The sequence below is a fragment of the Myxocyprinus asiaticus genome, chromosome 43, assembly GCF_019703515.2.
Source record: "Myxocyprinus asiaticus isolate MX2 ecotype Aquarium Trade chromosome 43, UBuf_Myxa_2, whole genome shotgun sequence".
NCBI lineage: Eukaryota > Metazoa > Chordata > Actinopteri > Cypriniformes > Catostomidae > Myxocyprinus > Myxocyprinus asiaticus.
In genome coordinates this window covers 37,305,523-37,377,611 of record NC_059386.1, presented here as the reverse complement: position 1 = coordinate 37,377,611, position 72,089 = coordinate 37,305,523, and the positions used below count along the sequence as shown (strand labels likewise).

At 37.6% G+C, this 72,089-nt stretch overlaps 2 protein-coding genes across 2 annotated transcripts in view; both read right to left on the bottom strand.

The window, feature by feature from the left end:
• Positions 1–12,903, bottom strand: part of LOC127433819 (dapper homolog 3-like) — a 19,741-nt gene extending 6,838 nt beyond the window's left edge. The window contains exons 1-2 of the mRNA XM_051686065.1: positions 12,533–12,903; positions 4,409–4,526 (exon numbers count right to left, since the gene is read on the bottom strand). Coding sequence (XP_051542025.1) covers positions 4,409–4,526; positions 12,533–12,736 — 322 coding nt within the window. The 5' untranslated portion in view covers positions 12,737–12,903. The remainder of the gene's footprint in view (positions 1–4,408; positions 4,527–12,532) is intronic.
• An 8,532-nt stretch (positions 12,904–21,435) lies between these two features.
• LOC127433826 (protein FAM222A-like) lies at positions 21,436–68,548 on the bottom strand. Its single transcript, XM_051686077.1, has 3 exons — positions 68,114–68,548; positions 40,590–40,720; positions 21,436–24,440 (listed from the first exon to the last, which is right to left on the bottom strand). The coding sequence occupies exons 2-3, from the start codon at positions 40,675–40,677 to the stop codon at positions 23,200–23,202; spliced, it is 1,329 nt and encodes a 442-aa protein (XP_051542037.1). The 5' UTR covers positions 40,678–40,720; positions 68,114–68,548; the 3' UTR covers positions 21,436–23,199.
• Positions 68,549–72,089: the final 3,541 nt, after the last annotated feature.

Below are 72,089 nucleotides of genomic sequence, written 5' to 3'. Positions count from 1 at the left end.
TGACATGCCATACCCCGCTTCCTCCATCATAAGAGATTTAGTGATCTGTCACACTGGCGTTACACCATCATGACAACAAAGTTGTAATATTGGATATACTGAACTTTACACAAATAAGGTAAGCAATTTTATCACACTAAAATCATGTTAACATGTATAATGTGTCTTAGCTTGTGTGTATTTCAATGTTTTTGAACAGGCCCTATTCACTTCCATTATTTACTATAACTGTGATTTTTTTGCGAGTTGAAATAAATATTTTTTGTGGTAATCAACATTATGTCACAAATGCTGCCGATTGAGCTTAACTTGTATTGAAGCCGGAATATTCCTTTAAGAAGAGCAGCATATAATATTTTGTGTTCCCATTATGGGATACCACTTTTTTACCATACTGGTGTGGACTTTTAACTAGCAACTTCAACCAGCTAAGTTTTGCTTAGAGTAGGTATGTCACAGATGATGTCACTTATGTTGAACTCAAAACATATCTTTAACTATCTTAAAGATCGTTTTCCATTCTAATTTTATTTTAACATTTTGTCCTCATGTTGTTCTGAACCAGTATGACTTTCTTTCTTCTGTGGAACACAAAATGAGACATTAGTCATTCACTTTCATTGCATTTTTTTTTCCATACTATGCAAGTGAATGGTGACTGAGGCTGTCATTCTGCTAAACATCTCCTTTTGTTTTCCACAGAAGAAAGAAAGTCATACGGGTTTCGAACAACACAAGGCTGAGTAAATAATGACAGAATTGTCCTTTTTGGGTGAACTATCCATTTAACCAGCAAGCTCAACCAGCTTCAATGGCGCGATCAGGCTGGTCAAGCATCTAAACCTGTCTGGAGCAGCACAGAAATTCATGCTGGACTCAGTTGGTCTTTCCAGCAGGGAAGATGGTATACATACACACACACACGCACGCACGCACGCACGCACGCACGCACGCACGCACTCACTCACTCACTCACACACACTCACACACACACATGTTGGTGCAGCTATCATTATGAGGACTCTCCATAGACATAATGATTTTTATACTGTATGAACTATAGATTCTATCCCCTAACCCTAACCCTACCCCTAAACACACACACACACACACACACACAACACACACACACACACACACACACACACACACTCACACACACAAACACATATGTTGGTGCAGCTATCATTATGAGGACTCTCCATAGACATAATGATTTTTATACTGTATGAACTATAGATTCTATCCCCTAACCCTAACCCTACCCCTAAACCTAACCCTCACAAAAAAATGTCTGCATTTTTACATTTTCAATAAAACATTGTTTAGTATGTTTTTTAAGCAATTTGAATTATGGGGACACTAGAAATGTCCTCATAAACCACATTTATAGCATAATACCCTTGTAATTACTAGTTTATAACATACAAAAAAGTCCTCGTAAACCACTTAAACCTGCCCACACACACACACACACACAACACACACTCACACAAACACACACACACACACACAAACTCACACACACACAAACAGATACACACACACTTACACACAAACACACATACACACACACACACACACACTTACACACACACACACACACACACAAACACTCACACACATACACGCACACACACACATTCATATACAAACACACACAAACACTCACACACACACTCATATCCAAACACACACACACACTCATATACAAACACACACAAACACTCACACACACATACACTCACACACACTTACACACAAACACACACACACACTCACAAACACACACACACACACACACTCATATACAAACACACACAAACACTCACACGCACACTCATATACAAACACACACACACACACTCATATACAAACACACACAAACACTCACACACACATACACTCACACACACTTACACACAAACACACACACACACACACACACAAACACTCACAAACACACACACACACTCATATACAAACACACACACACACACACACTCACACACACACAAACAGATACACACACACTTACACACAAACACACATACACACACAGATACACACACACACACACACACTTACACACACACACACACACAAACACTCACACACATACACGCACACACACACATTCATATACAAACACACACAAACACTCACACACACACTCATATCCAAACACACACACACACTCATATACAAACACACACAAACACTCACACACACATACACTCACACACACTTACACACAAACACACACACACACTCACAAACACACACACACACACACTCATATACAAACACACACAAACACTCACACGCACACTCATATACAAACACACACACACACACTCATATACAAACACACACAAACACTCACACACACATACACTCACACACACTTACACACAAACACACACACACACACACACACACAAACACTCACAAACACACACACACACACACTCATATACAAACACACACACACACTCACACACACACACACAAACACTCACAAACACACACACACACTCATATACAAACACACACACACACTTACACACACACAAACACTCACAAACACACACACACTCATATACAAACACACACAAACACTCACACACACATACACTCACACACACTTACACACAAACACACACACACACACACACAAACACTCACAAACACACACACACACACACTCATATACAAACACACACACACACTCACACACACACACACAAACACTCACAAACACACACACACACTCATATACAAACACACACACACACTTACACACACACAAACACACACACAAACACACACACACACACACACTCATATACAAACACACACACCTTCAGATACATGTTAATCATAATAACTCACTTTCTTTACACTAAACGATGGTTCCAAAAGTGTCCCTTTGGGCCTCTTGGCGGTGATTTTGTGAACGAGTCTCACGTGTGAGAATTTCAAGTTTTACCGCCGCGTTAAGTCCTCGCGATATCAAGCATACCTGCAAACTCAGTACAGTTGAAAAAGAACTTTTATTATTTTATTGAGTATGTATAGCATTAATGTAACTATTGGCTAAAGCATTTTTAAAACAGGCTATTTAGACTAGTGTCAGAAATGAACTTTTCTATTAAGATGCAAAGGAAAGGGACAGTTTTAGAAACGAGAAGCCATAGACAAAAGAGTCGCTGCACTGTTTCTTTGCCGGTTCTGTGCTATTTGAGATTGATATTAATGTGTCTTTTTTATCAACAACTGACAGTAAAGAACATAAGATATATTCAGACATCATAAAGCAAGTTCATGCGTTACTAATAGCCAAAAATTGTGGCCATTTTACAACATGTTAATGTCATGTTCTGTATCGACGAATTCTGTGGAGTATAAAAAGAGACAAATAGTTAGAAAATCAGTTTTGTACCATACAACAGTAAGGATACCATACCACTGGTTTAGAGCTTGTTGCCCGTCGCCCTTCAGAGAAACGCGCGAATCAATAAACGACCTATTGGATTCAAAACGGTGAATTTCGCCGAAAAGCGACTAGTTTGCAGGTATGAATAAGGCTCATTCTGGTTGAGTACCTACTGTGTATGCATATTTATATGAGGTGGAAACCTAGTAAGAGAATCACACTTCTGAAAAATAATGTAACCCTGAAAATGTCATAATTATTTTATTTCTTTGTCATTCATGTAAAATTAATCCTTGACAGAGTGATCATGACATTATTTCACAGCTACCTACCAAATAAAGTAAAAATGGACATGAAATAATGATTTGAGTTGAAATTATGTTATTATGAAGGGCTGCACAATTAATCGAACATATAATCGAGATTAAAATTACTGCTTTCACAATTAGCTAATTGTGAAGTATAGCAGTCCACGTTGCGTACTCTATTTAATAGCGTATGTTTTTGCAGCGAATGAGCATTGTAACCAATCACAGACAAGTCTGTTGCTCGCTTCTGTGTATAATTTATTCAAAATTTGTTTTTTATGCTACTAAGAGAGCGAAATGTGAAGTTGACCATTTAGGCAACTAGTGTTGATTTAATGATAATTTAAGAGGACAGTTCTCAGCTTGTTTTGGATGTGTTGTCGACATCAAGAATACGGCTTGCAGTTGATACACTAAAATTAAATAAATTAATCGCAATTACAATATCAAAGGAACAATCGACAATTAAGATTTTTGTCTTAATCATGTAGCCCTGTTATTATGTGAGAATAATATGAAAGCCGAGAAAGGTGACTCGTAACACCTGGATAACCAATGAAAAAAATCACTTTATCGCCGGAACGATATTAATGCTGTCGATTAAGTAGCTGTGTGGTTCAGGAATCTAGATTGCAGGTTTAATTTGTTCGTCAGGCCGTACCCGAGCTGGATGGATTGTCTGCCCCGTCAGTAGGGGGCTCCACTGAGCAGCTTTCAGAATCCATCCTCAATTCTCCAACTTGATGCTGTAGAATGTTCATCAGACTCCATGAGGTGTCCTGCAAACACAGACATCAACGTGCTTGTAAAGACATACATGTTACATACTACAAATGAAATGTACAAAAGTTTCTTACGGGGGAGCATGCCCCCAGACCCCCTAGAGAGTCAGAGGTCAAACCACCACAGTCTCACAAAATCCTGTGTTAAACACTGTTTTCTGTAAAGTAGACTCATGAACAGAAATGTTACCCAATGATTCCTTCAAGTCTTTATCTGTCACTCTAGTGTTCTTTTTTACCTCATTGAGCATTCTGCGGTGTGCCCTTTGAGTCATCTTGACTGGACGGCCACTTCTAGTGAGAGTACCTATAGTACTAAATCATCTCCATTTATAGACAATTTGTCTAACTGTGGACAGATGAATATCTAATCTCTTCCAGATAACTTTGTAACCCTTTCCAGCTTTATGCAAAGCAACAATTCTTGGTCTTCTGAGATCTGTTTTTTGCGAGCACAGTTCGAGGTGTGTCTTGTTTGGAAGGATGCGTCCTCCAGAGGTTGCGTTAGTCGGCCGCAAACGTCATCGAGGCTGTCTCGTTTCATAAAAGCGAGTAGGACACTTCGGATGCAGCCTTCGAATGCGACCTTCTTTCATGGGAATTCGGAGGATGCATGAGGTGTATCCTTCGTGGGCACTCACAACCCACAATTCTTTGCTTCAACGGAAATGTCTAAAAAAAAAAAATGACGCCAATTTGCTCATAAATATGATGTTCAAACGCAAGGAATGTTAATTCCCGAGTTGAAGTACCTCAGTAGATGGGTGCAGAGTATATAATATGTATAATTATATTAATATATAATTAAAATAAAGTATTAGACTAAAAGTACACCTGTAAAATCTATTTTCTTTACATCATTATAACTCTCCTAAAATGTACCTCATACATTCCCTTCCAGAGGAACTTTGTTCCCTTCTCACTCGAAGCGCTCGCACTTGTTAAAGAGTGGCGTGCTGTCATAGCAACCGTGTTACCTTCCGTTTGTCCTACGAAGGCCGTCTCGTTTAAATGAGACTTGTTTAAAGGAGGACGCTCGGCATACAGCAGCCTTCAAAGGACGCATCCTACCTAGCACGCAGCCTTCAAAACGAGACACAGCTTCGCTTATTAGTGTCAATCAGAAAAAGATGATACAACAATAACAGAACAGCATCCTACTCTCCTCAGGACAGTCACAGAAAGTTGAATTTGACAGAATAAAACTTATGACTCTGCACACACATGAATTTACAGTGTAAAATGAAAGTGTTTTACCACATTAGTAAAACACAAATGCAGACACACATACACAAACATCATCTGGATAAGATTCCTAAAAAATCAGGTCTGATTCAAACACATTAAGTATTTCCAGGGGACTGAATGAGGCAACAGGGCACAATGAGGAATGACAAGACTTATTTGGATTGAGTAAATTATGTGCAGTGCAAGTGAAAATCATCCTGTAAAGAGACTAGACGAGCTTTGAATTATTGAGTAAAGGAAGTAAAAAGAAGCTTTTCTTAGTGAATTACACTTCACATTAATGGTCTGTCAGCACAAAAACAAAGTGATCCAGAAAGTTTATTTCTTGTTTATTTCTCTGCAGAGCATCTGTGAACACGTGAACTCAGATAGAGTTAACACTGAACGTCTGGAGTTTACAATAAAATTATTACAACAAAACTGTCATTATATTATTGTTATTCATGGGCCGAGTGAAAGTGGCATTGTTAGACAGAATAGAGATTGTTTCTGATGAATGCTGGAACAATCCGTCATGCAACTTATATAAGAAAAATCCCAAGTACACACAGACACACAGTTACATAGCTATCTACAGTGCCCAAAAAAGTATGTGAACCCTTTGGAATTAGCTGGTCATAAAATGTGATCTCATCTTCATCAAAGTCACAAGCAGGGCTGCAACTAATGATTATTTTGATAATCGACTAATCTAACGATTATTAGAACGATTATTCGACTATTCGGGCGATTATTGCAACGATTAATCATTAGTTCTTAATCGATTATTCAGCTTGTGCCCCGAATTAAAAGGTTGTATTAAACATGCTTAATAACAATAAAGAGGACAAAATCATCTTTTAAAAATACCTCTAAATGACATTCACTGAATTAAAGGAAATGTGTTTTTTTATTCAGTTTAATTCAGTAAAAAATTCACTGCAAAAAATATCTATTGTCATCAAGTGTTTTTGTCTTGTTTTCCATTTTAAATGGTCTAAAAATCCTTAAAACAAAAAACATTTACTTGAGCATTATCATATAAGATATTTAGACTTTAAGAGAATAGATCTTAAATATAAGTGTATTTTGTATATTAGTGTATTTTTTCACTTGGTTATACTTCTGCGAGTGCAGTAAAGACACAATACACTTATATTCAAGATCTGTTCTCTAAAAGCAAGTTTAAATATCTTATATGCTGCTTCTCAGGTCAATGCATCTTTTTTAAAGGATTTTTAGATATTTTAAAATATTAGTATTTTTAATATTATATTCAACATTCTCAGATAACAGTTTTTTCTCTTCTGCAGTATAGCTGCTAAAGTAAATGTACGTTGTTTTAAAGGAGTTTTAGATATTTATATTGGAAAACAAGCCAAAACAAAAACAAACCAAAAATATATTTTGTTGCGGTGTATAATGGGGTGAAGACGACCCTCTCTCACCTTTCTGTTCACTTCAGTCCATCTTTAACTCAAACAAATTCTCTCTTATAAATAAAGCTGCATATTGACAGTTTTCTTCATGATAATAAACACACAGTGACACATATATTATGATTCAATATGTCTCGAGTCATCTCGTTATAATCTAGCTGCATTAAGCGTGTGCGCTCGAGGGATGAGCGTCCCGTGACAGAGTGTGCATCAGCCGGTGCAGTTTCAATCTCTCCCCCTTAGATCGGGACACTTCACGTGACTCATAGAAGAGACGCTGACCGCACAGAGAAATGACCGTTTCCTTATTATTTTAACTTTAATAAAGCTATAATGCATTAAATAGAACTGCATTAAAGATGTAACGCTGGGGTGTTTCCTTTAAAAACGCTCAACACGCAAGTTTTGCTTAAGCTGAGCGTCAGCTCCAGCTCTGCTTATTCCACAACGAGAGTGCTTCTGTATTTACTTATTTAGTATTTTGTGATCTACATCACCTGAAGCTGTTTGGAAAGTTTAGAGTGCTTCTGGACTGTGAAATGTGTTTTCTTCCTCTCCTCAGTTAGGCACTAGCTCTTGTGTGCAATCATTAGAGTTTCATATGATCTTATGTTACATTAAGATCAAAAGACTACTAAATGTTTTATCGTCGACGTTGTCGATAACGTCGACTATTCGTTTCAGCCCTAGTCACAAGTATAGACAAACACAATGTGCTTAAGCTAACAACATACAAACAATTATAATCTTTCATGTCTTTATGGAACACATCCCATTAAACATTCACAGTGCTGTGGAAAAAGTAAGTGAACCCTTGGATTTAATAACTGGTCAATCCTCCTTTGGCAGCAATAACCTCAACCAAGCATTTCTGATAGCTGCGGATTAGACCTGCACAACGTTCAGAAGGAATTTTGGACTTCTTACAGAACTGCTTCAGCTCAGACATATTCTGAGGATGTCTGGTGTGAACGGCTCTCTTGAGGTCATTCCACAGCATCTCTATTGGGTTAAGGTCTGGGCTCCATGCCTGTTTAATGTTTTCCATATAGTAGACTCATGAACAGAGATGTTCACCAGTTCCAGTGATTCCTTCAAGTCTTTATCTGTCACTCTAAGGATCTTTTTTACCTCATTGAGCATTCTGCGGTGTGCCCTTTGAGTCATCTTGACTGGACGGCCACTTCTAGAGAGAGTACCTATAGTATTAAATCATCTCCATTTATAGACTGTTTGTCTAACTGTGGACAGATGAATATCTAAGCTCTTCCAGATAACTTTGTAACCCTTTCCAGCTTTATGCAAAGCAACAATTCTTGATAGTAGGTCTTATGAGATCTCTTTTTTTGCAAGGCATGGTCCACGTCAGCAGATGCTTCTTGTGAATACTCTAAATGTTTGAGTGCTTTTTATAAGTCAAAGTAGCTCTAAGCCACACCTCCAATCTCATTTCAATTATCTGGATGCCAGGTTTGCCAACTCTTGACTCTAATTAGCTTTTGTTGACGTCATTAGCCTAGGGGTTCACACATATTTTTTTCCAACTTACACTGTGAATGTTTGAATGATGTATTCAGTATGTACAAGAACAATACAATAATTTGTGTGTTATAAGTTAAAACAAATTGTGTTCAAAATCAAACCAGATTTTAAGAAAAATGTGTACATAAATGCTGGTAATTCACATACTTTTTCTTGCCACCGTATATGAAGGCATGCCATAGACTTCTATTGTTTTTTGTTTTTTTATAAAGCTAATTATAATGACTACAGACTAACCTAAATCCAAACCATAACCCAGTCACAACAAGGAAACTTGTTACATGTTTTAGAATTTAAAAAACCTATTTATGAATGAATCTCCAAATGGCAGTCAATGGCAGTTAATGTGGTGTTGTCTTTCTATTGCATTGTGTACACTGGCTGCACACAAGAACAAATATACAGCGCTGCCAGTGTAGTCCGATTCATGTATGACTCTTATGAACTGATTCTTTAAGTCAAAAGACTCATGAACATACGAGTTATTAGTTTGAATCTGTCAGAGTGGTTACTGAATGAACACCTGACTTTTACTGTCTGGATGTTTATGACGTGTAGTTAATGTACACAATCACAAAAGAGTTTTATTGTAATAAGTGCTATTTTTTATTTTATTTATTTTATCCCCTTTTCTCCCAATTTGGAATGCCCAATTCCCACTACTTAGTAGGTCCTCGTGGTGGTGTGGTTACTCGTTTCAATGCGGGTGGCGGAGGACAAGTCTCAGTTGCCTCCGCTTCTGAGACCGTCAATCCGTGCATCTTATCACGTGACTCGTTGTGCATGACACCGCGGAGACTCACAGCATGTGGAGGCTCATGCTACTCTCCACGATCCACACACAACTTACCACATGCCCCATTGAGAGCGAGAACCCCTAATCACGACCACGAGGAGGTTACCCCATGTGACTCTACCCTCCCTAGCAACCGGGCCAATTTGGTTGCTTAGGAGACTTTGCTGAAGTCACTCAGCACACCCTGGATTCGAACCCAGGCCCCAAATAAGTGCTAGTTTAATAATAATTAAAACTAGGGCTGCACAATTATTCTAAATAAAATTGAAATTTCTATATGACCACAAAGGGCTGTGATTTAATTAAAAAAAATACTGCAGTTCAAATCGCAATCGCAAGATTTTTCTAAATAACAGCAATTATGACTTTTTGTCCAAATCGTGCAGTTCTAAAAACACATTAAATCATTGGTCACAAACAATGTTGCACTGAACACTGAGGTAAAACACAGTTTGCTTGAGTAATCTGAGACAAAAACATTTAAAGTTGAAGAATGTAACTTTTTCAGTGTCTTCTATTTAGCTTAATATGCAGAGACATCTTTAAGTAAGCCATTTATGGGGATATTTTCTTGAAAACTGTAAACACTGTGTCTCTGTGGCACTATAAGAAGACCCGGGACTATCTGACAGTTTAAACAACAGCAGGTGATGGGCAGCCATTCGGTGTCACTAGTGGAGCAGAAATGACATACTTCAGCTTTAAGGATAGTGAAACCCAAAGCAGTAAATTAATTCTGGTCATCCCGACTGGATATAGGACTGCAAAATGCAGCAATTGATCAATCACAATAATGTACTCCAGAAAGCTGTGAAATAAATACTGATAATTAAATTATGATTTTTTTCTACAGTACAAATGTTCTTGAATGTGTCTAAATGAGTCTCAACAGGTAAAAGACTAATTTAGAGTCAAACACATTAAAATGTGGCTCGTATTAAAAGGACGATAACAACCAGAGCGTCAGCAACACTCTCTGCAATTTAACCTTTTGTTCTTATCAATTATTCACACACTGTTTAAAGAGTGCAATTATTATTTCACCGGCTTACTGGTACTGTTGGGCTGCAGGAGGAGAAAGACGAGCCTGTTAATTACAGCAGTATGAAGAACCGACCAATCAGAGCCCTCGGCTGCACCCCCCACTGAGAGACCACCATCACTACACACACACACACACACACACTTGTGTTTACACAACGCAAACTGCCATCGAACTGACACACTCAATCTGTCTCTGACATACAGCACTGTACACACACACACACTTATTAAGCTGAATGAGGTCATACCACAGACTTCTATTGTTTTTATATAAAGATAATTATAATTACTGTAGATAATATGCTGTATTTAACCCCAAATCGTTACAATAAAAATATTTAATTATATTTTGCATAAAGAAAATTAAGCCTACATTTAGGACTATTAAGATTTTTTCATAGTGACATTATCTTCAGGATAATACACAGACACACACACACACACACACATACAAACACAAACACAGATACACACACTCACACACACACACACTCACATACAAACACAGATACACACACACACACACACATACACACTCACACAGATACAAACACAGATACACACACACACACTCAAACACAGATACACACACATTCACAACCACACACACACACACATTCACAACCACACACACACATTCATATACACATACACCCACACACATTCACACTCACACAGATACACACACACTCACACACATTCACAACCACACACACACACACACTCACATACACACACACATTCACATACACACATATACACACACATATATATACACACACACACCTACACACACACACACTCACATATATACACACACACACACACACTCACATAGATACACACACACACTCACACAAACACACATATTCACACACACAGAAACACATATTCACACACACACACACACACACACAGACACACACTCACAACCACACACACACACTCACATACACACATATACACACACACACACACCTACACACACACTCACACATATACACACACACATTCACACACACACTCACATAGATACACACACACAAACACACATATTCACACTACACACACACACTCACTCACTCTCACACACAGACACACATACACAGACACACACACACTCACTCTCACACACAGACACACTCACACAGACACACACACACTCACTCTCACACACAGACACACTCACACAGACACACACACTCACTCTCACAGACACACACACACTCACACAGACACACACACTCACTCTCACAGACACACACACACTCACACAGACACACACACACTCACTCTCACACACACTCACACACACACACACACACTCACACAGACTCACACACACTCACTCTCACACACAGACACACACACACAGCCACACACACTCTCTCTCTCACACACACACACACACACATACACTGATGAATTGCGTATATCATATTGCATAAAGCTTGAATGACACTTACATTTTTAGATTGAACTTTGACCTGTTTTCAAACATCTCTCAATATGTTATATACATTTTGATTGTTTATTATTTTCCTTCTATTATCACCTTAAAGCTGTTTATCTCTGTACTAAATGTTTCTGTGTACACATATCTATAATGTAAATAAATAAGTTGGATATTAATCACAATGAAACATATTCATGAGGTGCTTTTCAGCACAGATGTACAACAAACACTTAATCATTTATACAGTATAACTAACCTATTCAAATAAAACTATTTACCATTTATTAAAGACCTACTTCATTTTATGTGTTTTATCAAGTTAAATGTAAGTAAATATGAATTATTATAACTAACTATTATGTCATTGATAATCGTTTTTTCATTTTAATATAAAGTAATTAATATCCTTCACGATGTACTTGTAATTGATCAATTAGCACATTATCAAGCTGTTTAAGTGCGTCTAACCAATAAAGGCATTTTGTAGTAACTCTCTCACCGGGTTCGAGTCGTCCTGGGCGGTTCGGATCGGACCGTGTGATTCGGGTTCTGGTTCGGGCGCGTGCAGCGTGAGCGCGCTCATGATCAGAGTCTCGTGCCGCTGCTTGAGCATCTCGAGCTCACAGATTCCCGCCACAGTGAGCTCGAGCCGCTGCTTCTGTCTGCTGCGCTCCGCCGCCGCCAGCGACAACAAACGGAACATTATTAACGGCTCCTTTAACGCACACGCACCGAATGAAGAAGAATGTCCACACTCTTAACTCTAGACGTCATAGACAGTACTTCTTAAGAGTAAAGTAAACGTGTTATCCATGATAATATCCTGTTAGTTTAGGAGACGCGGAGTTCACGGCTCTTCTCCTCACGAGCTGCTGCTGGTCTCCACTCTCACAGCTGTCAACAGCTCATTAGCATATCCTACAGTATCCGGTTTTCATTGGTTACAGGTTTCGTTTATAAATTAATATTTATTAGTTCCCCGCCCCTCGAGGTGCAGATGAATTGGATTGGTCGGTAGGAGAACGTTAACTCGTAAATGCAAATAAAATCCCGATAAATATCACAATATGGACGGAAGTGAGTTTAGACCAGCGCAATTATACTATTAATACTATTATTTGCCATATTCATTCCATGTCCTTTTCTTTTTGGGCTGAATGGCATGATTGTTTCATGATGAAAGATATGAGCTCATGACAGTTTGCTGTGAGAGTAACACTGCCAGAGCTTGAATTCTTATAGATCAAATAAAAAAGGATTTTTCCAAATAAAACCGTATGAAACTTATCTCGAGTCTTATGTCTCTGGCGATTTAGGAAATTATGTTAGTGCGCCATCTGGTGAATATTTGAGCCTTCTGTCAGAATTTAATCCTATCAGATGATATTCTATTCTATTCTGTTCTATTCTATTATATTATTATATCATATTATTATTCTATTCTACTCTATTCTATTCTATTCTATCATATCATATTATATTATTTTATATTATATTGTTTTATATTACATCATATCATATTATATTATTTTATATTATATTATATTATATTATTATTATATTACATCATATCATATTATATTATTTTATATTATATTATATTATTATTATATTACATCATATCATATTATATTATTTTATATTATATTATATTATATTATTATTATATTACATCATATCATATTATATTATTTTATATTATATTATATTTTATTATTATTATATTACATCATATCATATTATATTATTTTATATTATATTATATTATATTATTATTATATTACATCATATCATATTATATTATTTTATATTATATTATATTATATTGCATCATATTATATTATATTATATTATTATTATTATATTACATCATATCATATTATATTATTTTATATTATATTATATTATTATTATATTACATCATATCATATTATATTATTTTATATTATATTATATTATATTATTATTATATTACATCATATCATATTATATTATTTTATATTATATTATATTATATTGCATCATATTATATTATATTATATTATTATTATTATATTACATCATATCATATTATATTATATTATATTATATTATATGAAATCATATTATTATTATATCACATCATATCATATCATATTATATTATATCATATTATATTATATTATATGAAATCATATTATTATTATATCACATCATATCATATCATATTATATTATATCATATTATATTATATTATATTATATTATTATTATTATATTACATCATATCATATTATATCATATCATATTATATTATATTATATTATATTATATCATATTATATTATTTTATATTATATTATATCGCATCATATTATATTATATTATATTATTATTATATTATATCATATTATATTATATTATATTATATTATATCACATCATATCATATCATATTATATTATATCATATTATATTATATTATATTATATTATATTATATCATATTATATTATATTATTTTATATTATATTATATTATATTGCATCATATTATATTATATTATATTATTATTATTATATTACATCATATCATATTATATTATATTATATTATATTATATCATATTATATTATATTATATGAAATCATATTATTATTATATCACATCATATCATATCATATTATATTATATTATATTATATGAAATCATATTATTATTATATCACATCATATCATATCATATTATATTATATTATATTATATGAAATCATATTATTATTATATCACATCATATCATATCATATCATATTATATTATTTTATATTATATTATATCGCATCATATTATATTATATTATATTATATTATATCATATTATATTATATTATATTATATCATATTATATTATATTATATTATATTATATTATATTATATTATATTATATGAAATCATATTATTATTATATCACATCATATCATATCATATTATATTATATTATATTATATGAAATCATATTATTATTATATCACATCATATCATATCATATCATATCATATTATATTATTTTATATTATATTATATCGCATCATATTATATTATATTATATTATTATTATATTATATCATATCATATCATATTATATTATATCATATTATATTATATCACATCATATATCATATCATATTATATTATATTAAATCATATTATATTATATTATATTATTATTATATTATATCATATCATATTATATTATATTAAATCATATTATATTATATTATATTATATTATATCATATTATATTATATTATATTATATTAAATTATATTATATTATATTATATTATATTATATTATATTAAATCATATTATATTATATTATATTATATTATATTACATCATATTATATTATATTATATTATATTATTATTATATTATATTATTTGGCATTTGTATAAATAATTACGCTAACTGTATTTTAGCTGTCATGAACTCAAAGTAGTTTACTTGTGGACAGTTTATGGCCTTAATTTTATAGCAATAAAAACAAAGAAAAAAACCCCACAGTCATTGTGCATAAAACCATTGCATTAAGTTCTCGGAAATTTGCACACTAAATACATTTGAAATACATTTTCTTGAAGCATTGCCATAAGAATGTAAATACCCTGTGCAGGTATTTAAAGCACTCAGTAATATTTCCCTCATTTTAAAGTTTTACCACTAAAGAAATTATTTGTTGTACAAAATTGTGACCATTCACATTAAAATGAAGACTCCAGTCATGTCAGTAATCTTATAAATGCTGTTTTATTCTACATGGAGAGGGTCTCCTCATGTTAGAATCACATGACCAGCCGAATAATTAATAAATAATTAATCATAGCTGACTGTGAATTTCTACAATGACTTCGGTAACTAAAGATTATTGTGTGTGTGCCCCTTTAAATGTGTCTGTACATTGATTGTTCGTCTGAATGTAGTGATTCACATTACAAACACTAGAGAGAGCTCGTGCGCAATAATTCATTCAGCTGAGAGTGAAATCATGTTGGTAACTGGACTAAAACAGACATCTGCTTTAAATGATTATGCAGTTCATATTACTTTTATGCAATGTTTTATTCTATCTGTGAGCTTATACAGTGTACAAAGACAACTTTGAGCTTGACCAATCTATTGGTGAGTCCTTTTGTGCGGACTGTAGGGTTTGTGGCACTATTCTTTTGTAAAAATATCTTGTGACAGTGTGTGTTTTTGTGAAAAGAGATATACAAATGAAAACAATATGCTTTTGTACATTTCAGAAAGTGATTCAAATGAACTGATTTTAACAGAGAGATTGGATATTCAGGTGCATGCAACATTAATTTCCCCACAAATATGTATAAATCTCAATAACAGTCTCTCCATTTAAAGTGTGAATGTTACAGTGTACGTATAACCACCAGAAGAGACACAGAATGTCATCCCTGCAGATTGAGGCCAATAGACAGGAATCGTGCGCTTCAAAGTGAAGAGGCTGTTGTACATTCTTCCAGCACGCGGAGAGCTCATGATACGGTGTTTCCAGCAGTTTCAGAGCGGGTCATAATTAGTACAAGCGATTGCTAATGCTTTAAGGTGTTTATATTGTAATGCGTTGTTGATGATTTTAAGAGTGCATATTTTAGTGGGGGTCTGGGTAGCTCAGTGAATATTGACGCTGACTATCACCCCTGGAGTCACGAGTGCGAATCCAGGGCGTGCTGAGTGACTCCAGCCAGGTCTCCTAAGCAACCAAATTGGCCCGGTTGCTAGGGAGGGTAGAGTCACATGGGGTAACCTCCTCGTGGTCATGATTAGTGGTTCTCGCTCTCAATGGAGCGTGTGGTAAGTTGTGCATGGATCGTGGAGAGTAGCATGAGCCTCCACATGCTGTGAGTCTCCACGGTGTCATGCACAACGAGTCACATGATAAGATGCACGGATTGACGGCCTCAGAAGCGGAGGCAACTGAGACTTGTCCTCCACCACCCGGATTGAGTCACTACACCACCACGAGGACTTAGAGTGCATTGGGCATTCCAAATTGGGAAGAAAAGGGGAGAAAATAAACACCCAAAAAAAAAGGGCATATTTTATTTCCCTCATCTGTCTGAATGAGCAGCTGGGATCAGTGAAGCACAGACATTTCAAAATAAGAGTCCCGGGCTTGTTTATAGTTATAAATGTCCCACTACATCTGGGATTAGATTTAATTTGGGCTCATGTAGCCCACTTTATGGCCCACCCAGTCACAGGAAGAAAAGACCAAGACATTTTTTGTACATTCAAGTATTTTATACTTGCAGATACCCTGATTTCTAGCTATAAGTGGTATAAGCAGCTGCTTAGGGCCCTTAAGTCACCAGGGGGCCCTTCAAAGCAAGCTCAGTTTTTAATGTTTTTTATTTTTGTTTATTGTTATTTATGGTCATTTATTGTTCATTTGTATAGTTATTTATCTGTCATTTATTGTCAGTTATTTTATGATTTATTGTTCTTTTTTTGTGCATTTTGTGTAATAAATAAATTCCCATTTTAAATTGAAGACTTTATTGTAGTGTCATTTTTGGGTGGGCCTGGATCCAGGGGTGAATACACTTAGGCCCCCATATGCTCACAAACGGCTTTGCATGGTTCAATTAATGTGCCTTGGAGAATATTTTCTCCTTTCCTTTCTTGTTTTTCAGTTTAATTTGTAGCCATACAATGATTTTTATTATATCCTAGACCAGGGGTTTTAAACTGCATGGGGTACAGGGACCCCCAGGGGGCCACAAGAGTGTGATAACGGGTCTGCAGAAAATTTAATAGAAAAATAAAGTGTAAAAAATATATACAATTTTTCAAATGTAACATTACTGTTTTATTCTGGTTTCTAAAGACCGCATATAAATTGCAATTAAATTTAAAATGTTCCTTTTCAGGTTTATACATGTAACATTATTAAATATTATATAAGTAAATATTTTCTAAATAATATTTTGATAATTTCTTCAGTCCAATGTTGATATAAAAAACAATTATTTAATTTAGCAAACGACATGCTGTTTTACTATTTTTCTAATACATTATAAATGTGTCTTTAGACATAAAAATAGCTGCCATAATATTTTAGAAAGGGGGTCCTTCGCAAGGGGATCATCATATTTGGGGGTCCTTGGCTTTAAAAAGTTTTATATATTTTTATTTTACTAAAATATTTATATACAGTATATTTTCTTTTTTCTTTTAGTATTACTAAATAAGTGCTGCATGTTTGAAAGTCTAATAGGACATCATGATTTTCAGTGTTATGTTTTAAATCTCGTTAACTTTGTATTTCAGTATTTTCAACTACAGAAACTCTGAAATGGCATATATGCTGCTGGTTTAGGGAGCAAATAACTAAACCTCCTAATTCTATTTGCATACAAGCATAAAATCTGAAGATGAGGCGCTGTTGTACGTCAGCTGGTCTATTCTGCAATAACATTCTTTAAAGTAATAATATTCCAACACGTCTAATAGGACTGCAAATATTTTCCACCCAAATTCAATTCTGCAGGCGAAGGCCTTATGGATTCCCATTTCCATATATATTGTCAAGACAGTGTTAGCTGAAGACTTGTGCTGTTGTAGCATTTGATCGACTTGTATGTGAAAGTAAATTATAAACAGAAACACCCCCACCTCCTGCCAATGTTGACACACTCTTAAATAAAGACCACAGCTGTTTCTATAGCATGACTGCAAACACTGCAGTGCTCTGTATAAGGCCTGTTCAGATGAGACTACAGTCTGACGAACAGTTATACTGCTGAACAAACAGGTAGAAATTATGAATTTGTAATGTCATTCATGCACTGTCTCCAGAGCGATGGGTCAACCAGCAGAACTAATGTCTGTCTCATGGCCTGGACTGTGTCTCTTTGTGCCTGTGATAAAAGCGCTGGAGAGGATGTGTGTGAGCTCAGGACACACTAAAAAGCTGATTATCTGCTGCCCTGGGGCCAAAGGAGGAGCGGATAAAACCACGACCTGGGCCTCAACTATACACACACTGATAAGTGCACACTAGATGTCTTCATGGCGTCCTGCAGACTCTAGTATACTGTATCAGTATATATATATATATATATATATGTATATAGTTTGACCCATAAAACTACAGAAGCCCCAAACTGCACTGTGGAAATAATAATAATAATAATAATAAAATGTATTTTAGTTGTGTTAGTGCCTTCCTGAGTCTATGTCCTACACACACACACAAAAAAAGAAAACCTTTTTTTTTCTCAAAAATATATATATTTTTTTATTGAGAATTATTTTAAAAGGGAAAAAATATTGAGAGAAAAACATTTCTTGAGAGAGAAAAAAAAATGTAGAGAGAGAAAACATTTACATAATTAACCCATTTATTTATAGCTTAGCATACATGTCATTACTGATCATCACATCCATTATGGGATTTTCGGTCTTTTTGGAGGTTTCATTCTGAAAGATCATGTAGAAACCAAGTATTAACTGCATTTTAACCTCATGTGACCCCACGTACATGTGTGCACATTGTATTTTGGCTTCACTATACGCAACACATAATTTAATTTAAACTGACTGATCTCAGTTCAGGAGACTCTGTGCTGTCAGTAAAGGTTTCAAGGGTTCACAGACGGAGTCATGTGACCAAATAACACAACATCAAACACAGGAGTTTGTGTTTGGTTGAAGTGCCAACAAAACTCCATCTGATAAGAACTTAATTAGGTTTTTTACATTGAAACCTGTTTGAGTCAAAAGAGTCTCTAGTTTCATCCGATATGCCATTTTTAAAATTTGACCGATTTATTGCGAAACGGCGTGCTGATAAACACAAAGACCACATGCGTGGACTGTATGCTCAGATTCAGTTCAAATATCCTATATTTACTGTACATTATCACATTGAGAATAAATGGGTTCATCTAAAAGCTGAAAAATGTGTGCTTTCAGAGGCTTTATATGGAGTTAGGATGAAAATAAGGTGCATTTCAAACTGTTCTGAGACCAGTGCAGACAGACAGCACACTGGAGGTTAAGTCATTCACTAAATAGGGAGCAAGGGAGCATCCTATAGCTCTCTATGCAGTTAAGTGCATTCACTCCTAAAATCTGATCAAAAGTTCAGTTTCAGGCTGCAGATGATGTTTGGATCACTCAACATGTTTGACAGACATGTGACAATGATAATCAGTACATAGATTCACAATTTATAATGTATCATTTTATTTTAACATGGTTGACAGTGATTGGATGATGCTGGACATTACTTTGAATCTGAATTAATTATGATAATTTCTGATGTAATGTCTGTAATGTCTCAAAAACATGAATAATCAACACTCCTGGAAACATCATAAACTATTTGATGTGTTTCACAACTTAATCCTGCTGTCCACATATGAGGACATACATTATTAGGAAAACTATTTGGTATAATAAAATTAAAAACATTTTTTTGCATGTTTATTAGTTCCAAATCAAAAAGGGAAATGGAAAATGCACACAGCAGTCACGCTCGAGTCTCAGGAGGTTAAGATGCGCATACACTTCATGTAATTTGTTATTGATGTGCTCAGTAGCTGTAGATGTTGTGCCATTAATCACTTCAGAAATAAATAACAAATGAGCAGAAATAGAAAACATTGCTAAATTATATTTATTTGACAGTCTTATTGGTGGAGATTTCAGACAGTCACACATAGTAAATATTCACTGAAGCATCATGTTGAGAGCTCGTCTGTCGACATTATAATTGCACTTTAAAACATTGAGCCCATAGTGTGTCATTTCACTCATGCTTCAATGTGTAACAATTTCTCAAAAATATAAGAAAACTAAATCAAACAAGAAAATAATGAAACCTACTGTGTACAGATTTCAAATATCCAGCACAAGATCTGATATTGGATGAATTCAAATATATCAATAAATACAACATAATGAATAAAATCCATAAAATGCTTGTTTCATGCGTCACATCTGTTATGAATGAATGAACATTTATATAGTGCTTTTCTGATACTACACTCAAAGCACTTAATCAATAACATGTATTGATGGAGCATCACAGCTTCAACAGACCCGTTTCAGCAGATAAAATCAAGTTAATCATTCATTCTGATGTGGATGTGAGAATCTAAAGTCGAACATACAAGAAACTACTATAGTCACAAAAAAGGTAAACAATTAGAATAAAGACTTATAAATATGAATATTTCATCATCCTATTGGCAGCAACAAACGTACGGGAAATATTAAATTTTTGGTAAAATATTATTTGTTTTCTTTTAAAGGTGCTGTAAGCGATTTAAGCCGTTCTACTTCTACAAGCTGAGCCGTTGCATTAGCCACACCCCCTCTTTCCAAAACCCCGCCCTCCCTAAATACCAAAATGAGCATTATTGAGACCAAAGTTGAGCAGAAGCAGTTGTTAAAAACAACAGCAGTAAAACAGCGCCCTCTACTGACAACTGTTATGAACAACATGGCATAAAAATGGCATTAAGCCTCAGTAATTCATTGCACATACAATACTACAGGAATGCGCAAAATGATTGACAGGCAGAAAGTGTCACTATTTTTGTTTGTTGTTTACAGAGTCTACAGCTGTCACAGAGACCGGTGAGAGATCTCATGACACTTATTTCAGTAATATCTTTCAGGGAGAAGGAACATTTTTGGCATACTTTTCCATGCAAAAAAAAAAAAAAGTGCTTACAGCACCTTTAATTGTTCCTAAAAACAAACAAAACAAACAAAAAAAAAAATCTTCATTCCTTTACAGCTTTGCAACTATTATGATTTATTGGTACTTAACAGGATTATATAAAATTACCTCTAACCTGATGAGCAGATTAACAGACGCTTGTCACTTCCTGTGGTGTTTTTGGCAGATTCAGATTGTTTGTGTGAACAGTGATGAAATACAGCAGCACTCAATCACTGCTCACGTCGCAGTAAATGTGAGAACTTAAATGAGGTCACGTGTGACATCAGTGTGCATAAATCATGAGCACGTCCAGATGGAATCTGCAGATTTTTTTGGGGGGGGGGGTCTGTGCAGAATGGGCGTTAAACAGAACTTGGAGTCCTACACTTCTACATAAAATTAGCCAAAATATTACAAAACAAAACAAATAAACAAAGGGGGTGTGAATGATGGATGCTGCAGTGCGTAAATCTGCATAACTTTCTGCAGGTGCAGATTCATTGTGGGTCTGCGCATGTTGCACAATGAATCTGCAGTTCAAAATATGAGCAAAAAGGTTTTAAAGGAATAATTCACTCAATAATAAAAATTCTCTTATCTAAGGAGTTAAATATTGATCTGTTTCTCACCCACACCTATCGTATCACTTCTGAAGACATGGATTAAAACACTGCAGTTGTATGGATTACTTTTATGCTGCTTTTATGTGCTTTTGGAGCTTCAAAGTTCTGGTCACCATTCCAGAAAACATGCATTGTATGGACCTACAGAGCTGAAATATTCTCCTAAAAATCTTCATTTGTGTTCTGCTGAAGAAAGAAAGTCATACACATCTGGGATGGCATGAAGAGAATTTTCATTTTTGGGTGAACTATCCCTTTAAGAAAGACTCTAAAAATGCCTTTTCAGTGCATCTGACAAACTTTCTTCAAAGATTGTTTTAAATGTTTGTTTTTTCTTTTTGTCTCCGTGGACTATGTGATTGACATTGTGATTAGCGAGAGTCTTCTCCCTCGCAACAAATACAATCCACTGCGAGCAAATTGAAAGTTTATCTGGACTGCAACCAGGGAGCGAAATATGACAGTCATATCCAAAGGTCAGAGACAGTGAAAAGGCAGCTTTAGAAAAGCACTACTATTTCCCCAATTTCAACAGGAATATCTCTTTAAAGCATTTCTGCTGATCTGAAAAACCGCATAATTCATAAAAAACACTGATGCTAGCTTGATGCTAATATGAGCACAGTACAGTAATGCCACCGAAATCCAGCAGAGTCAAAACAGATTAACCAAAAACATATGGTCTATACGGTCAGTAAGGATTACCATTACCCTTTAACCTCTGACCCACACTTAATAGTGACTTCTATTCCAACCTGTTCACTACAATCTCACACAGTCTACTACTGGCTCATGAACCTAATCAGTCGGTGTCTTATCTCAGCACGGGCAGTTGAATGTGTGCAGTCTGATGGTCGAATATCTGTGGGACGCCCACCATGTCGTAACCTCGACCCAGCATGCGCTCTTTGATGCAGGGGGGATGTATTTCGCTGATCAGGCCCTCGAGCGATTGTAGACTGCTGCTTAGGAGTGAGGCATGGTATGCGCTCTTACTGGGGAGCCCGCAGGACAGGCCGAGACTCAGCCCGCGGTCCATCGTATACGGCTGAGGGTGTCCTGTGTTAGGATGGAGGTGAGGGTGACCCCGACACACCTCTTGTGAACTGTAATCGCTATCCGGCGTTGCTATCATGCTGTTCCAAGGTGGTGCGAAGAACTGTCTGACCGTGAAATTGCCGTGCATGGCTGTGCAGTTCAGCGGAGAGGAAGTGACCTTGTCTAGCCTGCCACCTGTTAAACTGGGGTCAGTACTGAGGGTATGGGATCTATAGGAGAGTTGGGTGCTTCCGACAGGAATGCAGACTTCAGGAGAGCCGCTAATGACCGCACCGCTGCCACTGTTGACGCTGTATGCGCGTAGCGGGCCCTGCTGATAGTGCTTCTGCGCTCCGTGCTGCCAGTAATCCAATCCATCCACGTATCCCACGGCTTTGGTCACGTCTGCGCTCTGAGTGGGCAGCACGGCTCTGGAGTACCCAGATACGGTGAAACCAGAGTCTGTGCCGGACGCAGCAGTCGCTGCCAAGAAGGATGGGTTGGAATGAGTCTCTCCACACTGGCCGTTGGACGGATGACTCGTTTGCTGAATGATTCTGTGGCTTGAGCGGTCGTACACGGCAGATGCTGCCATCACAACGCTAGGTACATTGTGTGCTTCTGGAGCCTTGCAAAGTCCCACATTATACGCTCGCTGCCGGTGGTTGATGGGTACCGCGTAAGGTGCGACTGCCATTTGTATGGGCGACAGCTTGGTACGTTTGCCGTCTGAGCTTTTCAACACACTTTTGGCCGCAGTGGAAGACCTGACAACTGCCAACAAGCCCTGGTACCCACCGGAGTACGTGTTCGAGTAGGGACTGAATCGTTGCCCGCTGGTGTCCAGACCATTGACGTCCAGACCGTTGACAGTGCGGTTGATCTGTTTGTGTTGAGGGACCCTGATGTTGGTTGGGAAGATCTTGATGAATAGCGGGATGTCAGCTGTCCTCTGTGCATATGCATCCAGCTCGGCCGCAGACGGGTACCGCGGGGATCGCATGGTGCTCGGCTCACCTGTAGATAGAAACAGATTTAGATGGTAAACAGGATGAATAATGCAAGAGCAGTTATAAAATGAGCAATGCAGCATTATACTTGGAGCAACAAAAATGTGCTTGGGCTTGAAAGCAAATATGATGCAATTTCAATCTTTGTTTGCTGGCATTTCACAAAGCAAATACCCTCTATGACTAGTATATTCTCCTGCTAAGCTTGATGATACCTAAACGATCGTCAAAAACACAACATTTCCCATTTCAAATTTTGCTGTCCAACAGAGTGCTGTATGCCGGAGGTGCTTTGCAATATATATGTAAGAGTGATGAATACTGGATGAGTAAAAATGATCAGACATAAGACAAGAAAAATTGTCCAATAAAGTTGAAGATATTGGAGCGTCTGTGTCGTTCTCTTTTCCACACGCTCTCCCTTCTCCTTATTTCATCGTCTGGTTGTTCATTCTCACATCTGCATCTTTCTAAAAACTCATTTTGTGCAGCGAGACTCCTCGGGCGATGTTTGATCAGTGCATTATGAAATTAATTTGGTCTTTCTTCAGGACTAAATTGGATTACCCTGGGAAATCAAGAAAAAAAAGATGAGGGGTGTAGGGGGATGGGAGCTAATTTTGTTTCAGTGGCTTGAGCAGAATTTATTTCATGCCATTTGGCTACGCAGCCCATTCGATATGCCAGTTCTAGCTGTGAAATAAGAGTTAAAAATGACCTCGCTATCAAAACATGCTGCTTCGTTTGACGTTTTGATTGCTATACAGGCAGTAAATTGGGAACACAGTTTTATTTATATTCAGGCATGCATTTATAATGCGCAGCTTGAGTGCATATGTGGACATTTAGTGCTGTAACATGCGCACATCGACGATAATGAGGGCTGAATACTCCGGGGATGTTATCAGCACAATAAATGAAGGCCAATATCATCATGTGGAACATTCAGTTATTCTTAAGTATCTGCAATTCCAGTGGTGGACAAAACAGCTACATTTACTCTCACTAAAGACGGTTATGGCAGCTGTTTCAAGTGTGCTGCTGGTGTGTAAGCGTAACCTGTGCCCTGGTGTCTTCAAATGAAAAATAGCTTTCTCTAGAGAGACCTGCAGCCAATGGAGAACAGGACAGCAGCAGGGACAAACCAAGATTGGATTTAAACACCATTATTCAGGCAATTTCATGGCTCTTTAGCTCCCACAACACAAGGAAAAGTGAAAAAAAAAAATCGTTCCATTTATGTGCAGTAAATCTAGTGGCACACAATATGGCAGTTCCACAGAATGACACCTTCATGGGATTTCTGACATGAGAAAGAAAAGAGCTGAAATTAAGGCTGATTATTCAATAGTTCACAGTGGTGGACAATTGAAGGATCTTTATGAAAGAAAAACACAAAAACAATTCATTTCTGCTGAGGTGCCATCAGGCAGTTTGAGCGTCTTGCCCGTCACGCATTGGCGAGTTCACGTTTTTCCCCGTTCAGGATTGATTCTGTAGTTTCATTTCATTCCAGCCACACAATAAGTCTCCAACTGTGAAAATGATTCAATCTACAAGATTCATCTCATAAAGGAAATAAATTGAGTGTTCAAAATGGCAGAGCGGAGAGCTGGAGAGACTCCTGAGCCCGACAGAGACATTCAACACAATAAAGAGCCAGAAACATTCAGACAGATGGAGAGAAATGTGTGTGAGTTTTACAGAAATCAATCAAAATGGGGCGTTTGAAATATCAGCTTAAAGCAAAAGCTTCAAATGCTTTAATTTGAACTACATCAGTAAATCATGAACGAGTGTATGGGGAGATTTTTGAAAAGTGAGGGGGAAAAAACGTTTGGCATGTTTTTTAAGCTAATCATTGGCCGCGTTTCCATGGGCCAAATGAGGGCAGGGTAGTGCGTGCCAGGGCCAGTTGTGTTCCCACTATCATTTCCGGGGCTTCTTCTGGGGCCAACGACCAAGCGCCTTTGGTTTGCCAATTACCCTTGGGCCAAAGACAGCCAAAATGGGTGATTGAGGCGGGGTCAATGTCAAAGGCAGAATTTCACAGTGTAAGGTAACAAACAAACGGCAGCTTCAGTCTGCACCATGTTTATTTCGAGGGCTAGCTAGTCTCCAGAGTTGGATACCTCAGCTTGAGCTTCCCGTTTGCTTTTAAAATGGAAGGGGTGTGTGACGTTGGCACCTGGGTGGCATATTAACCTCCTGAGACCCCAGCGTGACTGCTCTGAGCATTTTCCATTTCCCTTTTTGATTTGTAACAAGTAGCACCTAATAAACATGCAAAAGGTTTTCCTAAAAATTGATGTCCACATATGTGGACAGTGGGACTATGTTGTGTAATTTTAAATAATACCAAGCTAAAGAAAGCACTGGTCTCAGAACAGTTTGAAATGCACCTTATTTTCATCCTAACTCCATATAAAGCCTCTGAAAGCAACATTTTCCAGCTTTTAGATGAACCCATTTATTCTCAATGTGATAATGTACAGTAAATATAGCTGCAGTACACATTACTGTACATTGTGTTTATCAGTGTGCCGTTTCGCAATAAATCGCTCAAATTTAAAAAAAAATGGCATATCGGATGGAAATAGAGACTTTAATCTTTTGACTCAAACAGGTTTCAATGTAAAAACTCAATGAGGTTTCTGACCAGATTTTGTTACAGTTTCTCCCAAACAAACTCCCCTGTGATCAATGTCATGTTATTTGGTCACATGACTCCGTGCGTCAAAGGTTTAACCCTTTACTGACAGCACAGAGTCTCCTGAACTGAGATCAGTTGGTTTAAATGAAATGAAATTACACGTTGCGTTTAGCGAAGCCGAAATACGACGTCCATGCAGGTGTACGCGGGATCGCACGAGGTTAAGGGCGGGTTTTAGGGCAATGCTGCAGGGCTATTGGCTCGATGGTGGGAATGCAGATCGATTTTGGTCTTGCAGCTCAAGGTCCGAGGCTATTGGCGCTGGCTGACCAATTGATAGCCCTGGCTTGCACTGGCCCGATTGTGGAAATGCGGCTATTAAGTGTTAAAGACCCCTTGAAATGGCTAAACAAGAGCCGTTTTCACAGTTGATGACATTTAAGCTGAAGTATTGAATATAACTTTACACAGACAAGGTTAGCAAGGGATTGTACAAAACTAATTTGATTGAGTCACTAATAATATTGAAGTCATGTGGATATACTTTTAAAAACAGTGAGGATTTTAACTTCACTTAGACGTATGTGGATGCAGCTACAATTTTTGGTGTTTGAAATAATTTTCTTTGGTAACCTGGAACATTCCTTTAATAAGGTAAAAGCAAATGACAGCATGTTGTTTCTGAGCATCAGTTCGTTATGAACGAGGTAATTAACATCATGACCTTCAGTAATTATCAAAACAGCACACACTAAACTTACAGCTATCAATAGACACGAGTCCAGAAACACATTTAACTCACTATAATTCTACTGTATGTAGAGACATCTGTGGTTGTTTAGAAGACAATAGTCTCCAAATGACTTTTAACATCATCATTTAACAGTTAAAGTGACTGCAGTGTGACTGTAATATCATGAGCATCTTCACCCGTACGGCACTGACAACATTAACATATCGATGGATGACTGTTTAAACACATGCGTGACTGCACAGGAACATCAAACCTGAACATAAACTCTCCGGGGACCTCTATTATACATACACACTCCGCTAAACAACTGCACACATTATCTGATACAGACTGAACTCAGGCCATGGAGTTATAGACAGATTAGTCATTAACATTGTTAATTCATAATAAAGGAGCAGTGAAAACAGAAGGAAGAATTTAGAGAAACGAGAAAAACAGAGAAAAGATGGTAAAAATCGTTCTTTGTAAACATCTTGTAATCAACGAACTCTTTCACTCTCTGTAAGAATATGATCTTTATTCTCAAGTAGAGTTGGAAATATCGTAATTACGAGTTCAGAGCACATGAATTACCAAGCGAAGTCGTACTTACAAGAGTTTTGACGTTGGAAGGGGCGTGTCTACATGAAAGAAGTTTCAGTGGTTTATTTCAATAATATTGATTTGCTACATGTGATGGTCAACTAATGATTTTCCCTTCATAGCTTGTATTAAGCACATCAATTAATAATTTGTTACATACCATGCATTAATAAATCATATAGGGGTTATTCCATGTCAAATCAACCAAATTTCAGAAACTTCCCTGGATGAAATTATTATTTTGCTCATAATTTTTCTGAATTTTTTTTTTTTTTAATAAATGAAGGTATATATCTAGTTTCAATATTATTTGTACTTCAAAGCTCTGTTTTGTTGGACAAGAAAAAGTAGCTTTCATATCATTTGACCCACATTTGGTTTTTGACCATTGCAAATGGGACAAATTTAGTAAATTTACAGTTGGAGCCACATTGAGAGCCCTGTATCTCTGGCATTTAACCATATAGGGTCATAAAAATGAAGATACAAAAATTAAAGTTTATTCTAAAGCAGAATATAAAAGGATGTTGAGATATCTTTAATATTTCTGGAGTTATAGGCACTCCAACTTTGGAAAAACGACACAAGAAAGTGTTTTTTCCCATTTTTGGACTCACACCATTGGCATATAATGCAACAAGAGGTGCTGAAGTCGACTGATTTTAGTAATGGATCTACCAATCTCTGTGTAAAAATAAAATAATGATGCTGACACCTTTCTACGGTTATTTTCTTGACCTGCAGTTTTGCTCCAAAATCATAGGCGTAAATGGCCATTTTGACCCCCATCTGCAAAATTATGGATTACTCAGGAAATATTGACCATAAAAAACAAGACCAATAACAGACATCTTTTAACTTGAAACAACATTCAAATACTGCACGTGTGGTGTATCTCTGTGTTTGATTTCAAATGCTAAGTTGAGTGCTGTTGGTTCAGCTTGATCATAACAGGGATAAACATCGTGACTTTCTTGGAATAAGCCATTATTGAAAATGTATCCGAGGCATAAACAAAACTTTGACCTTCTCCAACAATTAATGTAATGTCTCGCTGCCATGTCATCGTAATCGAGGGAAAAACTGTTTTGCTCAAATACTTCAAAGTGCAGGTTATTTGAAGAGCTGATCTGTGAATCTCATTTCAAGCAGCAGCTCTCCAGTCGAGCGGTGACGCGGTGAACTGGAGAATCTAATGAGTTGGAGGCGTTTGTGATCTTCAACAAGGTTACATCACAGCAGCTTTACAACATTAACAACTTTACATTAATACAAACATCGGCCTATAGCTGCTTCTCAAACATGCTCAAAGATCTACACAAAAACAGAGAATACATTGAAATTCTGGTCCAGGTTGGTTTAAACGAGTAAAGCTGGTAGATCTTGCTGGTCATTCACTTTTATGCATTTGGCAGAAGCGACTTCCAGTGCATTCAAGGTATACATTTTGTCAGTTTGTGCGTTCCCTGTGAATCGAACCCATGATATTAGCATTGCTAGCACCATATTCTACCAGTTGAGCTACTGGAATCTACTAGTTACATGAACCAACATGCTAGTTAAGAAGTCTGGAGGAGACCCCAGACCATGCAAAAAATCATTTTCTTACTCATATAAACATCTAAACATCCTTTAATTTACTTGAGAAGCAAAATGACATTAGATATTAAGGGAGGAATTCACGAAGAATGAATTGCGCCCAGTAAAAGCGCAGTTATTTGCACGCGCTGTCTGTGCATTATAACGCTCTTCTCTATAATTTATTTATTTTATGAATTACTGCTAATATGAACGATAGAAAATTCATTTTATCGCCTGCTTTCATCTGGTGGTAATAGCGCGATGTAAAATGTGCTAAGGAATTTTTGAGAATGAAACACAATCTATACTAGGCCAAATTTACATATAAAGGACGTGCATTTGCGCAGAAAATAATGGCAATGACTTAATTCAAATACTCAAGACACTGTGCAATTTCAGCACTGATTGCACCTGCTTAAAACTAGATTGCGTGTGGTTACTGAATAAGAAGCAGCTTTTTGCACCAAAATGACACGCAAGTGGTGCAACTGTTCAGTGAATTCACCTCTAAGTCTTGCTTTTAAAAGAAATCTAACAAAACTTAGTAAGGATTAAACCACTGGAGTATTAAAGATGCTGACTATCACCCCTGGAGTCGCAAGTTCGAATCCAGTCAAGTCTCCTAAGCAGCCAAATTGGCCCGGTTGCTAGGGAGGGTAGAGTCACATGGGGTAGCCTCCTTGTGGTCACTATAATGTGGTTCTCGCTCTCGGTGGGGAGTGTGTGAGTTGTGCATGGTTGCCGCGGAGAATAGAGTGACGCTTCCACATGCGCTACGTCTCCGCGGTAACAAGCCATGTGATAAGATGTGCGGATTGACGGTCTCAGACGCGGAGGCAACTGAGATTCGTCCTCCGCCACCCGGATTGAGGCGAGTCACTACGCCACCACGAGGACTTAAGAGCGCACTGGGAATTGGCCATTCCAAATTGGGGAGAAAAACACTGAATTATTATGGATTACTTTTATGCTGCCTTTACGTAATTTTTGGAGCTTCAAACTTCTGGTCACCATTCACTTGCATTTTATGGACCTACAGAGCTGAAATATTCTCCTAAAAAACTTCATTTGTGTTCTACAGAAGAAAGAAAGTCATACACATCTGGGATGGCATAAGGGTGAGTAAATGATGAGATAATTTACTTTTGGTGAACTATCCCCTTAAGCATAAACCTCAATGCATTTTGTTAGATTTCTCTGAAAACAAGTCAAATAAGAAATTTTTCTTTTGCAGTGCAGCACCCAAAACAAAACACATGTTGGTCTTGTCAGCTAGTAACCCCTCTTAATTACTGTAGACTAGATTTAGCAGATTCCTCTCACATTTTCAATATTAACCCATTAATACAAAGTGATATGAATTTTAGCAGAGTGCAAAACTCTAGATCTACATGAACTCTCCAAACAATAATATTCACAGACTCGATGCAGATCTGAATCTCTCCATTGATTCTGTATTCAACAAACACTTGCATATATCACATCTGTCTGTTCTCTCATTCTCAGTTGAAAGAGTAACTCTACTGGAACGGATAAACCTCCAGCCTTAATGTTTATTCATCAGCTCTTGAAGAGTCTCGAGTGGATACAGTTTCACACAGATGTCACTTCATATTTCACTCTGTACTGAAGGGAAGCACTCAACTCACGGAGGCCTCCAGTATGCCAGTAGCATCAGAAAATACATCCCTGACACAGTGTCTTCAACAGAGAGTTTGTTACTGCACACGTGGGCCTGTCCCAAATGGCACACTTGATGTGGACTTGCGGTCACGTGGCCTTCATTTGCGCATTCCCGCGAAGTCCACGAGACCGTAGAGTGTCCCATTTTACATTTTGATCCTCTCAACCAATCACAACGGACTACTGCCCAACAGTCACCGCTGCTGATCCCCTCGACAAATCACAATGGACTACTGCCCAGTCGCCACTGCTGATCCTCTCGACCAATCACAGCGGACTATTGCCCAACAGTCACCGCTGCTGATCCTCTCGACCAGTCACCGCTGCTGATCCTCTCGACCAATCACAGCGGACTACTGCCCAACAGTCACTGCTGCTGATCCTCTCAACCAATCACAACGGACTACTGCCCAGTCACCGCTGCTGATCCTCTCAACCAATCACAACGGACTACTGCCCAGTCACCACTGCTGATCCTCTCGACCAATCACAGCGGACTACTGCCCAACAGTCACCGCTGCTGATACTCTCGACCAATCACAGCGGACTACTGCCCAACAGTCACCACTGCTGATCCTCTCGACCAATCACAGCGGACTACTGCCCAACAGTCACCGCTGCTGATCCTCTCGACCAATCACAGCGGACTACTGCCCAACAGTCACCGCTGCTGATCCTCTCGACCAATCACAACGGACTGCTGCCCAGTCACCGCTGCTGATCCTCTCGACCAATCACAGCGGACTACTGCCCAACAGTCACCGCTGCTGATCCTCTCGACCAATCACAGCGGACTACTGCCCAACAGTCACCGCTGCTGATCCTCTCGACCAATCACAGCGGACTACTGCCCAACAGTCACCGCTGCTGATCCTCTCGACCAATCACAGCGGACTACTGCCCAACAGTCACCGCTGCTGATCCTCTCGACCAATCACAGCGGGCTACTGCCCAACAGTCACCGCTGCTGATCCTCTCGACCAATCACAGTGGGCTACTGCCCAACAGTCACCGCTGCTGATCCTCTCGACCAATCACAACGGACTGCTGCCCAGTCACTGCTGCTGATCCTCTCGACCAATCACAACGGACTGCTGCCCAGTCACCACTGCTGATCCTCTCGACCAATCACAACGGACTACTGCCCAGTCACCACTGCTGATCCTCTCAACCAATCACAACGGACTACTGCCCAGTCACCACTGCTGATCCTCTCGACCAATCACAGTGGACTACTGCCCAACAGTCACTGCTGCTGATCCCCTCGACCAGTCACCGCTGCTGATCCTCTCGACCAATCACAACGGACTACTGCCCAGTCACCACTGCTGATCCTCTCGACCAATCACAATGGACTGGAGTTTCCCTGCCGGAGCAAAAAACATGGCGGATGAGGCGATTTCAATCGCGGATTAAATATTGATTTTAAGTGTGTAGAACTGGTTCAAAACTTTAGTTTTATTTAATTTTGAGGTATGGAAATACTCCTATTCAATTTATTCAGTAGTTTTTCTTGGGGAAGTTTCATGTTCATAAAAGTAACATAATATTAAACCTTTGCTATTGTTGTTTCAAAGAGGATTTTAGAGTCTCTAAAATATCAAGACAGTTTAATGCTAAATTATCTAATGCTTTATTGTTAGTGTTTTGCTTGAAATTATTTATTAAAATCAAATATTCAATAGTGAGTTTAAAGTGTGTTCCTTTATCAATCCCATGACTTTTTCAAATAATAATTTGTAAAACTGCATGTATATAAAAACAATGTAAAAGTCCTGAAGTCTGTCCCAAATGCACACATTATTCACTCATGCCCCCGCATGGACTTGCTGACTAGCGCCCCATCGGTCTGCACTCAGAGGAAGACCGCAAGGGTGGAGGGTGCCATTTGAGACATGGCCATTCCTGAAATCCACTTAGTTATTAAAATGTTCTTTTTTTGCACCAAAAACCTTCTTAATTATGTTTTTCATTACCATTTCTGCCTTCTCTCTGATCCTTGTAATTAAACGGCCATTTTTTGCTGCTGTGCCTTTAAGCCTTACTTAATCCAGTTGGAGTAAAATTCCTTGACCTTGTTCACATATGGTATCTGAAAACACACACACACACACACACACACACACACACACACACACACACACACACAAACAAACACACAAACAAACACACACACACAAACACTGGACCACTTTTCTGTACTTTTTTTTTTTCCTTCACTTTGTTACACTTGTTGTGTTCCCGGTCAAAAATGACCGGCCATTGGAAATTAATGGATTAGACTACAAAATACAGAAATATTAAAGTGTTCAGGAGAATACCGATCTTTTAGATGAGCACATATGTAGATGTGTGTTTGCATGTGCAGACACAACACACAAAATGTATTGAGCACCCTTTTGTGTATCGTCTTTCCATGTACACTCTTTGAGGAATATTTCAAGATCTGCTCATCATATTATGTTGTGTTTGGGCTCGTTTGAATCGGGATAGTCTGCTGTAATTTACGACATGTCATTGTCTATGTTATATGTATGTTTCAGGAAGGAATAAGGAAAAATGTGACAAAAAGACACTCTTGTTTATCATATTTATGTGTGTCTGTGGGAATTTCATACACTAAAACTCTCTGCAGTTTGACCTCTGAGTGAAACAAATTGGCTCATTGTATTCTACTAATTGAGACCTTTCCAATGATATACAGTATAACACAACTTGTTTTGGTGTATAACACATGGCTAATCAATCTTTTATACGTTTTACCATCTCTGAAAATAATTGTTGTCATAACCAATTAGCAAATGATGGGGATGAAACAGTTCTTATTTGTCAGCAAATAAGTTAAAAAAAAAAAAGTATTATTTAAGGATTGGTAAGATCAGCTATATGCATTGTAAAGTCCAGATTCTAAGCTTTAAAATGACACCTATATTGTTCAGATCAAACAAGTGGTTATTCATTAACTATGTAATTATTATATATTATTTTGTTTTCCCACAGTATGTGCCCCTCACTAGCCGGTAGGAGTTCAAAGAATACTTCTATCAATAAAATTTGTACTTTTTTAAAAATATGTTCAAATAAGGAGCACAAAACCTGTCATAAGTTGATAAAAAGATCTAATGCAATATCTTGTGATAATATATGCAATATGAGAGATTTATAAACAATCTTAGTTGGCCGATCATTTTTGACTGGGAACACAAAATGTGTTTGCAAAAAAAACGACAACACATGGGTTAAACAACTAACACAACACTGCAGGGCTTTCCTCTAAAACCTAAAGCATCCAACCTGAATAAAACGTGACCTTTCAGCAGCGTGTGGTAATTACGTTGCTCTTGGCTAAAAGATTTTCAGCTTTTTCCATCTGAATGCAAATAGTTCTGATTTACCACCCCTGACGTACAAACGTCTGCACTTCAGGCAAAAAGGACGCAGTGAAATGCTCACACGGGTTGCATCTCAAAGTACCGAATAAATGATCAAAGTGCCACCTAGAGACGAGATGCCAACTGGAAGAGTTCTCCAGGTTATATTAGTAGCTCAGATATTGCTGATGCAGACATATGGACATGCTGTGCAGAATCACGTTGGCCGCATTTCCAGCGGAACAGAAATGACACGCACCCGCAGGCACTGCAGCTCGCGGACTCATCAGCTGAATTCTAGCAAGAGTTTAAACCCCTAGAGATCACAGAATAGGTTCTGAGAATGCGGGTGATGATGGGCAGGTTACGGGCGCTGAGGGGCACATGTGCCCTGCAGGTAAACAGAAGGAATGAACGCCCGCCGGAAGTGCCCGAAGCAACACACAACCCTTCTGTTGCAGCATATAGCAGACAAGCAATGCTCTGATTGCACATTAATATTTAACACTACACAGACAAGAATGCTTGAAACCAAGTAGAAGTGAAACACACAGGGAAAGAATTTTTTTTTTCAGTAAAATGTGCATGTAAACAGCTTTTGAATTCCAGAGGGATCCCGTAGTTCCAGTCACACTCACACTAGGTCTAAAATTGTTGCCTTACTGAGGTTTGAATACTGAATGTAAAGAATGGAAATATTTCAGATGAATGCACCCAAATCATAATTACTAACAAAATCCAAATGTTGCATGTGGTATAATGGGTCCAGAAGTTGAACATGCAATTACTAATAAATGACAGAGTGAGATTTCTGTTATCTCGTCTTAAACAGTCATTCAAAACTAAAGTACAGTTTAGCAGATAATGAACCAAATATAGCACAGTAAAATAAATCACAAACAAGTGTAAATATTCAGACAATAATGATCAATGTCTGATTGTGCCCCCATTAATAATGACTGTAATGCGTGTTGACATGAATTATTATTTAAACCATGTTTAGAGCATCAGTAATATAAACTTCAGTCATCTGAGAGAGATTTGAACATTCAGGTCACAGTAAATGTGCCAAATAAACACTTTTTGTCATAAGATGCTCAGAGCTGAAAAATGAAAAAGTGAAACTCTATTAGAAAGAATGTGTGAACATCCCAAAAACACAACTGACCCTAAAATCTAAAGAAAAACATATAATTTGCATGAAGAAAATTACCCATATTTAGGACTCCTCTGGTACGAGGAAACCTAATGTTTTTGTTAGTATTCTACTTATTATTATTATTCCTGTAGCTCTAAATTGCCCAATAACTCAAGATCTCCTTGGTAAAAAGTTTTGAAATTTGGCACATTGATACTACAGGCCACGAGTAACTACCACACCAAAAATGGCCCATGTGAGCCTATAGGTGGCGCTACAAGCCACACCCCAATTTGTCAATTTTCAAAGTGATGCCATTTCCACCCCATATGTCCCAAATTTCTGAAACCTGGTATATTTGTATCATTTCTCATGAGGAGCAAAAAAGCCTCTTGAACCCATAAAGTCCGCCATGATGGATTTTCCTGTACAATACAAATTTGTCCAAAACTACAAAAATCTACTCCTCCTGAACCATAGCTCCAATTGACTTGACACTCGGTATGTATGTGTAGGATACATGTCTTTCAATTTGATATTCAGCAAAAATTCATTTATGTAAATGTCCACATTGACTCAATATCAATATGTCCAAAACATCTAATGCCATTTTGACAAATGTTGAACAGGCTTCAAGATGACATCACTCTGAAGTACTGTGCTAAATTTCACCTTGATATGTCAAAAGATGACAGAATTACAGTTTACTATTATTTATCGCTAATGCTAAAATAATGCTTTACAGATCCGCTAGTCATAAAACTGATACTTTGATTCAATCACCAGTTCATATGAAGACTCTTGCAATGTTTAATAACAAATTAATGAAATGTTGTGTACATGTGTGAAGTACATGTCTCTACCATGTAAATTTTTACATCATTTGCAGTTTTGAGGAGGAATCCGCATTGCTGCTTGCAGCTTTAATTTATAACTATTTTTGCATTATTTTCTTGACAATTAAACACGTTTTCTCCAAAAATGTGTCCAAATTTAATTCTCACTCTCAAATGGCAAAAAAATGCAACAAATAAACAAATGCTGCAAAAATATGATGTTTCATTTAAATCATCATAAATTCAAGATGGTACAAATGTATCATGGTATTTTCTTTTCGGTACTCGCTGATACCTGTACAGTTATTTTGTTTTTATTTAATTTTTTTAAGTTTATTTCAATGTTATCATCAAAATGGGGTCTAAATAAATTAATTCATTTAACAGTTATCAAATGAAAATACAACATTATGTTGAAAATTAATTGTAGTATTATTATCATCATCAAATTAAGTGCTTTCATACAGAACATCACAACACAATCCAAAATACAACATTGAAGTTATTTTTGTCAAATAAAGTGCTGCACTACAGAGCATCACATATGCGAGATATTGCTTAAATATAATAAAATTACAATTAATTTATTATTAGTAGTATTAGTATTACTTTTGAATATTACATAACTATGCAGTAGTGATATATTTCTGTCATACTTTTTTCCATTTAAATTGAGCTTTTATTTTGGCGAAAGCTTTTATTTTGAAGCCCTTTCGGCTTCTGTGTGTTTTTAATGGTCCAGAAAAGCATATCGCTACATGACCCATTGTGATTATTAAACTGCAAAAGGCTGCTATTTAATTAAATATGTAGTCTGTATGTACTGCCCACATTCGTACATCAGAAGGTATCAGAGAATTTTTACTAGCACGAGTACACGAGCGTGGTATCGAACACTTTTCCGATACCAGTATCAGGACATCCCTAATCATGGTGTATAAATGCTTTATATATTAAATTATATATCATTATTACTAGGCTTACTTGGAAAATGTCACAATGCAAAAAATATTAATTGTCTAAAAAAAAAATAGGCTTCATTTTTTTTACCATTTTAAGTTCAGATGGGCCCGAGTGAAGAAATAATTGTCAAAATATTCATAACTACAGTCTTGACCAACACAAAATAGGTGTCGTTTGAAAGTTTAGAAGCTCTACTTTCCAATGCATGTAGACATTATGAACAAAACTGAACAAGTGCTTTGAAATTTGCAGACAAATCAGAAGTGTTCTGTTTTGATGCAAAAATTGCACTGTACATATTATTGCAATCAATAAAAACATCAAACTGATCAAATAGTCATGTGTCATATGTTGTTGGAAAGCTCTCAAAGAGTAGAATACAACCAGCCTATTTGTTTTACTCACAGACAAAAATATAGTGAGTAATAGCTAATTATATGTCTTTGACAATTATGTTGGTGTTGCTTATATGCCACGTTTTTGCTTATAATTTCAAGAAAAATAAACAGAACATAAAATATCACATATCATTACTTAGAGGAGGTGATTATCTTTCAAACGAGTCCACACACAAGATAATCAGATGTATAGATCATTAGATAATCCACATGAAGCACAATGTTACATATGACCACCAGGAGATGGCGCCAAATACATGACACAGACTCAATGATGACTCAAATGACACAGAATGAAACTCATTCTGTGAAATCTCATTATTAAAATCATGTCTGCATGATATGCAAACCTTTAGTCATTGTTGTGTTTGCATGTGTAATTAGTTCTTATGTACAATTATTATGTTTTATTTGTTTGGAGATGTTTTTGGACACTATGCTAAATTATTTTTGTAATGTTATAACTTTTGATTGCTTTGTCGTATCAACACACATTTTTTTTCTCAGATACAGTTGACATGATTGGGAACAAAACAAAAGCAGTTTTTCAGAGCCATTTTATTTATACCCTGAGATATATAATGTCAAATAAGAAAAATAAAAGCAAATTTTGGAATAAATATTTCTCTCAAAAAGTATCATAATCTATATCATTAAAAAGGTTCTTTACATTGATACCAAACAATAGACCCTCCTTGTTTGTTTTGTTGTTTTTTTAGACATAAGCCTTTAATTTTGGGTATGCCACTGAAACATGAAATCTTTAAAAACACCTTCAGATCTTAAAGGGTTAAAGAAAATATTTACATGTTATTTTAGAGTGAAACATGAGCTGGATATTTATTGCGATCTGTCCTAGAACAGAAAGCTTCATGACCTTTTCAAATGCACCCATGAAGTAATTTAAAGATGTTTTGATAGATGTGTTTGATAAAGGCCGTATGGATGATCCCGCGGATCTTTGCAGGTGATATGAACCTGAAGTCAAGGTGAATGTCTCCCGCTGTGCTCTTATCTATACGTATAAACGGTGTCAGAAGATCAGAGGAGCACAAATTAATTCTAACAAAGTTACTGTGTGTTGTGCATGTTAAAGCTTTTGTTTTCAGCAGATCTTCACCATCATGAAGAAACAGGAACCTTTGAAACAGAACACATGAAGAGCTGAAAGAAGGCCATTGAGTTTTTAAGAAGAGCCCGAATGAATACGAATCCACCTCTCTGGCTCTCTTAATGGATGAAGAGATCCACGAGCCGCTCAATAAGTTTAAAGCCATGAAAATCAAAGGTTACCCCTGAAAATTCAATTTACGGAGGGAGTTTTTTTTCTCCCTAATTCTTCCATCTCCAATAAACCATTTTAATCTCACTCACTTTCTGCCCTTTTAGGCATTTGTTCTTTGATTTTCTTTTTCTTTTCCATTACCTTGCTCCCTAACTCCCACCGACCGTAAACCTATCCACGCTAATCGAGAGACATTTACTCACCCTCATGTCGTTCCAAACCTGTATGATTGTCTTACGTTCATGAAACACAGAAGCTCAGGCATTCTGCTAAACATCTTGTTGTTTACCATGCAACTTAAGTGGAAGGTGATTTATACTGTCAAGCTCCAAAAAGGACAGAAAGCAACATAAATGTGTCATAAAAGTAGTTCAGACCTGGTGTGATGCATCTGAAGGTGAAAAAAAAGTGCAATTGAGATTCGAGAGCTCCAGTAGAGGGGACGATTATCAGTAAAGATCCTACATTTGTGCATTTATTCCACAAACGGGGCAGTGGTGGCTCAGCGGCTAAGGCTCTGGGTTACTGATCAGAAGGTCGGGGGTTCAAGCCCCAGCACTGTCAAGTTGCCACTGTTGGGCCCTTGAGCAAGGCCCTTGACCCTATCTGCTCCAGGGGCACTGTATCATGGCTGACCCTGCACTCTGACCCCAGCTTAGCTGGGATATGTGAAAAAAAAGAATTTCACTGTCTATGTGCAAATGTATAATGTGTGATAAATAAATAAATATAATTATTAATTATATAATTAAACAAATTTTCTCTCTTGTGAGATTTTAATGGAAGAAAGTAAGTCACATGGGTTGGGAACAACATGAGGGTGAGTAAACATGAGATGACAGAATTTTCATTTTTGGGAGAACGATTTCTCAGATCTACTTTGAATCAACGAAACCGTCCTGTGACACTCACTCTTGTGACTGACGGGTGCGTTGAGGATCTTCGTGGCACATGTCAGATGTTGCGGCGGTTGATTCTGTGGCTGCAGACACGCCAGCATGATGCAAGATTGAGCTGTATGGATCACAGATGCCTTCACCGATCTGCAAACAACAAGCAAATGAGTTATTCCTGCTAGACGAGACATCAGTAAACCCAGTGATATCATGATTCATAGATCTTAATATCTAACCCCACAGAAGATATTACATCTAAAGTGGAGACGTTTCAAAATTTGACAGAGGAGTGTGTTGCATGTGGCACAGATGACAGCATTAATCAATCTCTCACCTGTGTTATTGGAGAATTGTGAGGAGCAGGCGGCATATAAAACACTAATACTACAAACACTCATGAAGAGCAGGGTGTTAAAGGGACAGTTCCCCCAATAATGAAAATTCTCACATAATTTACTCACCCTCATGCCATCCCAGATGTGTATGACTTTCTTTCTTCTGCAGAACACAAATGAAGATTTTTAGAAGAATATTTCAGCTCTGTAGGTCCATACAATGCAAGTGAATGGTGACTAGAATTTTTAAGCTCCGAAGAGCACATAAAGGCAGCATAAAAGTAATCCATAAGACTCCAGTGGTTTAATCCATGTCTTCTGAAGTGATCTGATAGTGAAAGTGGACATTTATAGTGAAAAAGGATTTCAATATTGATCCTTTTCTAACCCAAAGCGCTTGCATTGCTTCAGAAGACATGGATTAAATCACTAGATTTTTATGGATTACTTTTATGCTGCCTTTATGTGCTTTTGGAGCTTAACATTTAAGGTCACCATTCACTTGCATTGTATGGACCTACAGAGCTGAAATATTCTTCTGAAATTCTTAATTTGTGTTCTGCAGAAGAAAGAAAGTCATACACATTTGGAACGACATGAGGGTGAGTAAATGATGAGAGAATTTTTGGGTGAACTGTCCCTTTACCTCAACTGTCAAACATAGTTTTCAAAAACACCAAACACTCCCCCTGTTTTCCATTCGTCATACAAACAGACAGTCCTGCCCCAATCTCATGCTATTGGTTGAGTCAATGCTGTGGTGTCAAGCCATTCAAAACAAACAGGAATGTTGTGAAAGTGCCACCTTTCTGGGAAATCAGCCTACAAATGACTTACAGTTGATTCTAGATTAGGGCTGTCGATTTAACGCATTAATTCAGAGCGATTAATTATATTAAAAAATAACACGTTAAAAAACGTATGCAGTTAATCATATTCCCGGACTGCAATAAGGAATAGTCCTTGCATTTGAGCAATTTAAGTTGTAGTACCATCTGTTTTCTCCAGGGGGCAGTAAGTGAAACTCGCTGTACAGGCAACGAGCAGCTTATACAGAGAACAAACCGCACTTACACACAGCAGACAACACAACACGAGGACATGTTTTTGCGTACAAATCACAGCTTGATGGATCGCAAATCCGAACTTAGGGATCTCAAGACGTGTTTTTCTAAATTCAAACTTCGTTTAACTTGACACAGTGACCTAAAACTCTATGTTTATGACGCAACACAACCCAAGTGAGATGCTCAAAGCGTCCGTCTGACGCAGGTGTACATTGACACATCCTTAGAAAAGCCCTCATAATAAATCTCGGACTGATTGATGAATTCAGCTGCAAAATGGATTGTTGTGAACTGTAGGCCGGTGATTGCAAATAAACAATATATTGCATTCTAAAGACACTTTTGTATTGTCTCTTTTAATGCTTCACTTGTGTGCCTAAATACTGTAATGCATTTTAATTATTTGTATTTTTTTTTAATATATACAGTATATTTAATTTATAATTATTTAACCATTATATTTTGAATTATTATAATATTTAATATTTATATATTTATATTTATTAATTATTATAAGTCATTTGAAGGGCTCTCTCAGCAAATTTTTATGTATGCGATTAATTGCAATTCATTCGATTAATTAATCGGCATACCATGTAATTAATACAATCAATTGACAGCCCTCTTCTAGATATTAAGCTGGGATATATCACCTTTAAAGTATATATGGAATATAAAATGTACCATATTTTTAGTATGTTCCCGGCCTTATTCATTATTTGACTTATTCACGGGCGAAATATAGTCATTTCAATGGGAATCCATGCGATCATGGTGTTCAAGTTTGGTGACTTTTGACAGACGAATTCGCCAGTTTGACCAATAGGAAGTTGGTTGGTTTGGCAGTGACCTCTGTGTGGGCGGAGCTTAGGACTGGGCGATAAAACGATCTCGATACTTATCATGATAAAAAATCCACGATAACAATGATAAGCTTTTGAGTAATTTCCGATATTTAGCCTGTGTTCAAAATCTAGATGATCATGTTCGTGTCGCTAAAAATACAAGCAGTTCGGCTTTCTCAGACTGTATGAAGTTGCTAACGTTAGCTACTTTGCTAACGATTAAACTACGCCAGTCACCGCGGTCCGGACCCCGGATCGATTCCATCTGGATCGCAAGACATCATGACGACGGTTGCGCCCTCTCATCATCTCTTGTGAGCAGAGCGACAAAATGTATATCGATATTTATCATGATATCGAATGATATGACAAAGAATATTGTGATAATATATTTGGCCATATCGCCCAGTCCTAGCAGAACTTCGTCCACAGCTACACTGAATATTCACGATGGACAAGAATATCATTTTGCAGCATTAAAAAGAGGCAATCGTTTTTTGCTGGGTTCACATGCGCTCAACGTTCGCCCAAGCCTTTACCGCTCGCCGAATTTCGCCTTGCAAAGTTAAATGTGACCACGCCTTTATGATTTATCAATGCATGTTTTTCCTCGAGTAAAATATTGGTCTTTGTAGTATTCTCAAAAGGTAATCACTTGCTACGCCTCCGAAACAAATTTTCCCTTTCAACTGACATCACACCAGGCCATTGTTTCAGCCAATGGGTGCCAGCGGTGTTTCAGGAGGGGAGGAGTCTCAACAGTTTGATTCTATTCCGCTATGGAACGTCCACTATTTACCATCCCGTTAAACAAAATCAAGTCCAGCCCTACAGCTTATTCTTGTTGAATATCCTGTTTCATTGAAATGTGTCACATTACACTAGTTGCGAATGGTGTTTCATGCTGACTTTAAAATTCTCTCCGTTTCGCTTCATTTGTTCTATCTGGGTTGGTAAGTTGGGAGCATTTCCACCCCAATACACTAGTACGATCACTTTTAACATAGTAAAATTGGACTAGAGTGCAGAACATTGACGAAAAACTCCTGAGCTAATAAATGCATGCTGTTCATATCTGTTTGTTTGCCCTATTTCGTTTTTTTTCCCCCCTCTAGAATCCTCATGATTTATTTCCCATCTATCATATTTCTCTCATTTCTTCTGCAGGTCCAGAGGGCAGCAAACGGAGTGAGGGAGCATTCACAAGCCATCTGTATAAACCCGATTAAACCTTCAGCACAAGAGATAAAAGGAAGAGCCTGGAGAAACGTTACAACCCTTCCTCCTCGCTCACAGATGCCCGGCAGCTAAGACAGAGCACCAGTCTCACAACAACCCCTCCATAATGGCACATTTGTCAAAAGAAGATGCACTTTTGCAGGAGAAAAATCAGGATCTCCCGGGGAAAGCCGGCATAGTTTTATCAACAGGAAATGAGAGACAAGTGTAAGAGAAGCTTCCATTACTCTGCTGTAGCTCACGGGGAAAATGCATTAAAGACACTTTCACTCAGTAACGGGAGTGCAGAAAGCTTTATTTGGGGGAAATGTATATTCAAAGCAGAATGTGAATAAGTGAGACAGAAGACGACGTATAAAAGGACCTCAAGCGCACTTTCAAACACAACACCAAAGAAATATTCTTCCTTCCATATTCTACAGCTAAAGGAATATTATGGGTTCAATACAAGTTGATTGGCAGCTTTGACTCATCCGTAGTTTATATTAAAAAAAAAAAGCAAGATTGCAGTTACAGTAAGGTATGGGGATCAATTAGGGACAAGTAGGGCTGGGCGATATAGCTACAAAAATCTCAATATTTTTTTAGCTAATGGATGGTATTCGATATATATCTCGATAACCAATGTTGGGTAAGTTATTAAAAAATAGTAATCCACTACAAATGACTAATTACTTCTCTAAAAATTGTAATCAGATTACTTTACTAATTACTTAATGGGGAAAAGTAATCACATTACGTTACTTTCTAAAACACTTTTCAGATCAACAAATTCAAAATAATTTCTATATTTGTTCATTGTTACACACAAGTCATACACTCATCACCTCTCATTTCTCCTTCACAATGAGTCATTACGGGGCTGTAATTAATGTATTCTACATAAATAATATATTAGAAATAAGCATAATGGGGACTGGGTATCTCAGCGAGTATTGACGATGACTATCACACCTGGAGTCGTGAGTTCGAATCCAGGGTGTGCTGAGTGACTCCAGCCAGGTCTCCTAAGCAACCAAATTGGCCCGGTTGCTAGGGAGGGTAGAGTCACATGGGGTAACCTCCTTGTGGTCGTGATTAGTGGTTCTCGCTCTCAATGGGGCGTGTGGTAAGTTGTGTGTGGATTGTGGAGAGTAGCATGAGCCTCCACATGCTGTGAGTCTCCGCGGTGTCATGCACAATGAGTCACGTGATAAGATGCACGGATTGACGGTCTCAGAAGAGGAGGCAACTGAGACTTGTCCTCCGCCACCCGGATTGAGATGAGTAACCGCACCACCACGAGGACCTACTAAGTAGTGGGAATTGGGCATTCCAAATTGGGGAGAAAAGGGGATAAAATATATAAATAAGCATAACACTATAATGTATTTAAAAGTAAATTAATTAATTGAAGTCTGTAATCTGATTACAAGAATTTTAAATGTAAAGCATTACACTTTTTTACTAAAAACTAATTAGATTACAGTAACTAATTACTTTGTAATTGGATTATACCCAAAACTGTCAATAACCATGTATTTAATCTGAAATGTTTAAAAGTAATTTGTTTTTGTTTTCAGAGGAACCATCATTTTAACTAAACAGCCATTGTACATTTTAGATTCAGAATGTTTTTGATGGCATATTTCCTACATTTTTAAACTAAATGAACACAAGAAAGAATATTTAATTATGTTCATTTATATTCACCTATTTACAATGATACATAGAAGCCTAATAAAAGAAAAGCCAAAAAAAAAAAAAGTTTACCAAAATATATTTTTATTAAAACATTGAAGAATGAACTTCCTTCATTTTTTTGGAATCTAGTTGAATATTTTATAAATGCAGAATTATTATTGTGGGACCCAGTCAAGTTCATTATTATAACTAGGGCTGTCAATAGATTAACATTTTTTATCAAATTAATTGCAATTAAATCACATATGTAAATATTTGCTGAGGAAGCCCCTCAAATAACAATATTTCAATATATAATGATTAAATAATTATATTTAAATATTACAAATATTATATATATATATATATATATATATATATATATATATATATATATATATATATATATATATATATAAATAAATTTTTTTTTTTTTTTTTTTAAAATCAGATAATAAAAATGCATTACATTATTGTGGCAGATGAGTTGAGCATTGATAACACAATACAAAAGTGTCTTTAGAATGCAATATATTGTTTATTTGCAATCACCGGCCTACAGTTCACAACAATCCATTTTGCAGCTGAATTCATCAATCAGTCCGAGATTTATTATGAGGGCTTTTCTAAGGACGTGTCAATGTACACCTGCGTCAGACGGACGCTTTGGAGCATCTCACTTTGGTTGTGTCACGTCATGTACCATTTTTAGGTCACTGTGTCGAGGTAAACATAGTTTAATACTTAGAAAAACACATCTTGAGATCCCTAAGTTCGGATGTGCCCTCCATCAAGCTGTGTTTGAACACAAGAAGGCGTCCTCGTGTTGTGTTGTCTGCTGTGTGTAAGTGCGGTTTGTTCTCTGTATAAACTGCTCGTTGCCTGTACAGCGAGTTTCACTTACTGCCCCCTGGAGAAAACAGATGGTACTACAAGCTTGCTCAGGAATCTTCCTTATTACGGTCCGGGGACATAATTAATTGCGCAATTTTTTTTGACGTGTTATTTTTTTTTTATATAATTAATCGCACTTGATTAATGTGTTAAATCATTAGCCCTAATTATAATATAATACTTAATAATTATTACTATTGTTTTAAGGATAAGAAGTGATTTATACAATAGTAATGCATTTCTGTCATTGTTATTTCACCTGGAGCTTTTATTTTGGCGGGACACTGAAAGTGCACTGCAGTGTCAGCATGTGTATTTGACAGTTTACAGTGTTCCTCATTACAAATCTGGTGAGACGCTGTGATTTCCTACTTTTTTCTGTGATACTGTGTTGTGTTTTTAGATTTGTATAATAACCTGTTTCAGCCCTGAATGATTGTGAAAGGAGTCTAATGACGTGCTCTTTAGGAAATGCAGCGGCCAAATGAAAGGCACATTAAACTTAGAGATATTCACAATATTGCTTCATTTCCTCTCTTTAACTCTTCTCTCTCCAAGTGTCTATTTGAACACAATGTGTATTATTGACTATTTTCATAATGACTGTCATTTTGGAGCTTGACAGTCCCCATTCAGTTTTATTATCTGCAAACAGAATAGTCTTTAAAACAATTCCACTAAAGAAAGAAAGCAAGCCATAAGGTTTGGAACGTCATGAGGGTGTGTAAATGATGGCAGAATTTAAATTTTTGGGTGAGCTGTCCCTTTAAGAGCAGTAACACAAAGTCTGTTTGAATGTGAAATGGTTCTGTTGGTGAATCTATTAAAGACCGAAGTTTCTCTCAGCAGAAGCTTGTTGTCTTTGATCTATCAGAGACGTTGTCAAACTTTGAGTGGCAAGGATGGTAAATCCTTGCCACCTTCCTGTGACATCAGCGGCACCGATAAGAATATTATCAGCTGCGATGAGGCCCGCAGGGGCTGCAGTGAGATAAGAGTCCTGCACACCGACGCAGATCTTTTGTCTCTGAGGATGTGTGATAAGACCACGCTGGCAGACAAATTGTCCCTCTATTCTGGTGTTTTCCTCCCTTTAACTCTTCCCTCTCTAAGTGTCTATTTGAACACAACATCATCAGTATGGAGCAAGAAGTGTCGGTGTTTGGGGAGATAAAGGTCACATGGTAAAGGGGATACACAAGATACGTGGAGGGTTTTTTCATTAATGCTCACAATGGACAGTATGTTGTGATCCCTTTAAATCTGATCTGTATTACAGTGTTTCCTGCAGGATATTGTTTTTGCAACACTGAAACTGGCCACAGCAACTTGTTAAACAACAACAATATTATTTTTGCTTTTTTACAACTAAACACTGAAAGACATATGTATATTTGTAAATTCAATAACCCAGCTGAAATGCATACATAAACATACAGAGGTTGCATTTTCCCTGTAATATGACATTTTTACTCCACTGACGGTAAGGGTTTGGGTTAGGGCACATGGTTAATAAAATATGCATCACTGTTGACTTCATTAAATCATTTACAACTCGCTTTTGGCACCCCTCTGTGGACATGTCACCTGGAAACTGGAGCTCACATTCACACGTTCAATTAGGAATGTGCATAGGGACCACTTGCAATATTTGGATAACCACGAGAGTTTATAAATGGTTATTTGGTTATTTGTCCGGGGTTGGGACTCCGTATACAAAAAAAAAAAAAAAAAAAAATGTTTATTGCAATGGATATTACATTTACATTTATGCATTTGGCAGACACTTTTATCCAAAGTGACTTACAGTGCACTTATTACAGGGACAATCCCCCTGGAGCAACCTGGAGTTAAGTGTCTTGCTCAAAGGACACAATGTTGATGGCTGTGGGGATCAAACCAGCAACCTGATCTGATTACCTGTTATGTGCTTTAGCCCACTACGCCACCACCACTCCAATATGCATTAGGGTTGCTCCGATACCAACATTTTGGCTTCAGTATGATACCAGCTCTGGTACCTCGGTATAGATACTAAATCAATACTTCGGCAACAAACAAATAGCCTCAGATTACTGATGAAATCACACTTAATTAAAAGAACTGCTTGCAGTTGCAAATTCTGCATTTTCCATATTTTTTCTGGATTTCATGTTTTATGTTTTAATTCAGTGTTATCATAAAAACAGTGTTTAATCAAATGGAAACAAAGCTTTAGTCAAATAATATATAATCTCAAATTTTCAAAAAATAAAATAAAAATAAATAAATGATAATAATTTGGTCAAATAAAATGCTGCACAACAGAGCATAAATGAAAACATTAAATGGAAAAAAAATCAGATTACCTGTGGCACAAGGCTGATGTTCAGTACACTTTTTGTGATATTGCTTACATGTAATAATATTTGTAATAATTATAAATAATAATAATAAAACAATATATTATTAAATTAGTAGTAGTAGTAGTAGTATTGCTATTACTTTACTTTTTAATATTATATATTTTTAAGTAATATTATTAAGTAATATTATATTTATTATTTTTATTCTAGTAATATTTTTCTGTTCTGTCACGCATCCAGTTAAACAGAGCTTTTATTTTGACAGCGCTTTGAGTTCCTCCTGTGTGGTAGTGGTGAAATGCTGAAAGAGAGGAGAGTGGGAACTCTTGTGCAGCTCCTGTAGACTGCATTAAAAATAATAATAATAATAATGACATCCTTCTATTGTTTAATGATTATACTTGGCCATATCAAGATTTTAATTTGATTGTCAAATTATTATTGATCTCATCTAAAAAATGTCAAATGCCATAAAATTTTGCCAATAGCACAGGCCCGGTTCCAGACCAAAATCACTGAGGGTGCTTCTGAAAATAGTAGGGGTGCTCTGTATAAAGTGGAGATGTATCATAATTACACATTTTTTTAAATATATTAAATCATGTTTAAATGCCACTAAAACAACGTAAATACAATGTACAAAATATTTATTGCTTCGTTTTTTTCACATGATCCGTCCCTGAAAATGACAGCAAAATTCTGCACCTGCAGATTAGGACATACTGATGTGCACAATCATACACATTTATAAGTTTTGATGCAGCAATTGTGTGTTCACAAACTGCAGAGGTGTGCAATTATTTTGGTACAGGGGCCACATCAGCCGTTAAGTAGAACATGGAACAGAGAAGATAAAAAGTTCTGCATAGTTGTATCTTTTAAGCCCAGAAGTACTAGTGCACTCATGCACTCTATGAATGATGCACACTTTTCTGAAGTGTATACTGATGGGACCATTCTGTGATTGCTTGAAAATGCTATACTTTCTATCATGTGTTAGTAAAACTGAATAAAGGCTGAGTATAATTATGAATTGATTATTTTACCATACTTCACTGCAGTGGTAATTTAGTATTCAGTTTAACCCTCTATATCAGGAATCTGGTTTAAAAGTGAAATAAAATATTCAGGAAAGTTGAACGCAAAGTGGACACATTTGTTTTATTCTCAGAACATTATCAACCCGTTTACACACTCATGCATCATGATGTGAGTCTCGTCAATGGTTTATTTGGCTTCCCATTCAGCACGCCACTGAATAAAACAGGATGCATGACTCTGGTAAATGATTACTGCCAGAGTAACATTCACATACAGGTGTGAGGGACTTCAGCATTTTACAAATAACACAAAGAACAAACATTTTCCTCTCTCACTTGGTTTTGCTCGCGTGTCCCCTCCGTGTGCGAATGATGCAAAGATCTATTGGGATTTTACTAAAGTTCATCACTGAAAAGGTTTGCTCGCAGACTTGGCACTAAACAGCACACGCAGCCTCACGAATGGACACGGAGTGGCGGCATCACACTTTTCTTTTAGCATAATACAGTGCATCCGGAAAGTATTCACAGCGCTACACTTTTCCACATTTTGTTATGTTACAGCCTTATTCCAAAATGGATTAAATTCATTATTTTCCTCAAAATTCTACAAACAATACCCCATAATGACAATGTGAAAGGAGTTTGTTTGAAATCTTTGCAAATTTATTAAAAATAAAAAACGAAAAAAATCCCATGTACATACAGGTGCATCTCAATAAATTAGAATGTCGTGGAAAAGTTCATTTATTTCAGTAATTCAACTCAAATTGTGAAACTCGTGTATTAAATAAATTCAATGCACACAGACTGAAGTAGTTTAAGTCTTTGGTTCTTTTAATTGTGATGATTTTGGCTCACATTTAACAAAAACCCACCAATTCACTATCTCAAAAAATTAGAATACATCATAAGATCAATAAAAAAAACATTTTTAGTGAATTGTTGGCCTTCTGGAAAGTATGTTCATTTACTGTATATGTACTCAATACTTGGTAGGGGATCCTTTTGCTTTAATTACTGCCTCAATTCGGCGTGGCATGGAGGTGATCAGTTTGTGGCACTGCTGAGGTGGTATGGAAGCCCAGGTTTCTTTGACAGTGGCCTTCAGCTCATCTGCATTTTTTGGTCTCTTGTTTCTCATTTTCCTCTTGACAATACCCCATAGATTCTCTATGGGGTTCAGGTCTGGTGAGTTTGCTGGCCAGTCAAGCACACCAACACCATGGTCATTTAACCAACTTTTGGTGCTTTTGGCAGTGTGGGCAGGTGCCAAATCCTGCTGGAAAATGAAATCAGCATCTTTAAAAAGCTGGTCATCAGAAGGAAGCATGAAGTGCTCCAAAATTTCTTGGTAAACGGGTGCAGTGACTTTGGTTTTCAAAAAACACAATGGACCAACACCAGCAGATGACATTGCACCCCAAATCATCACAGACTGTGGAAACTTAACACTGGACTTCAAGCTACTTGGGCTATGAGCTTCTCCACCCTTCCTCCAGACTCTAGGACCTTGGTTTCCAAATGAAATACAAAACTTGCTCTCATCTGAAAAGAGGACTTTGGAACACTGGGCAACAGTCCAGTTCTTCTTCTCCTTAGCCCAGGTAAGACGCCTCTGACGTTGTCTGTGGTTCAGGAGTGCCTTAACAAGAGGAATACGACAACTGTAGCCAAATTCCTTGACATGTCTGTGTGTGGTGGCTCTTGATGCCTTGACCCCAGCCTCAGTCCATTCCTTGTGAAGTTCACCCAAATTCTTGAATCGATTTTGCTTGACAATTCTCATAAGGCTGCGGTTCTCTCGGTTGGTTGTGCATCTTTTTCTTCCACACTTTTTCCTTCCACTCAACTTTCTGTTAACATGCTTGGATACAGCACTCTGTGAACAGCCAGCTTCTTTGGCAATGAATGTTTGTGGCTTACCCTCCTTGTGAAGGGTGTCAATGATTGTCTTCTGGACAACTGTCAGATCAGCAGTCTTCCCCATGATTGTGTAGCCTAGTGAACCAAACTGAGAGACCATTTTGAAGGCTCAGGAAACCTTTGCAGGTGTTTTGAGTTGATTAGCTGATTGGCATGTCACCATATTCTAATTTTTTGAGATAGTGAATTGGTGGGTTTTTGTTAAATGTGAGCCAAAATCATCACAATTAAAAGAACCAAAGACTTAAACTACTTCAGTCTGTGTGCACTGAATTTATTTAATACATGAGTTTCACAATTTGAGTTGAATTACTGAAATAAATGAACTTTTCCACGACATTCTAATTTATTGAGATGCACCTGTAAGTATTCACATCCTTTGCTCAATACTTTGTTGAAGCACCTTTGGCACCAATTACAGCCTCAAGTCTTTTTGAGTATGATGCTACAAGCTTGGCACACCTATTTTTGGGCAGTTTCTCCCATTCTTCTTTGCAGGACCTCTCAAGCTCCATCAGGTTGGATGGGGAGCGTCGGTGCACAGCCATTTTCAGATCTCTCCAGAGATGTTCAGTCGGGTTCAAGTCTGGACTCTGGCTGGGCCACTCAAGGACATTCACAGAGTTGTCCCAGAGCCACTCCTTTGTTATCTTGGCTGTGTGCTTAAGGTCGTTGTCCTGTTGGAAGATGAACCTTCACCCCAGTCTGAGGTCCAGAGCGCTCTGGAGCAGGTTTTCAAGGATGTCTCTGTACATTGCTGCATTCATCTTTCCCTCGATCCTGACTAGTCTCCCAGTTCCTGCCGCTGAAAAACATCCCCACAGCATGATGCTGCCACCACCATGCTTCACTGTAGGGATGGTATTGGCCAGGTGATGAGCGGTGCCTGGTTTCCTCCAGACATGACGCTTGCCATTCAGGCCAAAGAGTTCAATCTTTGTTTCTCATGGTCTGAGAGTCCTTCAGGTGCCTTTTGGCAAACTCCAGGTGGGCTGTCATGTGCCCTTTACTGAGGAGTGGCTTCCGTCTGGCCACTCTACCAAACAGGCCTGATTGGTGGAGTGCTGCAGAGATGGTTGTTCTTCTGGAAGGTTCTCCTCTCTCCACAGAGAAACGCTGGAGCTCTGTCAGAGTGACCATCGGGTTCTTGGTCACCTCCCTGACTAAGGCCCTTCTCCCCCGATCGCTCAGTTTGGCCGGGCGGCCAGCTCTTGGAAGAGTCCTGGTGGTTTCAAACTTCTTCCATTTACGGATGATGGAGGCCACTGTGCTCATTGGGACCTTCGATGCTGCAGAAATTTTTCTGTACCCTTCCCCAGATCTGTGCCTCGATACAATCCTGTCTCGGAGGTCTACAGACAATTCCTTGGATTTCATGGCTTGGTTTGTGCTCTGACATGCACTGTTAACTGTGGGACCTTATATAGACAGGTGTGTGCCTTCCCAAATCATGTCCAATCAACTGAATTTACCACAGGTGGACTCCAATCAAGTTGTAGAAACATCTCAAGGATGATCAGTGGAAACTGGATGCACCTGAGCTCAATTTGGAGTGTCATGGCAAAGGCTGTGAATACTTATGTACATGTGATTTTTTTTGTTTTTTATTTTTAATAAATTTGCAAAGATTTCAAACAAACTTCTTTCACGTTGTCATTATGGGGTATTGTTTGTAGAATTTTGAGGAAAATAATGAATTTAATCCATTTTGGAATAAGGCTGTAACATAACAAAATGTGGAAAAAGTGAAGCGCTGTGAATACTTTCCGGATGCACTGTATTGCACTATTGAGCTCTAAGTATTTTATTTATTTATTTTTCAAAGAGGAGAGAGAAAGAGAGCACACCTGCATGCATGGTTGCCAGACTGCATAAATTAAGTATGACATAAGGTGAAATATTTCCTATTTGTGCAAGTATAAATCTCTGATTGGGGTGTTGCATCTATTATCTGGCAACCCTGAGCATATTAAACGCTTGTGGATGCGTTCGCTTGTGGATAGGTCCCAAAGCCAGATAAATGAAAGATCTAATAAAAAACGTAGTTTGCACTGGTCTGCAATTGAGGGTGCTCTAAGGTTTGTTTGAGGGTGCTTAGTGCATTAGTGTCATGAATTCACAATGTAAACATTTATTACTGCATATATGTTACTTTAAATCATCATTGAGTGGTTAAAACAGCTTCTTTTACTGATCCAGTGTGAACTCTACTCATAGAATGATGCATGAAGTCATTGATAACACATTTTAATGTCACATTAGTTTAGGTTTTACATGTAGCGTCCTCATATTTAAATGTACTTCAAAACGCCTCTCACAGTGGTGTGACCGGTGTCTGAATGTTTGCAAATAGTATAACTTTGCTCGGCTGTTTAGAACTTCTTTTTACCCCTGAACGAAGAATGAAGAAGAAATGCGGAAGTATATCGGGGCCTTGAATGTGCCTTTGTGCTTTCCCGGCGATCACTGACGTAATTGTAGGTTGGGATGAAACGAGGAGACCAGCAGATCAACAGTGCTTGTTGTCATGTTGTACTTAAACACACGATCATGGTGTATGCAGAAAACATCATTTTCATTTATAGAGAAACGCTCCAACACTAATTGTGGTTCTTCTTTTATCATGCGTACAAGATGTGACTTGCGGTACGCTAGTGCCCTCTAGCGGCGGATGACTGTATAGACAGCCTTACCAACGTCTGCTGGCATGATTACTGAACGCATTTGTCCTCAAACATGCGGCGAGTTGCAGACTAGTGATTTTTGTATTGTATTAGGAGGCACATCAAATGATTAACTGAGTGACATTAATCCGTGCACATCCCTACGTTCAACAACACTTCCAGTTTCAGCCACTAGGGGCATCGGTACAAATTTCGGTAAGCACAGACCGATTTCAGCGGTAGAACTTTCATCATACTGTCACTGATTTCACAGTGTGATCAGTCTGTTATTACACCAATACAGTGATTCTCACTATAGGTCACATTTACACAGGAAGTTAGTCCTTTTATCAGCCAGTGTCTGCAGGGAACACTCTCTGCAAATAGAACCATAAATAAACAAAGAGAGATATTGTTCTATGTTTATTATATCAGATAAAACATGATACCTCTGAATTAGACCATTAGAATCAAACAGTCTTGTGAGGTTTGACTCAAATCACTATGAAGTGACTCTGATTTAAACACACACAATCTCCCATGAGCCCCTTCAAACTCAAACCTCTGCTCTTATATTCCACACTTTATAATTAGATGATAATGAAAAGGTTTGAGCTGGGCACATTTTCACGCTCGGGTTCGACAGGATTAGCGTTTGGGAGATGTGCTAATTTCCTCTCTTTGCTCTCTGTGTCATTCAGGGTTTGACCTCAGAGTAACTAAACTAGTAGTCAGCCGATGTGGGTTTGTCAATGTCTGATGCCAACAACTAGAGACGTAGGTGGCTGACGACCTATATAATGCGATTATACATGTGATATTTAAAGCAATTTAGATGTATGCACATGCAGTATACACTGAAATGAAATAAATGGTTAAAGCGGCCAAAGTTCTGGATGCCAGTGATCTCAAAATGGCCAAATAGAGAGGATTAATCACAAAGATCTTTTTCATAACATGATCAATTGATGAGGGGTGTATCAACGTAATATCAACGTTCTATTCTCGCTGTACAGGTGTCTGTGAGGTTAAGAGTTTGAACAGTGATTTTTAAAGCTCCGAGTGTTTTAACCCATCACTTCCTGTCTGATGAGTGACAGCGGTGAAAAGTGAAGTGGCGCTGGAGATCAGGGCCGGAGTGAGACGAAACATCAAAGCTGCGTTCAGACACTCTTAAAGCACCGGCCGGCAGACTTCTCCTTCTGAAAAGACCCTCTCTCTCTCTGTGGAAATGGGATGCAATCGGAATAATGAAAAGATAAGCGGCTCGTTTCCTGCAGCTGTGGCTGGCAGTGCCCGCAGGAGAGCGAGTGTGGCATGCAACGCTGCCAGATTCATCCGTAAAGCTGCTCATGCATTTTTAATGGAATCTATTACTGCAGGATTAACCGATAAGAGACGTTCCCGTTTAAATTTTCCAATGGTTAGCATAATTGCCATTAGAGGCGAGACTGAGAGACAAAGATGTTTAGAGAGAAAGGGTGCTAAATAACCTCTGAAACGGCTCAAGCGGATAGGAAACATGCGCTCATTTACATTCCAACATTTGGCTATAAAGCTCCAGTAGATTACACACGGACTGCAGTTTCATCCAAAGAGCTTCTGATAAATCAACAATCTAAATTGTTTCATATAAAACATAGTTTAACTATTGGTTTCTAAAGGTCTCTTTAATTTAGATGATTACAACTCTCAGCAGCCAATCAAAACTAGTGAAAGACTGAAATCTGTCAGGCCGATTGATCGGTCGATATTTGACCATTTTATGATTATCGCCATCGACCGATAACCGTGTTTGCTTGCCCGATTAACAGAAGAATTAACTGTCCCTTGTGTCAGTTCTGAAATCTACCAATTTGTGTCAATGGGTATTAATACCGCACTTATAATAATATATATATATATATATATATATATATATATACATACATACATACATACATACACACACACACACACACACACACACACATACACACACATTTATATAAAATTTGTAATTATTTGAATATAAATATTAATAATTATATATTGAATTATTGTTATTTGAGGGGCTTTCACAGCAAATATTTACATATGCGATTAATTGCGATTAATTAATCGAGTGAGAGTCCCCCAACCACTGGGGGTAGCATCAGGAAGGGCAAACCTGTTAAACAAAAAACCTGTTCCAAGTCAGTTGTGCTCAAAAGTCTGCATACCCTTAGTTCTTAATACTGTGTATTGCCCCGTTTAGCATCAATGACAGCGTGCAGTCTTTTGTAATAGTTGTCTATGAGGCACCAAATTCTTGCAGGTGGTATAACTGCCCATTCGTCTTGGCAAAATGCCTCCAGGTCATGCAAAGTCTCTGGTCGTCTTGCATGAACTGCACGTTTGAGATCTCCCCAGAGTGGCTCGATGATATTAAGGTCAGGAGACTGTGATGGCCACTCCAGAACCTTCACCTTTTTCTGCTGTAACCACTGGAGGGTCAACTTGACCTTGTGCTTAGGGTCACTGTCATGCTGGAAAGTTCAAGAGCGTCCCATGCGCAGCTTTCGTGCAGAAGAATGCAAATTGTCTGCCAGTATTTTCTGACAACATGCTGCATTCATCTTGCCATCAATTTTCACAAGATTCCCCGTGCCTTTAGAGCTCACACACCCCCAAAACATCAGTGAGCCACCACCATGCTTCACAGTGGGGATGGTATTCTTTTCACTATAGGCCTTGTTGACCCCTCTCCAAACATAGCGCTTATGGTTGTGACTATAAAGCTCTATTTTGGTCTCGTCACTCCAAATTACAGTGTGCCAGAAGCTGTGAGGCGTGTCAAGATGTTGTCGGGCATATTGTAACCGGGCTTTTTTGTGGCATTGGCGCAGTAAAGGCTTCTTTCTGGCAACTCAACCATGCAGCTCATTTTTGTTCAAGTATTGTCGTATTGTGCTCCTTGAAACAATCACACCGTCTTTTTCCAGAGCAGCCTGTATTTCTCCTGAGGTTACCTGTGGGTTTTTCTTTGTATCCTGAACAATTCTTCTGGCAGTTGTGGCTGAAATCTTTCTTGGTCTACCTGACCGTGGCTTGGTATCAAGAGATCCCCGAATTTTCCACTTCTTATTAAGTGATTGAACAGTACTGGCTGGCATTTTCAAGGCTTTGGATATCTTTTTATATCCTTTTCCATCTTTATAAAGTTCCTTTACCTTGTTACGCAGGTCTTTTGACAGTTCTTTTCTGCTCCCCATGGCTCAGTATCTAGCCTGCTCAGTGCATCCACGTGAGAGCTAACAAACTCATTGACTATTTATACACAGACACTAATTGCAATTTAAAAAGGCACAGGTGTGGGAAATTAACCTTTAATTGCCATTTAAACCTGTGTGTGTCACCCTGTGTGTCTGTGACAAGGCCAAACATTCAAGGGTGTGTAAATTTTTGATCAGGGCCATTTGGGTGATTTCTGTTATCATTATGATTTAAAAATGAGCCAAACAACTATGTGATAATAAATGGCTTCATATGATCACTATCCTTAAATAATTCTTTTTTTTTTTTAAGATAAAAGAATATGATCAGTCATATTTTCAAAATCAATGCCAAAAATTTCACAATTTCTGCCAGGGTATGCAAACTTTTGAGCACAACTGTATATGCAGATCACGGATGGTCCACTATGGTGATCCCTAACGGGAGCAGCCGAAAGAAGAAAAAGAATATGGTCAATTAATCGGCACACAATGCATTTAATTTGATTAACAGCCCTAATTAAAATATAAACACTATAAAGTAAACAGTGTCATAAAGACTAATAAATACTGTATAAGCAGTAATTCATCAATAGCAGATCATCAGTGGTCACTTGTCATAAATGTCCAGTATTCCAGTAATCCGGTATCAAATAAAAGCCAACAAACTAAACAATCAATAACTTGCTTCATGTGTGTCTTTTTTAAATTTCTTAAATAACATCCCGCATTGAAAATCATTAATAAACAATGACATGACTGAGACTTGGCTCCATTACAAATCTGTACATGCATGAATTCACCAAATTAAGCTTTTAATAGCCTATTTATTCACTAGATGAAGGGATTTGTATATCATATATTTTTCACCAGATGAGGTTTTTAACTTTTATTCACAAGGTATAAAGTTGGAGACAATGCCAGTGCAAACGGGGCATTCTTCTCATGCCCTCACCTCAATATCTAATCAAAGTAATCAGCAAAACCGATTAATCGGTCAACCTCTAAAGTGAATGTGTGGTTTTGTTGATGGTTTTTGAGGATGAATTCATGTCACAACCATACTGACGTCGGTCTCATCTGACAAGTTTCTACCATATGACAGATGAATTAGAGACAGAGACTTTGACAGTTTTAATCACGTTAAAGGTCAAAAGATATGCGACAAATTATCTTTTAAGTGTTGAAATTGTCCATTGACAAGGTAGATTATAGAACTGACATTTTATTTTGAAATAAAAACGGCAGAATCCTTTGTCTTGCAAAGGCTAAATTAATGGCTAACATTTTATATATCTTTAATAAACACAATTAAATAATAATTTCACACTTTGGGCATAATTCGGCAAAATTACAGGCAAATTGTTTGGTAGGGTGGAAGTGACGCCACAATGGAGACAGTTGACAATTTATGAAAAATTGATAGAAATCATTTTTCACACAATATATAGAAATAGTTTATTTTTATTGCACACTTTATTTAGATGATCATAGTTTTAATTTGAATCATTTGTATTTTTATAATGGATTTTCATAGTTTAATATTGAAAGTCTGGGTTTGAAGGCTAAAACAGTCAAATCTATAAAAAGGTATTTGAAAAGTACCAAAAATAAATGATGAAGTCCTTGCAAAACGTTTCCAGTTCGGTTTCAAAAAGACCTTTATATAACTTAAAGAAAAAAGTAGAAATCTGTTCATTTGAACATTTAAGTGCAGTTGAAGAAACACTCATATACATCAGTCCGTCTCTCCCCGTGATTTTGTTTAGTTCTGTCTGAAGAGGATGTGTTCACAGTATGAATCTTACTCTCTCGGGGAAGTGGAGCTGCGCCCCCATCGTCTCTCACCCAGGAGGCTTTCAGGGCAATTCATTATGCTGTTAAGGGTCACTGAATCCTTCAAGTCATTAAAAATGTTAATAAAACAGGGAACTCATGACAAGATCAGCCAAATGTTTCCTGGAGGGTGTTCACACGCCGCTAGACCTTCTCTTCCACGCTTAATGAGCGACGCAGGAGGACGCAGAGGAACCAAAGTGTTCTGGGAGAAAATGGACTTTACTCTGCGAGCATTAATCCGAAATGACCTCCACCTGTGGCCCACTCAACAAACCGCCGTAATACCGCTTAGAGTGCAGCCGAGCGGCAAAGAACACTTAAGAAAGAGCTTCTTAAAATGACACTAAATTACCTGCTTGTTTGTTTTGTTCACGGGGGGGGAAACGATAGAAATCACTTACACAATCTTGAATAAGCAATCACCTTTAAAGCCCTTGTCCTTAAACCCCCACTGTCCCCTTTGTCCTATAATAATAAAACAACCAATTAGGCAGATTTCAGCCGATAGCAGACAGCCTATAATTACACGTGGCATCTACAGCAGATAAAAGGTGATTATCGTGGATACGGAGAGAAAATTGCCTAGTAACCAGAAGATTGACATTATCCCTGAAAGAGGAGCTCTGTAACTAGCCAATCACTCCTAAACTTGGGTCACCTCACTGTCCCAAAACTCCCTCTTCATCATTCAATGCTTAGACAAAACTGAGACCAAGATAAAATACTGACAAATCTCACCAAAAGAAACTGCTGACAGCTCGCAAAACCATCTGACTGATTCCAGAGAGATTTAAAAACACATTTATGAGGTATTCAAGTAAAGCTTCAGTTCTGTCTGGAGTAAAACAGTGTGTTAGATCTCAACTAGAACAACTGAACTAAACATACAGTATACTGTTAAAAAAAATTTTTTACATTTACAGTACAAAACTGGCAGCTGTGGTTGTTCAAAATGTACTGTAAAAATACAGTTAGTATGTTTAAGGCATTACGGGATGTCATTTTAGCACCTGTATATTTTACAGTTCACTACCGTATGCAGCATTACATGATATAATGTTCATTAGATGTAGGACGAAATATGGGTTTTGCCGATTAATTGGTGACGATAGTTGCTTTTTGGAACTAATCGGTTATCGGCAAAAATCTATGCCGAACGATTTTTTTTCCTGTGGCTGGCGCTGGAAGATTCGACAGTTAGAACGGCTTGTTTCTACAGTATAACAGCGGCCTCTAAAAGTGAAATAAAAACAATCACTGACACCTCGTGGGGATTGGCTATATTTAAATCTTTCATTGACCATTTTCATCTATATTTTATCCTCACTTTAATGCATATTTTGTTATTTATCAGCCGATTAATCGATTATCAGCCTTTTCCACCACTTCAGTTATCGGTATCGGCTAGAGGTCGATTTTGCCGATACCGATAACTAGGCATGTCATAAAATATCGATATATTGATTATTGATCGGCACGTTATTTTATCGATATATGAGGCATCGATATATTAACATTAGCCAACATTTAAATTAGAAGCCTAATTTGCATGCTTTCCAATTCACTCAGTTGGGCTTCTGCTGAATGACTGGTGTAATAGCACTGGGAGACCACAAGGGGGTGGTACATTTACTGAAACTGGTCACAAGGCACAGGTATCGCAACATAGGCGGGTATTTAAAGCTCCTTTCACAGGACACATACACAAAGTTACGAAGGTTTTTCTACTTCAAGAATGAAAGTGACGTTTGCAGATTAGTGTATGAAATTGGTTTAACTGCGAAAATTGAACGATTAGAAATTATGCAATTTCTATGCATGTATCTTTGAAGAGGCTTCATTCAAGTCGTCAAACCATAAAACGACATACTTGTAACTGAAAATACATTGTGTAGGCTATATGAAAGATGCATATACACAATATATCATCCTGTCTAGAGCAAATAATCTTTGTCCTTTGATAATAATTTGGGTTGACTAATGGAAAATAGGCGAGTCATGGTGCTGCAGATTTTTGAGCAGCCTTCAAAGACGGTGAACTTGCGCCATGTATGTACCTTCACAGAAAATAATTTTGAATTTTAGAACGCGCTATGTCGTCCGCCAGACGCGTCCGGTGTGCAGCTCCCTTTAATTTACCCTGCCGCTCACACTTTACCAAAGATGTGTTGAGAAACATGTTTGAAAACACAAAGACTATTTTGCAACGGTTAGCCCCATTTATATATGAAAATATCCCGATATATATCAGTAATCATCAGGAAAATCTTACGATGATCAATTAGTGCAAAAGGCATCGATCCCAAGCCCACTGATAACTAATGTGGTGGAAAAGGTCGATAACCGATTAATCGGTCAATAGTTTATAAAATGTTAAAAAATAATAATAATTACCTTACTAAGACGGGCACAGACAGAGACTACAAGAGTCCAATATAAACAAAATTCCAGATTCATTCTATTGTGTAATCAAATCCCAATAATAACCTGAAAAAAATATAGGACTTTAAACTATAAACAAGCCTGAAATACACTTACTTATTCTGGCCTCTTATTTTGAAATGACAGAGAATTGGTTTAGTTAGAATGCGTTATATTTAACTATTTACCAAATTAAGCTTTTATAACCTATACTCACCAGATTGAGGATTTTATGCATCACCAGGGGACGTTTTTTTATTATTATTATTCACCAAAAAAGTTGGAGACATGATGTATGTGCCACAGGGCACATTTATTTAATTTTAATTAATTTTTTTATTTAATTATATTTATTTATCACACATTATACATTTGCACATATACAATGAAATTATTTTTTTTTCCACATATCCCAGCTAAGCTGGGGTCAGAGTGCAGGGTCAGCCATGATACGGCGCCCCTGGAGCAGATAGGGTCAAGGGCCTTGCTCAAGGGCCCAACAGCGGCATCTTGGCAGTGCTGGGGCTTGAACCCCTGACCTTCTGATCAGTAACCCAGAGCCTTAACCGCTGAGCTACCACTGCCCCAACCACCACTGCCCCTATATAGTCGCATTTTTCTTTGCATGCTCTCGCTTCAATTTAGAACACTTGTTGATTTATCTAATCAAGATAACCAAATATGCATTGAAGTGAGGATAAAAATATGGACAAATATTGTCGATGTTGTCAAATCCCCACGAGGTGTCAGTGATGGTTTTTATTTCACTTCTAGAGACTGCTGTTGTACTGTAGGAATAAAACTATCTGCAACTATCAGCATACATTTTAGCTGATAACCGATAGTACCAAAAAGCAACTATCGGCACCGATTAATCGGTAAAACCGATATACAGTATAGTATCGGCAAAATCTATAGACCTCTAACGTTAATATACCAACATACTGGGAAAAAGCAGCAAAAATCTGCCTTGCATTGTACTTTTAACCAGCACAGGTAACACAGGTGCTAAAGGTGATGAGTTGAAGTTCAAGAGAAACCATTCCAGCAATACAATGCACAGTCACTCACACAAATCAGCATCAGGGTAACACACGGCACCTTAAATAAAGCAATAACTTAACATCCTGTACCCCAATGAACATAACTGATATCAAAAATGTGATGGGTCATGCAGGGACTTTATTTTTTCAATTATTGTTTTTCATCGTAATTTTAACATTAAACCATAAAAGTACATATATATTGTCTTGTTAAAAACATCATAAAAAAATTCCACCGTTATATGTAAATCATACTTTTTACTTACAAAAACATTTTTACAATACTTTGCAGTAACATTACATGTACAGATGTACAATAAATGGAAATCAAACCAATTTACAGAATTTTACTGTAGCATTTTTAGCTCATGATATATGAATAAAAGGATTACTTTAAGAGAAGATATCACAGAGGATTAAAGATCTGTCCTGAACTAAAAGCCCACAATGTTTAATGACTTAAATTTGCCTGGATGAAGGAAAAATGTCTGATATGATTATGAAGCACAGACTTGAAGGACGAGCACACTTCAAAGACAACTTCACTATTGAGGTGAAGTGTGTATAGTGAGGAAATAAACTACAAGCAACACTTATCATTCAGGGTTCCAACTGTTTTTTACCAATTAATTCCCATGTCCTTTTCAGGCATTTCTGATTAATAGAAATTAAAAACATTTTAAATAACTATTTAATTTTGATTTACCGATTGGCTAATGAATCATTTAGACTGATTTGTGAACCATTTTTCACCAAAATTAAAAAAAATTCAATAATGAATCGCTCGAACAGAACTAAACTCAGCAAAAAAAGAAACGTCCCTTTTTCAGGACACTATATTTTAAAGAATTTAGTAAAAATCCAAATAACTTTACAGATCTTTATTGTAAAGGGTTTAAACATTGTTTTTCATGCTTGTTCAATGAACCATAAACAATTAATGAACATGCACCTGTGGAACGGTCGTTAAGACACTAACAGCTTACAGACGGTAGGCAATTAAGGTCACAGTTATAAAAACTTAGGACACTAAAGAGACCTTTCTACTGACTCTGAAAAACACCAAAAGAAAGATGCCCAGGGTCCCTGCTCATCTGCGTGAACATGCCTTAGGCATGCTGCATGGAGGCATGAGGACTGCAGATGTGGCCAGGGCAATAAATTGCAATGTCCGTACTGTGAGACGCCTAAGACAGCACTACAGGGAGACAGGAAGGACAGCTGATTGTCCTCGCAGTGGCAGACCACGTGTAACAACACCTGCACATGATCGGTACATCCGAATATCACACCTGCGGGACAGGTACAGGATGGCAACAACAACTGCCCGAGTTACACCAGGAATGCTCAATCCCTCCATCAGTGCTCAGACTGTCCGCAATAGGCTGAGAGAGGCTGGACTGAGGGCTTGTAGGCATGTTGTAAGGCAGGTCCTTACCAGACATCACCAGCAACAACGTCGCCTATGGGCACAAACCCACCTTCACTGGACCAGACAGGACTGGCCAAAAGTGCTCTTCACTGATGAGTCACGGTTTTGTCTCATCAGGGGTGATGGTTGGACTCGTGTTTATCGTCGAAGGAATAAGTGTTACACCGAGTCCTGTACTCTGGAGCGGGATCGATTTGGAGGTGGAGGGTCGTCATGGTCTATGGCGGTGTGTCACAGCATCATCGGACTGAGCTTGTTGTCATTGCAGGCAATCTCATCGCTGTGCGTTACAGGGAAGACATCCTCCTCCCTCATGTGGTACCCTTCCTGCAGGCTCATCCTGACATGACCCTCCAGCATGACAATGCCACCAGCCATACTGCTCGTTCTGTGTGTGATTTCCTGCAAGACAGGAATGTCAGTGTTCTGCCATGGCCAGCGAAGAGCCCGGATCTCAATCCCATTGAGCACGTCTGGGACCTGTTGGATCGGAGGGTGAGGGCCAGGGCCATTCCCCCCAGAAATGTCCGGGAACTTGCAAGTGCCTTGTTGGAAGAGTGGGGTAACATCTCACAGCAAGAACTGGCAAATCTGGTGCAGTCCATGAGGAGAAGATGCACTGCAGTACTTAATGCAGCTGGTGGCCACACCAGATACTGACTGTTACTTTTGATTTTGACCCCCCTTTGTTCAGGGACACATTATTCCATTTCTGTTAGTCACATGTCTGTGAAACTTGTTCAGTTTATGTCTTAGTTGTTGAATCTTTTTAGGTTCATACAAATATTTACACATGTTAAGTTTGCTGAAAATAAAAGCAGTTGAAAGTGAGAGGACGTTTCTTTTTTTGCTGAGTTTATTTTAGAGCTGAGCAAAACTAGAAAAATTTATTTTCCTTGACTTTTCAGGCCTAGAAAAAACAGCTTATCAAGATTCCTTGATATTTCCAGGTTTTCCATGACCGTGGACAGTGGTGGTTCTAGCTTGTATGCAAGGGCGTAGATTTGGCTTGAACATTGGGGGGCAGTAGTGGTTTTAACCACCATGCAAACCACGCAATTGTGAGGGGCCCCAGACATTGGGGGGCCCCCACCCCAGTAGGAAAGCTCTGCAAAAACTGCTTGAGGGGTGGCATGTCACATGTTGTGTTGTTGTCAGCGCTCTCAGAGCTGTTCATGTTAGAGGTCCACCGGAATGGGTCAGTTTTTCAAGTAGGACATTTAGTTCGGGTTTGTAATTTATGAAAGAAATATACAGGCCTTTGGAACTTGTTTCGCTCACGTGCTCTCACTCACAGATAGGTGCGAGTGGATGAGTTAGGGGCCATTCATACCGAATGGGTTTTTGCGCGCATCTGCTCTGTTTTTCCATTGTTTTCCTATGTAAATATGCGCTGGATGAACGGCCATGCCTGCTGCACTGCATCTCGTGGTTTCTTCAGTGTCTCACAGGACCAGTACATTTTCAGACACAGTGTCAAAAGTTAAAAAGAACTTAAAAATGTTCGGTTTCATTCGTTGCGCTTCATTTATATTGTTTTTAGCGCAGGTGTCACAAAGATTTAACATTCTGAACAAGTTCAGGTTACAAAGAGGTTACTGTTACAGTGTTTAACATTATTCCAGATTATTCTGCGCCAAGCAAAGTTTCAGCGCTTGATCAACGGCAATGTTTTTTCCCTTCTGTTTTAGTGTGCTGAGGGGCCACCGTACCTTGTATGTCTACTGTTACAATACTGTTACTAATGTTGCCTACGATGCTAACATAAATACAGCCTTTTACAACATGATGAACAATACACTGCAACGTCAGAATATAAGATCCTGGTGAAAGTAAAGTAAATAAGACAGAAATATATTACTATTGCATACAACAAATCCTCAAAGTAATAATAATAATACTGCATCAAATTAGAATGACAAACTGGACAACAATTAATCATTTTTGGCTTATAATAATAAATAAAAACTGTAGTAGGTTTTGCACACACTGTTTTGAATGTACTTGGCTATGACGGCTGATAGGATGAATTTAAAATTATGATTTAAAATCAATTTTATGTAATTATTTTTTTAAGCAAAAATTTTCAAAATGGGGCCCTGGGTTAATCGGTTGCTTGGGGCCTCAGAAATTGTAAACCCACCCCTGTTGGGCGGGGGGGGTTACAGTGTGAAGAATTTACATGTTTCCATTGATCATCGTATAAATATTGGGGGGGTTGTACTTGCTCGTTTTTATTATTGGGGTGGGGGTTACCTCCACCCATCCCCCCTGGAATCTACACCCCTGCTTGTATGGTGCCCTGGGTGAACCCCCGAGGGGGTATGGGTCCGTGTGCCCCTGGCAAGATGCTGTCCCAGGTGGCTGCCCATGTCGCCCATGCCTAAATCTGCCACTGACTGTGGGAACCCAGTAAATTGTATTTAGTTTAACTTATTTGGGTTTTTAAATGGCCAATGCTGATACAGACACAGAGCACAGACAATTCTGATATATAGATTTGAAGTAAAAAATAAAAAAATAAAAAAAAATGCTGAAATTTAACAAACACTTATTTTAAACGATGTTTACTCAGAATTCATTTTACAATTTTAATGCATTTGGCAGACACTATTTTTACGAAGCACACGTTGTATCAGTATACTGCATGCATTTCCTAGGAATTGAACCCACAACCTTGTGTTGCTACGGTCATACTCTACCAGTCGAGTTACAGGAAAGAAATTCAATAAGACATTGTACAAAGGCTGTTACTATAAAATATCAAAATGGTCAAATATCTTTGGATGTATCGGTCTGTCACTAATTTTAAAACGTGTATTGACTATTGAGTGAATAAAATATCTGCCTGATATCAGACTACTAACCCAGAACATTCATGTGATCATTTATTACTGCTTTAAAAAGTCTCCTTTCAACTGAGACAGGATGTAGACAAGCCAGAAATTAGCCACACTAAACAGTTCCCTTCATCCTGTTCACTAGAAAAGAAACACCAGTGAGCACAGAATATAATGACGCCTCTTAACACGTTATTAACCAGAAACCTGAAAGACTTTCACACCTGCAGATGACAGACAAATAACTAGTGTGAGTGTGTGTGTGTGTGTGTGTGTGTGTGTGAGAGAGAGAGAGAGAGAGAGAGAGAGAGAGAGGGGCCTCTTGTTCGTTTAAAAGGTTAATAACAGACATCAAAGCGCCGCCACTCACATCAATCAGTCACATCAAAGGCACCGCGCACTTCCGACAACAAGCGTCCAATTGACCAGAAAACAGCTTATACCATAGTACATGTTGAATAAATGCAAATAAACTTAACATATCTTAACAGTCGGTCACAACAAACGCCTTAAGTAAAAAACATTTTTTTAAAAAACACCTTTAAATGTTGATATCCTAACAATTAGCCTACAGCTATGCAGAATGGATGACTATTAACACATTGCCAGTTATCATGAGTCTAAACTCTTATGTTAAAGTTCCACATCCAGGTTATGTAGAGAACACATGACAGATACATAATAATAATAATAATAATAATAATGATAATATTTACCATGAACTGTAGCGCCGGGCAGACTGTCCCCACATAGGTCCGGTGATTTTTAAAACGATGTGACACCCGTATGACTGTTACGATAAAAGTTGCACGTTATAAGCTGCATATTTATTATATATTCCGCTGAAATCACTGATCCAGGACCAGAGAGAGAAAAAGAGATCGCACGCAGAATGGCTTCTTTCCTTAAATGCACCTGCTGGTCGGTGTATATGAGCGAAATAAATCCATTAAACAGCGACACAAACCCAATAAAATACTGCAGCACTGAATGACATGATCAAAATAAAGCCATCGCTTTTAAAATGACATCCAAACTGAGGCTTGAGCTTGTTTTATAACGATCATTAATCAATAGCTGAATGTAAACAGCCCATAAAGACAAAGTTTCCTGTCATTATTAAAATCAGTTTAATAAAAGAATGAAGTGACGAGACTCTCTTCATCTCTTTAACACACGAGCGACGCTACATTGTATCATTACACTTAAAGGACACTCAACCAATCAAGTTACAGCAGCTGTTTAAATAAACCAACGCTTCAGCCAATCATTAGCGATAGGGGGCGGGGTCACGTCAAAGTGTGACGGAACATCTTAAAGGTGCAGTGCAGTCATTTGAGGATTGATGAGAAGAGAACACGCATTTTAGATTTTTGGTCTTTTGAAAGGCATCTAAATAATTCCATATTTGTAACAATTTGTCTTTAAAAGTTACATAGTATTTCTAATTTTATCATTATAACTGTACACTGTTTTTAAGGGAAACCAGGGCTACTGGTCACTATTTAAATTCAGCTGAAACACTTATAATAAGCTGTTTAATGTTAAATAAACTGCATCTTGTTAAATGCTTTTTTGGAGAAGTTGATGTTGCTTCTATAAAATTAATACAAGCATTCTTATAAGCATGGTAAATGTACATTAATAAAATGTGATATACTATAATAAGTCTCTATACATAAATAATAAATTCATGCAATGTAGTTATTCTAATTATAGTATATCATGATCATTTTACAGTGCTTATATGGGAGACTGGGGTTGGTTGTCACACAAAGTAGTTGTCACAATATGTCACATATGTCAGTAACTATAATGTTTTGAGTTAAAAGTCCAAATATAAATGTGTGTTTAGTCTATAGCAGAGTTTTTTAACACCTTGTTTAAAACTGTTTCATCCGCCACACTAAAACTCCAATGTGAGTCCCATTGTGACATCATGTCCTGCTATAGTGAGTGCCAACACCTGATCAATGAGTTGTATCTTATTTTCCTGGGCAATAATAATATATCATTGTTTATTTATTTATTTCTGTAGTTCATACTTTAAGGTTTGTGCCTACGGAAGCCCTGAACCGCACTGTAAAAAAAAAATCAGTAGGTGAATTTTTTTTTTTTTCTCTCAAAAATTTAGTTTCTCTCTAAGAGGCAACACATGAGAATTTCTTTTGTGTGTGTGTGTGTGTGTGTGTGTGTGTGTGTGCTTGCTAGCTAACATTAGCATGCAGTACCAACCTCAGCCACCAGGTTCCGCTATCAGTTAGAATGAAATTTTATGCTTACAAGGTGACAGATGACAGCTGTGGTACTTGATCTGTTGATTTATAGTTGTATAATACTCTAACAAGAATGTATTATATGCATAATATATGAATGCATTATATTTAAGAGATGCAAATTTCGCAATGCTTCCCCTCATTTCACAGTCCAAGGGACAACCAGACAGCCGGACGTTTTTTAACACAAAGCATACACCGTTTGTTCAAGCAGCTCTGAATCTTTTAACTCGATACGGTGCTGTGGTACCGTTAAAGCTGATGCATCTAAATTGAGTTTAAAAAAAAAAAAAAAAAACATATATATATATATATATATTTAAGAGAAGAAGAAATAAATTGAGAGAATTTTTTATTATTATTATTATTATTATTATTATTATTATTAATAACACTTTTTTGAGAGAGAGAGAGTGAAAGAGAGAGAGAGAGAGAGAGAGAGAGAGAACATTTTTGGAGAGAGAGAAAAAATCTTTATTGAGAAAAAAATTAAGTCAAACTTTTTTTTTAGAGAAATTGTTTTTTTTTTGTTTGTTTTTTTTAGAGAGAGAGAAACAAATATTATTAGATAGATTATTTATTTATTTAATTATTTATTTTTGTAGGACAGGCTCAGGAAGGCACTCGACATTTTTTTTCACGGTGTGGTTCAGGGCTTCCATAGCGCTTACACAGAAACTGACTTTCAAAAATAAATGTACCCTGAGAAATATTCACTGGAGTCAAAAAGTGTGACAACTAGCCCCAGTCTGCACAAATCAATGGTCACCACAAAAACTGAAATTGGGCCTAAATGGAGCTTGTCAGCTCTATACGTGTGATTTTCCATAATTCTACGTTTTCTTTATACTAACTGTATATTTCACTTATGATCTTTCCCGACAATCCCTCAAACACATTTTTTATTGAGGAACAGTTATGAGAAGAGTGTCTGATGGTTTTTCTTTGAGTATCTGAGGCCAGTGAGACCTTGACTAAACTGAATTCACTGAGAAAACATTACATCTAAGCTTTAATTAAATGTGACAGTAAAATATTGTATCATGTAGATTTACAGTGAGTGCAGAATCCCTCTTATTAATATTATGGGATCATTTGACATTTTTATCCAGGACCGAGAGTGAAAATATAATCACATGAATATCCTTCGGAATGTTTCATCCATCTGAAAATAACAGAATGTGGATTTGCACATGAAATTAATTTGAGTTTTCATGGTCTTTTCCCTTCGTTTGATGTTTCATTAGACAATAATGACCGTCTCCATGAAGAATGACTTTGATATTGCAATTGCCAAAAACCAGCAAGGGATTAAAACCGTATTTGCAGTTTCAACTCAAAAGTCATTCATATGAAAACATTTCACTGGGTTTTAGTTTAAAATCATTTGCATTTTGAAACAAGCTCTCTAATACATTGATGCAAAAATACGTTGTGCCAGCACAAACGCAACAACATAATATATATTAGACGATGAAAAAAAATGATTGACTGTTCAACAGAGATCAGACATAGTTGGCAAATGTTAACTGCACTGTAGTTGATGCAATTAATTCGTTTTTATTACCAAAACACAGCACTTTCCCCTGGTGCTCGCCTTCCCCGTGAGCACGATCTCCGAGGCAGCCACGGGACATCGCCTATAGCAGAACATGTGACTCGATTTGACTATAAAATGTAGACAGATGAATAGATTTCAGCCACAGACTTTCTTTTTTACATGCAATAATCAATAAGGTGTAAATACATTTTTGAAAAAAATCCTCTTGGCTCAGAAATGTAAGCGGGCACGTGCCCCCTCAGTCTGAAAGGGCATGACGTGCCTGATTGATATATTTAATCTCTTTTAGCTGATGTTAGTCGTTCTGAAACACCGATTTAGATACGCTCCTTCCGTCCAAAACTCTGCCCTCCGAAGATACCGTTGAGACGTCACTGATCAGAGAGCAGCAGTGCATCTTCTCAGGAGAAGGGTCTGTCTGCGTCCTGCAAGAGTGACACCCCCTTACAGTAACGGGCAAAATGCCAAAGCACCGCAACCAACAGTTGGACGCACATTCACACACATTTGTGTTTATTTGGAGATCCCTAAACCTAACCCTAACCACAAAGATTAAAAATAAAATTTTGGGGGGGCCTGGGTAGCTCAGCGAGTATTGACGCTGACTATCACCCCTGGAGTCGTGAGTTTGAATCAAGGGTGTGCTGAGTGACTCCAGCCAGGTCTCCTAAGCAACCAAATTGGCCCGGTTGCTAGGGAGGGTAGAGTCACATGGGGTAACCTCCTCGTGGTCGTGATTAGTGGTTCTCGCTCTCAATGGGGCGTGTGGTAAGTTGTGTGTGGATCGTGGAGAGTAGCATGAGCCTCCACATGCTGTGAGTCTCCGCGGTGTCATGCACAACGAGTCACGTGATA

Excerpts from the sequence above, each read along its gene's own strand:
- LOC127433826 (XM_051686077.1), bottom strand. The coding sequence starts at position 40,677 with ATGCTGGCGTGTCTGCAGCCACAGAATCAACCGCCGCAACATCTGACA. Across the intron at positions 24,441-40,589 it reads CGCACCCGTCAGTCACAAGA|GTGAGCCGAGCACCATGCGA; the intron begins GTGAGTGTCACA and ends TTCTATCTACAG.